At 44.5% G+C, this 71,862-nt stretch overlaps 1 protein-coding gene across 2 annotated transcripts; it reads left to right on the top strand.

The window, feature by feature from the left end:
• The first annotated feature begins 18,881 nt into the window (after positions 1-18,881).
• RANBP9 (RAN binding protein 9) lies at positions 18,882-71,420 on the top strand. 2 transcript variants are annotated; one of them, XM_038768114.1, is made up of 14 exons: positions 18,882-18,974; positions 39,426-39,537; positions 50,493-50,545; positions 51,568-51,735; positions 54,849-54,871; positions 57,776-57,960; positions 59,590-59,702; positions 61,260-61,368; positions 62,785-62,975; positions 63,329-63,476; positions 67,171-67,289; positions 68,885-69,036; positions 69,684-69,795; positions 71,002-71,420. In XM_038768114.1, exons 1-14 carry the CDS (start codon positions 18,938-18,940, stop codon positions 71,130-71,132), a joined length of 1,653 nt encoding a protein of 550 aa, XP_038624042.1. In that variant the 5' UTR covers positions 18,882-18,937; the 3' UTR covers positions 71,133-71,420. The 2 variants fall into 2 exon arrangements, with proteins under 2 accessions (XP_038624042.1, XP_038624041.1); XM_038768113.1 differs by having other exon boundaries at positions 18,886-18,974; positions 67,168-67,289.
• Positions 71,421-71,862: the final 442 nt, after the last annotated feature.

The raw sequence follows: 71,862 nt of genomic DNA, 5'->3' as shown, positions 1-71,862 counted from the left end.
ATTATTCTCATTATTGTTATTATTTACTATTAATGTTATTATTATTGTTAAACACTAAGAGCATAACGTGTGCTTAACATAGACTGTAAGTGCCTGGAGGCCAGGGAATATACCTACCAGCTCTATTGTACTGTACTCTACCAAGTACTTAGTACAGTGTTCTGCCCACATAAGCACTCAATAAATACCACTGAATAATTGATTCATGGTCACTTTGGTTATCCCTCTAGACTGGAAGCTCTTTGAAGGTGGAGGCAGTGACTTTTACTATTATGCTTCTACTTTATGCTCCCAAGAGTTTAGTTTAGTTCTCTGAAAACAGAAGACTTGCATTAAATTGCTGATAATGAGAATGTTCCTGATGACCACGAAGTATAAATGGGGATGAGCTGGTACCTTTGAGATTCAGATAGGCCCAGAAAGGATAGGCATAAACCAAGGAATGTCTTGGGAATTTCCACAATAATTAGAGTTAGGATTAGGGTTAGGATTACCTCTAATCTTGGGGCTGGAGGAAATTGCTCTTCACCTCACCAGTAGAACTAGGCCAGACCAGATTTTACCTCGTTGATTTGCTACTATGACTCAGCTTGCTCACTTCACTCCCCCAACCCAACCTACTCACTGACCCTGCGTCTCCTCCATTTCGCTGCCAATCCCTCACCCACATCCTGCCTCGGGTCTGGAACTCCCTCCCCGCTCATATCTGAGAAGAGAATCGCTCTCCTCACCTTCAAAACGTTATTGAAAGAAAATCTCCTCCACGAGGAGAAAATCTCCTCCACTAAGCCCTCATTTCCCCTACTCCCTCTCCCTTCTGAGTCACCCTTACACTTGGATCTGAACTCTTAAAGCGCTTGATATTCACCCCATCCTCAGCCCCACAGCACTTACACACAGATCTACAATTTATTTTAAGGTTTATCACTGCCCCCGCCCCCCCCAAATTGTAAACTCCCTGAGGGCAGAGAACGCGTTTACTAACTCTGTTGTATTTTCCTAAGCAGTTACTACAGTGCTCAGTGCCCAGTCCGCATTCAGTAAATGCCACTGATTAATTAACTGATTGATTGAGACAAGTTTTAGGGCCTTTGTCTCCTCATAGTCGGAAAGGTCCCGGAGGTTGCTTTTGCCCTGCAGATGATGCACCTCCTTTCCAGGCGACACACAACCACATGACCGATGACATGGAGTTCTTCACTCTCAGACTTCCACAAGGGGGTTTAATTTGCAATGAAAGCCGGGATCGGAACTTGAATGATTAGGTCATTTTACACTTTAAATGTGTTCTCAATCAATACCATCCCACCTTACTGTGTGCTGAATCATGACTCTGAATGTGCCATGATACTGCCCCTGATACAGATTCAACAAGTGTGCTCAGGTCAGCTGGCAGTGTGGCCTAATGGAAGGAGCATGGGTCTGGGTGTCAGAGGACCGGGGTTCTAATCCCGGTTCTGCCAGTTGCCTGCTGTGTGATTGTGGGCAAGTCATTTAATGTCTCTGAGCCTCAGTTATCTCATCTGGAAAATGGGGATTAAGACTGTGAACCCTATATGGATGTCTGCCCGCCACCTAGAGCTCAACATGCCGAAGACTGAACTCCTTGCCTTCCCTCCCAAACCTTGTCCTCTCCCTGACTTTCCCATCTCTGTTGACGGCACTGCCATCCTTCCCGTCTCACAAGCCCGCAACCTTGGTGTCATCCTCGACTCCGCTCTCTCATTCACCCCTCACATCCAAGCCGTCACCAAAACCTGCCGGTCTCAGCTCCGCAACATTGCCAAGATCCACCCTTTACTCCCCATCTACTCCCCGCTACCCTGCTCATTCAAGCTCTCATCCTATCCCGTCTGGACTACTGCATCAGCCTTCTCTCTGATCTCCCATCGTCGTGTCTCTCTCCACTTCAATCCATACTTGGTGCTGCTGCCCGGATTATCTTTGTACAGAAACGCTCTGGGCATATTACTCCCCTCCTCAAAAATCTCCAATGGCTACCAATCAATCTGCGCATCAGGCAGAAACTCTTCACCCTGGGCTTCAAGGCTCTCCATCACCTCGCCCCCTCCTACCTCACCTCCCTTCTCTCCTTCTACAGCCCAGCCTGCACCCTCCACTCTGCCGCTAATCTCCTCACTGTACCTCATTCTCGCCTGTCCCGCCATCGACCCCCGGCCCACGTCATCCCCCGGGCCTGGAATGCCCTCCCTCTGCCCATCTGCCAAGCTAGCTCTCTTCCTCCCTTCAAGGCCTTGCTGAGAGCTCACCTCCTCCAGGAGGCCTTCCCAGACTGAGCCCCTTCCTTCCTCTCCCCCTCGCCCCCCTCTCCATCCCCCACATCTTACCTCCTTCCCTTCCCCACAGCACCTGTATATATCTATATATGTTTGTACTTATTTATTACTCGAGTTATTTATTTATTTATTTATTTTGCTTGTACATATCTATTCTATTAATTTTATTTTGTTAGTATGTTTGGTTTTGTTCTCTGTCTCCCCCTTTTAGACTGTGAGCCCAATGTTGGGTAGGGACTGTCTCTATATGTTGCCAATTTGTACTTCCCAAGTGCTTAGTACAGTGCTCTGCACATAGTAAACACTCAATAAATTCGATTGATGATGATACACAGGTGCTGTGGGGAAGGGAAGGAGGTAAGATGGGAGTGCTGGATAGGGGAAGGAGGGGGAGAGGAAGGAGGGGGCTTAGTCTGGGAAGGCCTCCTGGAGGAGGTGAGCTCTCAGTAGGGCCTTGAACGGAGGAAGAGAGCTGGCTTGGCGGATGGGCAGGGGGAGGGCATTCCAGGCCCGGGGGATGACGTGGGCCAGGGGTCAATGGCAGGACAGGCGAGAACGAGGCACGGTGAGGAGATTAGTGGCAGAGGAGCGGAGGGTGCGGGGTGGGCTGTAGGAGGAGAGAAGGGAGGTGAGGTAGGAGGGGGCGAAGTGATGGAGAGCCTTGAAGCCCAGGGTGAGGAGTTTCTGCCTGATGCGCAGATTGATTGGTAGCCACTGGAGATTTCTGAGAAGAGGAGTAACATGCCCAGAGTGTTTCTGGACAAAGACAATCCGGGCAGCAACATGAAGTATGGACTGAAGTGGGGAGAGACACGAGGATGGGAGATCAGAGAGAAGGCTGATGCAGTAGTCCAGACGGGATAGGATGAGAGCTTGAATGAGCAGGATCTTGGCAATGTTGCGGAGCTGAGACCGGCAGGTTTTGGTGACGGCTTGGATGTGATGGGTGAATGAAAGAGCGTAGTCGAGGATGACACCAAGGTTGCGGGCTTGTGAGACGGGAAGGATGGTAGTGCCATCAACAGAGATAGAAAAGTCAGGGAGAGGGCAAGGTTTGGGAGGGAAGACAAGGAGTTCAGTCTTGGACATGCTGAGTTTTAGGTGGAGGGCAGACATCCAGATGGAGATGTCCTGAAGGCAGGAGGATGCCTTAGTACAGTGCTCTGCGCACAGTAAGTGCTCAATAAATACGATTGATTGATTGATTGGTTGAGGAGATGCGAGCCTGGAGGGAGGGAGAAAGAGCAGGGGCAGAGATGTAGATCTGGGTGTCATCAGCGTAGAGATGATAGTTGAAGCCATGGGAGCAAATGAGGTCACCAAGGGAGTGCGTGTAGATCAAGAACAGAAGGGGACCAAGCACTGAACCATGGGCAACCCCCACAGTAAGGGGATGGGAGGGGGAGGAGGAGCCTGCAAAAGAGACTGAGAATGAACGACTGGAGAGATAAGAGGAGAACCAGGAGAGGACGGAGTCTGTGAAGCCAAGGTCAGATAGCATGTTGAGGAGAAGGGGGTGGTCCACAGTGTCGAAGGCAGCTGAGAGGTCGAGGAGGATTAGGACAGAGTATAAACCATTGGATTTGGCAAGCAGGAGGTCATTGGTGACCTTTGAGAGGGCAGTTTCCGTGGAATGTAGGGGACGGAAGCCAGTCTGGAGGGGGTCGAGGAGAGAGTTGGTGCTGAGGAATTCTAGGCAGCATGTGTAGACAACTCGTTCAAGGAGTTTGGAAAGGAATGGTAGGAGGGAGATGGGGCGATAACTAGAAGGTGAGGTGGCGTCAAGGGAGGGTTTTTTTAGGATGGGAGAGACATGGGCATGTTTGAAGACAGAGGGGAAGGAACCAGTGGAGAGTGAGCGGTTGAAGATGGAAGTTAAGAAGGGGAGAAAGGATGGAGTGAGAGATTTCATGAGATGAGAGGGAATGGGGTCAGAAGCACAGGTGGCCGGAGTAGCACTTGAGAGGAGGGAGGAGAGCTGCTCTGAGGATACTGCTGGGAAGGATGGGAGAGTATCAGAGAGTGTTGAGAGCCAGGGGGTTGGAGAAGTGGGGGGAGTGACTTTGGGGAGGTCAGACCTGATGGATTTAATTTTGTTAATGAAGTAGGAGGCCAGATCGTTGGGGGTGAGGGAAGGAGGAGGAGGAGGAACCGGGGGCCTGAGAAGGGAGTTGAATGTACGGAAGAGCTGGCTGGGGTGATGGGCATGGGTGTCAATAAGGGAGGAGAAATAGTTTTGTCTGGCAGAGAAGAGGGCTGAGTTAAGGCAGGAAAGGATAAACTTGAAGTGAACGAGGTTAGCATGGTGTTTCGACTTTCGCCAGCAGCATTCGGCAACGCTCAATATATACGATTGCATGAATGAATGAATGAAAGTCTGTTAACTCCTCTCTGCCTCAATTTCCTCAACCCTAAAATGGGGATTTAAAACCTGTTTTCCCTCCTACGTAGACTGGGTCTCCCATGTATGCCAGGGAGTGTTTCTAGCCTGATAATCTTGTATCTACCCGGTGCTTAGTACATTGCCTGGCACAGAGTAAGCGCTTAATAAATGATATAATCATTATAATTACTAGTATATTCCCAAACTAACTAACCAATGAAATAAGGGGAATGCTCATATATCCTGGGCTCTCAGCCCAAACATGAGAAGTTATTCATGGCCTACATTATTCGGAGGCAAAAGCTGCGGATCTTCTGATCAACAATAACATTGTAGAAGAAAAGGCAAATTGCAGAATGACAAGGCATGGAAGATTTCAAGTGTGCTCGTCAGATAAGTGACTTAGGCAGTTTAGATACATACATGGCTCCGTTGATGGAAAAGGATCTGGGAAAGTTCAAAGTACAGTTTCAGAGTCTGCTTTGTTTTGGCAGTGAGCCTGCCATTGTGCAACACTGTAAATCCCAGAATGTCTTCAATACCCTGAGTCTCCTTTGCAGTTTGAAGCCAAATAAGCTCTTCAGATTCAGTGGAGAATGAAGGGAAGAGAAGCAAAGTGAAGCTAATTGTTTTCTGCTTTAATTCAGAGGTCAGTGATAAGCTGCCTTCTCTGGAGAGAAGGAATTGTGTGTGTGTGTGTGTGTGTGTGTGTGTGCGTGAGAGAGATAAACTCTCTCCATGGAATTCTGTTACCTAAGCAGCATAGCCTAGTGGCAAGAGCCTGGGCTTGGGAGTCAGAGGACGTGGGTTCTAATCCCACCTCCGGCACCTACCTGCTGTTTTGCCTTGGACAAGTCACTCAACTTCTCTGTGCCTCAGTTACCTCATCAGTAAAATGGGGATTAAGACTGTGAGCCCCACGTGGGACAACCTGTTTACCTTGTATCTACTCCAGTGCTTAGAACAGTGCTTGGCACATAGTAAGTACTTAACAGTTAATACCATTATTATTATTATTGTTATTATTAAGCAGCCCACTTTCCAGTGAAACAACAATAGACAAAGATGTATCAATCCATTGTATTTATCGAGCACTTCCTGTGTGCTGAGTACTGTACTAAGCGCTTGGGAGAGTACAATGTAACAATATAATAGAATTGTTAGACATGCTCCCTACCCACAAGGAGCTTACAGCCTAGAGGGAAAAGTGAATCAAGAAGGCCAGAACATCTTCAGGAGGCTGTCAATCGGAATGAGGTAGCATTGTGACGTCAGGCCCAAGGTCAAACTGAAGGTCAACAGAGCCATTTGTGGCCTAAACTCACCTTCGAATGACAGCAAGTTGGGCTACACTCACCTTCGAATGACAGCAAGTTCAGGAACAATCTGATTCCTAGCATTAAAGCTATTCCCCCCTCACTTGTCTGCACCGCACTATTGGGCAAGTCACCTCACTTCTCCATGCCTCAGTCTGTAAAATGGGGTTTGAGACTGAGGGGCCCACATGGGACAAGGATTGTGTCCAACTCAATTTATTTGTGTCCACCCCAGCGCTTAGTACAGTGCCTGACGCAAAGTAAGCAGCTTAATAAATACCATCATCATTATTATCATTATTATAATTACATTGAGTGGGGCACAATAGGAGTCAGCAACAGGACACCCAAATAACTGACATGTGGGGAGCTGCAAATGGAAAAGTGAGAGCAAGGAGGGCAGAGGAAACACTTAAAGTAAAACAAAGTCTCAGACACTGCTGCATTCAGTTTGAAAATGGGAAGACGGTTGCAATGGTCAAGAAAGGAGTGTGTCTGTCTCTGAGCAGAAGCTTAGTAAGAGCTAGGAGGCAAAAGCAGAAACAGCTTCTGTCACTGCAGACATAAAACATGACAACATAGACCACCTTTTTGTGGGAACAATGTCACTGGGAATGTAGGTTCTACATTGCCTTTTTAATAAAAATAATAATGGTATTTGTTAAGCGCTTACTATATCCCAAGCACTGTTCAAAGCATTGGGTTAGATATAAGGTAATCAGGTTGTCCCACGTGGGGCTCACAATCTTAATCCCTATTTTACAGATGAGGTGACTGAGGCACAGAGAAGTTAAGTGACTTCCCCAAGAGCACACAGCAGACAAGTGGCAGAGCCGGGATTAGAACCCACGTCCTCTGACTCCCAAGCCTGGGCTCTTGTCACTAGGCACAGGCAACTCTGGGCCTACTGGAAAAAGCAGAGGCCTGGGAAGCAGAGCACCTCAGTTCTAATCCCAGCTGTGATGATTGCTTGCTGTGTGACCTTGGGCAGACCACTTGACTTCTCTGTGTGTCAGTTTCCTCAACTCTAAAATGGGTATTCAATACGTGTTTTCCCTCCTTATTTAGATTGCAAGCCCAATGCAGGACAGGAATTGTGTCCAACCTAATTAACTTGTATCTACCACAGCACTTAGAATAGGGTTTGACACCTAGTAAGCACTTCTCGATTACCATTTAAAAATATATATTTATATATATAGCCACTGTGTTGTCTTCTTTGAGTAGGAAGAGCAATTACATATGTGTGTGTATGTGTGTGTGTGTGTGTGTAGTATTAATAGTAGCAGAAGAGTAGAAGAAGAGTGAAGATGACACTGCCGACTACATTCATGAGTTAATGACTAGCCCAATTTAGGGAAATTGTGTTCCAATTCCATAAAAGGATATGACCAGAGACTTTTTTTTCAGCTGGCATCGAAAATATGTGATCTAGTGGAAAGCACATCTAGCTCCCCACTCTGCAATCCATTTCACCTTCCTGCTTCAGCTTCTTCATCTGAAAAGTAGGGATAATAATACCTGCCTCTTCCTAATGCACAGGTATGTTGCAAGAAGAAAATGAGATAAGGAATGCAATGCTTTGGAAAATTGGGTATCTGTGATGGGAACAAAGTGACCAGGTGTGCCATGTTAAGAAAAGCAATCATAGTATTTGGGGTGCTGAGGGGGCTGCCTACCCTTCAGGAAATGCTTGGGAATTAATCTCCAAGTTCTTCTTTTTAAAGAGGAGAAAATAAGATTGGGTCATTCGAGAGAAATGTGCTAGGACATTTATTTGGCAAATTTGAACTTTGAGAAAAGTAATTTTGCCGGGTAATGGCATTTCTGGCTTGGGTAAAATCTCATTCGTCATCCGTTCTTACCTCCATCCTCCCAGAGAAAATCACCTCTGGGTGGCCATTATTTATCAAAAATTTTAGATCAAAGAATTTAACAATGTGTTCAGTTTTGACTCTTCCAGAGTCAATCAACAGCTATATCTTTTTCTAAAGAGACCTAAAGCTATTTTTTCACATTACCTCAAGTTCAAAGCAGTTTGTCTTTTCAACTGTCCAGCTGAGATTTACTTGCCTGTATGACAGAAGTTAATCATGATTCTGAGAACAAAAGCCAGCAGGCGTCGTTCACACCTCAACTAAAGTGCCGACAGGGAGGACAGGGAGGTAGGGCATGTCAAAGTGGCCAGGAATTTGCTGTCCTGGAGGAGGCAGGGAAGAGGACCACGTCCACCCTGAAGACCTTCAGGACGTTCTTCCTTCCCACCATCTTTCTCCTTCCAGGCTTCAGAGTCCTGGCAGTCTAAGGCAAATGAACGGGAATACTGTTTTGGCCAAAAAAAAAAGAGGATGCCGAGATGCCTGACACATCACACAAACAGTCGGCATCAAGTGTTCCTGTGACGATGTCATGTAGATGCTGTTTTACAGAAGTCCATCTAAGTTAGCCCACAACCACCCAAACCTAGGATTTTCCTCTGGGGATACCTACAACCGTTGTGCAGGGTTTTTTTTAATGGTATTTGTTAAATGCTCACTATGTGCCAGGCACTGTACGAAGTCCTGGGGTAGCTATGAGATAATCAGGTTGAACACAGTCCATGTCCCACATGGGGCTCACAGTCTAAATCCCCATTTTACAGGTGATATAGCTGGGTACAGAGAAGAGAGGTGACTTGCCCTTCAAGGCCCTGCTGAGAGCTCACCTCCTCCAGTAGGCCTTCCCAGACTGAGCCCCTTCCTTCCTCTCCCCCTCGTCCCCCTCTCCTCTCCATCCCCCCATCTTCCTTCCTTTCCTTCCCTTCCCCACAGTACCTGTATATATGTATATATGTTTGTACATATTTATTACTCTATTTATTTGTTTATTTATTTTACTTGTACATATCTGTTCTATTTATTTTATTTTGTTAGTATGTTTGGTTTTGTTCTCTGTCTCCCCCTTTTAGACTGTAAGCCCAATGTTGAGTAGGGACTGTCTCTATATGTTTCCAATTTGTACTTCCCAAGCGCTTAGTACAGTGCTCTGCACATAGTAAGTGCTCAATAAATATGATTGATTGATTGATTGATTGCTCAAGGTCACACAGCAGACAAGTCATCAATCATTGGTATTTACTGAGCTCCTGTTGGATGCAGAGCACTGTACTATGTGCTCTGGAGAGTTCAACACAACAGAGTTGGTAGACATGTTCCCTGCCCAAAAGGAGTTTACTCACCTAGATGGGGATATAGCTATAATATTATTTATTCTGGTGGTATTGACGCCTATCTACTTGTTTTGTTCTGTTGTCTGTTTCCCCCTTCTAGACTGTGAGCCCATTGTTGGGTAGGGACCATCTCTATATGTTGCCAACTTGTACTTCCCAAGTGCTTAGTACAGTGCTCTGCATACAGTAAGCGCTCAATAAATACGATTGAATGAATGAACCCTATTGTATTGCACTTTCCCAAGAGTTTAGAGCAGTGCTCAAGTTTATCCTTTCCTGCCTTAACTCAGCCCTCTCCTCTGCCAGACAAAACTATTTCTCCTCCCTTATTGACACCCATGCCCATCACCCCCGCCAGCTCTTCTGTACATTCAACTACCTTCTTAGGCCCCCGGTTCCTCCTCCTCCTCCTTCCCTCACCCGCAACGATCTGGCCTCCTACTTCATTAACAAAATTAAATCCATCAGGTCTGACCTCCCCAAAGTCACTCCCCCCACTTCTCCAACCCCCCGGCTCTCAACACTCTCTGATACTCTCCCATCCTTCCCAGCAGTATCTTCAGAGGAGCTCTCCTCCCTCCTCTCAAGTGCTACTCCGGCCACCTGTGCTTCTGACCCCATTCCCTCTCATCTCATGAAATCTCTCACTCCTTCCCTTCTCCCCTCCTAAACTTCCATCTTCAACCGCTCACTCTCTACTGGTTCCTTCCCCTCTGCCTTCAAACATGCCCATGCCTCTCCCATCCTAAAAAAACCCTCCCTTGATGCCACCTCACCTTCTAGTTATCTCCCCATCTCCCTCCTACCATTCCTTTCCAAACTCCTTGAACGAGTTGTCTACACGTGCTGCCTCGAATTCCTCAACACCAACTCTGTCCTCGACCCTCTCCAGTCTGGCTTCCGTCCCCTACATTCCACGGAAACTGCACTCTCAAAGGTCACCAATGATCTCCTGCTTGCCAAATCCAACGGCTCCTACTCTATCCTAATCCTCCTCGACCTCTCAGCTTCCCTCGACACTGTGGACCACCCCCTTCTCCTCAACATGCTATCTGACCTTGGCTTCACAGACTCCGTCCTCTCCTGGTTCTCCTCTTATCTCTCTGGTCGTTCATTCTCAGTCTCTTTTGCAGGCTCCTCCTCCCCCTCTCATCCCCTTACTGTGGGGGTTCCCCAAGGTTCAGTGCTTGGTCCCCTTCTGTTCTCGATCTACACTCAGTCCCTTGGTGACCTCATTCGCTCCCATGGCTTCAACTATCATCTCTACGCTGATGACACCCAGATCTACATCTCTGCCCCTGCTCTCTCCCCATCTCTTCAGGCTCGCATTTCCTCCTGCCTTCAGGACATCTCCATGTGGATGTCTGCCCGCCACCTAAAACTCAACATGTCCAAGACTGAACGCCTTGTCTTCCCTACCAAACCCTGCCCTCTCCCTGACTTTCCCATCTCTGTTGACGGCACTACCATCCTTCCTGTCTCACAAGCCGGCAACCTTGGTGTCATCCTCAACTCTGCTCTCTCGTTCACCCCTCACATCCAAGCCATCACTAAAACCTGCCGGTCTCAGCTCCACAACATTGCCAAGACCCACCCTTTCCTCTCCATCCAAACCGCTACCCTGCTTGTTCAAGCTCTCATTCTATCCTGTCTGGACTACTGCATCAGCCTTCCCTCTGATCTCCCATCCTCGTGTCTCTCCCCACTTCAATCCATACTTCATGCTGCTGCCCGGATTGTCTTTGTCCAGAAAACTCTGGGCATGTTACTCCTCTCCTCAGAAATCTCCAGTGGCTACCAATCAATCTGCGCATCAGGCAGAAACTCCTCACCCTCGGCTTGAAGGCTGTCCATCACCTCTCCCCCTCCTACCTCACCTCCCTTCTCTCCTTCTACAGCCCAGCCCACACCCTCCGCTCCTCTGCTGCTAATCTCCTCACCGTGCCTCATTCTTGCCTGTCCCACCATCGACCCCCGGCCCACGTCATCTCCCAGGCCCGGAATGCCCTCCCTCTGCCCATCCGCCAAGCTAGCTCTCTTCCTCCCTTCAAGGCCCTCCTGAGAGCTCACCTCCTCCAGGAGGCCTTCCCAGACTGAGCCCCTTCCTTCCTCTTCCCCTCGTCCCCCGCTCCATCCCCCCATCTTATCTCCTCCCCTTCCCCACAGCACCTGTATATATGTATATATGTTTGTACATATTTATTACTCTATTTATTTATTTATTTATTTATTTATTTATTTATTTATTTATCTTACTTGTACATATCTATTCTATTTATTTTATTTTGTTAGTATGTTTGGTTTTGTTCTCTGTCTCCCCCTTCTAGACTGTGAGCCCGCTGTTGGGTAGGGACTGTCTCTATATGTTGCCGACTTGTACTTCCCAAGCTCTTAATACAATTCTCTGCACACAGTAAGCGCTCAATAAATACAATTGATTGATTGATTGATTGATTGCTCTGCACAGAGTAAGCTCTCTATAAATATCATTGATTGAGTGATTAATTGATGAGAAGAGGATTGGGCAGCCACTGGAGGTTTTTGAGGCAAGGGGAGATTTGCGAAAAACAGAAGTTTAGAAAAATGATCCAAGGAGCAGGGGCAAGTATGGGGAGAGGTGTGTGATGAAGCATTCATACTGGAATGAGGCAACTGCAGGGACCAATGGAGTGGCTATTTGGGTGGAGAGGAAAGGGTGGATTCTGGAGATATCATGGAGACAGGTACTGGAACAGTTGACTCAGAGTTTTGTCCTGCTGACCCCTAAAGCGGGCAGACCACCACCGCCAAAGTTGGGGAGGTGGGGGGAGGAGTGTAGATAAAGGCAAGAGGCTAACAGCCATTTTTGGTTCTCATTTCCCTCCTTTTTTAAAAAATGGTATTTATTGAGCACCAGGCACTGTACTAAACATTGGTGTAGATACAAGCTACTCAGGTTGGACACAGTGCAGATTCCACATAGGACTCACAGTCTTAACCTGCATTTTATAGATGAAGTGAAGTGAGGTGACTTGTCCAAGTTCACACAAGCAGACAAGTGGCCGAGTCAGCATTAGAACTCAGGACCTTCTAACTTCCAGGCCGGTGTTCTGTTCACTAGGCATGTTCCTTAAGAATGCTTCTGCAACCTCCTTATTCGGTTACATTCATTCATTCAATCATATTTATTGAGCGCTTACTGTGTGCAGAGCACTGTACTAAGCGCTTGGGAAGTACAAGTTGGCAACATATAGAGATGATCCCTACCCAACAACGGGGTCACAGTCTAGAGACATGCTCATGCTAATTCTGAGTTTTTTCAAGCTATCATGTGAACTTTACCCTCCTTTTAAAGACCATTCCAATAACAGTTCTTAAGGCAGAAATAATAGGTGAATAGACTTAACAAAAAAAAATCTTATCTTTCTTTGGGGACTGCAGTATAATCTTTTTTATCCTGAAAAGGAAAGTAATGAGTGAGCTATAAATAATCAGGAAGAGAATTACAATGATATTGGCTCTTTTTGAATAATGTTGATGATAACTGTGTGAGAAAGTATGGGGGGCATTCATGGTTTAGGTTTCTTGGGCTATCAGTTGAAAATGGTGACACTATCTCTTAGCCAAGAAAAATAATTACATTTCTAAACATGAACAATTGCATGGATTGGAATCTAGGTGATTTTGGTGGGAAGCCACTCTCCTTGAAAATTTCACAATAGCTCATTATGGAAGTATCTGTGCAATATCCCCCATATAGAAAGAACCCACAGGATATTTCCCCAGAAATCAGTACTCAGGTATCTGATTTATTTTAACATCTGTCTCCCCCTCTGGACCGGAAGCTCCTTGTGGGCAGGAACCGTGTCAACCAGCTCTATTAAGATTGCACTTTTTCAAGCACTTAGTACAGTTCTCTGCCCACAGGAAGAGCTCAATAAATACCACTGATTGATGTTGATTGATAAATTGCAAATACTTGCGGAACAAGAGTCATAAACCAATGTAGGCAAAGATGGCCCACTGGTAATGCAAGGGTGGGTGAAAAGGCCACTGCCTGAACAATGTAGATAAAATCAACTACAGCAATTAGGTGACCTTAGTAGAACTGTTCCAGAAACCAAATGAATGTTTGAGACCCAATCCCTGTAAGGTTGTGTCCTCTAAACCATAAGCTCCTTGTGAGTTAGGAACATGTCTTCTAACTCTGCAAGAACGCTGAAGGATCGAAGACTGTAAACTCCTTGAGAGCAGGAATCATGTCTACCAACTCTATTCCCTGGCTAGTTGATTGAACATTTAGAAGCAGCGGGGCTTAGTGGATAGGGCACGGGCCTGGAAGTTAGAAGGATCTGGGTTCTAATCCCGGCTCTGCCACGTATCTGCTGTGTGACCTTGGGCAAGTCACTTCACTTCTCCGGGACTCAGTTACCTCATCTCTAAAGTGGGGATTGAGGGTGAGCCTCACATGGGTCAGGGACTGTGTCCAACCTGATTAACTTCTACCTACCCCAGTGCTTAGAACAGTGTTCGGCACTTAGTAAGCGCTTAACAAGTACCACAGTAATAATAATTAATCTTTAACAAAACACATGCAGATGTTGGCAAGCAAAAGAGTACTGTACTCTCCCAAGTGCTTAGTACAGTGTTCTGCACATACTAACCACTCAATCAATACTACTGATTGATAGCAGGGTGGTTCAGCAGAAAGAACACAGGCTTTGGAGTCAGAGGTCATGGGTTCAAATCCCGGCCCCGCCAATTGTCAGCTGTGTGACTTTGGGCAAGTCACTTCACTTCTCTGGGCCTCAGTTCCCTCATTTGTAAAATGGGGATTAAGACTGTGCGCCCCACATGGGACAACCTGATCACCTTGTATCCCTTCAGGGCTTAGAACAGTGCTTTGCACATAGTAAGTTATTATTATTATTATTATTATTGATAATACCATTAGTTGGTAGTTTAGTCTGACCTGTGCTCTCCACAGAGTAAGTGCTCAATAAATACCATTGATTAATTGATTGATTGATTGATTGATGCTCTTGCATGGGGACAACAACCCCCACATCAAAGATGGTGGACCTTAGGATATACCTCTTTGTTTACGGCACCCTCCTCCTGGCCCTGGTGTCCACTAATTTCCCATGATGATTTCCGTTTGGCCTCTTCTCATCATTAATAATGGTATTTATTAAGCGCTTATTGTGTGCAGACCACTGTATGAAGTGCCCAGGAGAGTGCCATACTCTCCCACTTGCAAACACTTTTATGTGTTTTGTTAAGTGCTCAACTAGCTAGGGAAGGCCTGAGTTTGTGGACTATCATTGATTTTGGTCCAGTGGGCACGTCTGTGGGCTTGCATCTATTTGCAGTTTAAACGTGGTTGACCTTGCGTCTTATCCTCGACTCATCTGTCTTGTTCAACCCACATGTCTAATCTGTCGCCCAATCCTCTTGAGTCTACCTTTGCAATATCTCCAGAGAAGCAGCATGGCTCAGTGGAAAAGAGCACGGGCTTTGGAGTCAAAGGTCATGAGTTCAAATTCAGCTCCTCCAATTATCAGCTGTGTGACTTTGGGCAAGTCACTTCACTTCTCTGTGCCTCAGTTACCTCATCTGTAAAATGGAGATTAAGACTGTAAGCCCCCTGTGGGATGACCTGATCACCTTGTAATCTCCCCAGGGCTTAGAACAGTGCTTTGCACATAGTAAGTGCTTAATAAATGCCATGATCATTTTTATTATTATCTCGAAAATCTGCCCTTTCCTCACCATCCACACTGCTACCACACTGATCCAAGCACATCACATCCTTGCTTGATGACTGCATCTGCCTCCTGTCTCTCCCCACTCCAATCCCTACTTCACTCTGCCGCCCAGATCATTTCTGTATATATGGTTGTACATATTTATTACTCTATTTATTTATTTATTTATTTATTTATTTATTTATCTTACTTGTAAATTTCTATCCGATTTATTTTATTTTGTTGGTATGTTTGGTTCTGTTCTCTGTCTCCCCCTTTTAGACTGTGAGCCCACTGTTGGGTAGGGACTGTCTCTATGTGTTGCCAATTTGTACTTCCCAAGCGCTTAGTACAGTGCTCTGCACATAGTAAGCGCTAAATAAATATGATTGATTATTGATTGATTGATTGATTGATTGATTGATTGATTGATTTTCTAAAGCAGGCTTTGGTCCCTATCTCCCCACTTCCCAAACATCTCCAGTGGTTGCCCATTCACCTCCTCATCGAGCAAAAACTCCTCAAAATTGGCTTTAGGACACTCAATCCCCTTGCCCCCTCCTACCTTTCCTCATTGATCTCCTACTACAACCCAGCCCGCACACTTCACTCCTCTAATTCCAACGTACTCACTTTATCTCACAGGGAAAGCGCCTGTAGTATTCTCTCCCAAGCGCTTAGTACAGTATTCTGCACATAGTAAGTGCTCAATAAATACCATTGATGATGGATAGAGAAGCAGGGTGGCTCAATGGAAAGAGCACGAGCTTGGAAGTCAGAAGTTTTGGGTTCAAATCCTGGCTCCACCAATTATCAGCTGTGTGGCTTTGGCGAGTCACTTCACTTCTCTGTGCCTCATTTACCTCGTCTGTAAAATGGGGTTGAAGACTGTGAACCCCACTTGGGACAATCTGATCACCTTGTATCCTCCCCAGCGCTTAGAACAGTGCTTTGCACAAAGCACTTAACAAATGCCATTATTATTATTATTATTATTATTATTATTATTATTTTATGATGATGGTAATGACCTCATGTCTACCTCACCCTCAACCCCTTGCCCACATCCTCCCTCTGCCCTGGAACTCCCTCCCCATTCATTCATTCAATCGTATTTACTGAGCGCTTACTGTGTGCAGAGCACTGTACTAAGCGCTTGGGAAGTACAAGCTGGCAACATGTAGAGACAGTCCCTACCCAGCAGCAGGCTCATAGTCCATTCATACGTGACAGTCGACCACTCTCCAGAGACTTGCTAAAATCACGTATCCTTCAAAGGCCTGCCCCAACTAATCCCCTGGTTCCTCTACTCCCCTTTCTGCAGTCCTTGCACTTGGATATTTAAGCACTTGATATTCACCCTCCCCTCAGCCACACAGCATTTATGTACTTCCGTTCCCTTCACTCCACAGAAACCACGCTCTTGGAGGTCACGAAATGATTTTCTTGCCAAATCCAATGGCCTCTTCTCCATCCTAATCCTCCTCGACCACTCAGCTGCCTCTGGCACCGTCAACCACTCCCTTCTCCTGGAAACATCATCATAATAATAATGGCATTTATTAAGCACTTACTATGTGTAAAGCACTGTTCTAAGCACTGGGGAGGTTATAAGGTGATCAGGTTGTCCCACGGCACCGACGCTGTCCTCTCCCAGTTCTCCAAACTCTCTGTCTGCTCGTTCTCAGTCTCTTTCACGGGCTCCTCCTTTGCCGCCTATCTTTTAATTGTGGGTGTCTCTTAAGCTTCACTACTGGGTCCCCTTCTAGTCTGTAGGAGAACTCCTTGGCTCACATGGCTTCAATTACCACCTCTATGCAGATACCCAAATCTCCTCCAGCCCTGATCTCTCTCCCCCGCTGCAATCTTGTATTTCCTCCTGCCTTCAAGACATCTCTACTTAGATGTTCTCCCATCACCTCAAACTTAACAAGTTTAAAGGAAACTCCTTATCTTCCCACCCAAACCTTGTCCTCTTCCTGACCGTCCCATAGCCTTAGAAGGCCCCACCATCCTTCTTGTCTCTCAAACCCGTAACTTTGACATTATCCTTGACCCCTCTCTCTCATTCAACCCACATATTCAATCCATCACTAAATCCAGTCAGTTTGACCTTCACAACAAGGCTAAAATCCACCCTTTCCTCTCCATCCAAACTGCTAAAATGTTAATCCAAGCATTTTATCCTATCCTACCTTCATTACTGTATTGGCCTCCTTACCAACCTTCCAGCCTCCTGCTTCTCCCACTCAAGTCCATATGTCACTCTGCTGCTGAGAACATTTTTCTACAGAAACATCCGGGCCTTATTCCTCATGCCTCAGGAACCTCCAGTGGTTGCCCAGCCTCCCCTACATCCAACAGAAACTCCTCCCCATTGGCTTTAAAGCAGTCAATCACCTTGCCCCCTCCTACCTGCCCTAACTACCCTCCTACTACAACTCAGCCTGAACACATTGCTTCTGTAATGCTAACCTTCTCACTCTACCTCAATCTTGTTTATCTTGCCGCGGAACACCCTCCCTCCTCATATCTGCCAGACAATGACTCGTTCCCACTAAAAAGCCTTATTGAAGGCACCTCTCCTCCAAGAGGCCATCCCCAACTAAGCCCTCTTTTTCTTCTCTTCAGCTCCCTTCTTTGTCACCCAGACTTGCTCCCTTTATTCATCCTCCACCTCCCAGTCCCACAGCATTTATGAACACATCTGTAATTTATTTATTTCTAATGCTATACGTCTCCTCCTCTAGACAGTAAGCTCATTGTGGGCGTGGAATCTGTCTGTTAAATAGCTATACTGTACCCTGCCAAGAGCTTAGTACAGTGCTCTGCACAAAGTAAGCACTCAATAAATATGACCAACTGACTGACCTACCAATAATTTATTGTAATGCCTGTCTCCCCCTCTAGACTGTAAGCTCCTTGTGGGCAGGGACCATGTCTATCAACATTACAATATACTCTCTCAAGTGCATTACGATATACTCTCTCAAGCGCATTATGATATACTCTCTCAAGCACATAGTACAGTGCTCTCCGCACAGTAAGTGTTCAATAAATACCGGTTGACTGATTGCTGCTTGGTGTCTGTGTCCCGCATTAGACTGTAAACTCCTTAAAGGCAGGGATTATGTCTACTTTATCATACTTTCCCAAGCACTTAATACAGTGCTCTGTACAGAGTAGGCATGCAATAGATACTGTTGATTGATTGACCGAGTTGACATGCAACCAGCTAAGGGGCTTCGTTATTGTATTGGGAAAGGATCCAAGTCACGGGGCCCTTTAAAACTCCCAATGACAATTATTATTTTGCCAAATTTATGGAAATTTATACAGGTAGGTGCCCAAATACAAACTACAGTCTTCAGCAACATTCATGAAATCTTTTAATGCATTTTGCAATTTTTCAGCATGCAAGACAATTTAAAAGAGTACGAGGAATATGAAAACAAAGTGGCAGAAACATGAATGACTATATGTACTGATTCTCAGATCTATTAATACATGGTGACCGGACTCTCATATTCAAAAGAGTTGAATTTAAAAGGATCAGGATTGCATCACCTGCTCTTTGGACAAGGGAAAAGACTTCATCCTTTAATGTTGTTAAACTAGCAATTTCAATTTTCTATATGTCTATCATTGTCCTTTGTGGCTGAAGATGTCACTGATGGTGACGCCCACCCACTGGACGGAGGGGATGGTGGCGGGGAAGGGGTATGTGTTTGTGTGCGTGTGTGGGTGTGTTTATGTTGGAAAGGTCAGTATAGGGCCCTAAGGCCCAATCGCACTACGCACACAGAAAGACTGGCCCTCATTGTGCTGTCATATTTATTGTTTGCAGCACTTGGCCCTATTGACACTTTTGTCTTCTTGTCTCAGGTTCCTCTGAAAGCTTCTGTTGGAAAAAAACCACTCCTCTTTCTTGACTGCCGTACCCCTTGTTAATTTATCCACCACCACTGACTTGGCATTTTTAGCTGCCTGGCTGAGGCTTTGTTTCCATGCTCTGGACGTACTCAGTTCAAGATATGTTTCAAGGTAAGATGCATTAACATTTACGAATGCTCTAAATATACTGCTGCAGCTTTGCAACACACCAGTTTTGATTTTACAACCCCAGCTTCCTTTATGGCACTAGTTCCGGGAGTAGGGTGTGCGGTAGTAGGGGGAAGGAGCATATGGAGGCCACGAGGAGACGGGGAAAAAGTTTTAAAAGCTGCGGTGGGGACAGGGAGAGCAGAAGGGAGAATTTTTCAAGGAGGTGGTGGGACAAAGAGGGAGAGGTCAGGAGCCCTCTATTTATTATATTTATATTATATACATATGTATATCTAATATATATTATATTTATAACTGTAATTCTGTTTATTCTGACGTTTTGTTTTGTTGTCTGCCTCCCCCTTCTAGACTGTGAGCCCGTTGTTGGGTAGGGACCGTCTCTATATGTTACTGTTTGGTACTTCCCAAGCACTTAGTACAGTGCTGTGCACACAGTAAGCGCTCAATAAATACTGATTGAATGAACAAATAAAATATGGGGAATGGAAAGAATGCCTGGTTGCCAGGAAGGGTCAAGATCAATCAACCGTATTTACTGAGTACTTAATGGGTATGGAACACTGTACTAAGCTCTGGGGAGACAGCATTATAACAGAGTTGGTAGACATGTTCCCTGTCCACAAGAAGCTTACAGTCTAGAATCAAAACATTCATTTTACTTCCGCTGCAGTGAAAGTTGGCTCCCCTGTGGTAGAATCTTTCTGACTCAATACAGGTATAGGTATGTAGCTAGATTACTCATCCTTAATTGATGGAATATGCAATTTAGGATAATTTTGCTAAAACTAAGGCCCATGCCCTATTCAGAAACAAATCCTCATGTCTAGCACTGATCCTATGGGCCAGTGAATTCTGACTTACATTTCAATTTTTTGGAAACAAGTTTTCAATAAGAAACCAATAGGATTAGAAGGTCGTGGAATTCAGTGATCACGTCTACTAATTCTAGGGTTCTCTGCAAGCACTCAATACAGTATTCTGCACACAGCAGATGCTCAGTGATTGATGTGCATTCATTCAGTTGCATTTATTGAGCGTTTACTGTGTGCAGAGTGCTGTACTCAGTGCTTGGAAAGTACAATTTGGCAACAAACAGGCAAGCCCTACCCAACGACAGGCTCACAGTCTAGAAGCGGGGAGACAGTCAACAGAACAAAACAAATATGAAAACTACACAGAGATCTTGGTGCTACTCTCTGGACTTTTCCTGTAATGATGGGCTGTGTAGATCATATTCTCTCCAGCTGATTGGACATAGTTGGTCTCCACTTGACCTGAAGTAATTTGATTGAACAAAAACGATCTACACCCTTCTGAAGACTGTTCCCGGTTTAGATTAAAAAAAAACCCTTTCCAATTGACCCGTACGATTCCACGCCATCTCTGTTTAGATGGAGAACTTTGGACTCCAGCTGGATTCTCACTTAGTCTGACCCAGTCTCGTGAGAGACCGTCTCCTATTGGACCGAGAGGATCTATCTGATGGAGAATACCTCCACGGTGACGATCATGGTTTGTCTTCACCAGGATATAGGATTTCGATGGAGTCCTCTCCATTCACGTAGAAGTGTTGGTCCAGAAATAATCCTCACGGGAAGTGGCTGATTCCATGATTTGTCAAACTTGAATTGGCCAGGATTAGTTGACCCCTGACTTGGCTAGCGTTTAATTCAGTGGGTGGGAAGCATATTGAATGTGTTACCACAAACAGTCCTACAGAATGAAACTGTCAGTAGGTTTGAGAGGAGTATGGAAAAAAAAATGAATGGATAAGAGAGCCATAATGGGTTGAGAGAAAGTTAAGAATGTAGAGGGGGAAAATTAGGGATTTTAGATGGTAGCGCACTAAACCACGAGGATGAGTGCCAAGGAGGGCAAAAAACCATTCTTTTCTCTGAAGAATCCCGTTGACCCTGTCAGACCAAATACTCGGGGTGGATGGACCATTGGACAGGCTCAGAAATGACATTACTTATGTTCTCAAGGACATTTTTAGTGACAGAATTTTGTTGATGCTCAACTTTTTTTCCTCCAACCATCTGCTGCTCCATAGCATCGGGAATGAGTGGGAGGGAAGGAAGAGAAGGATCTGGAAATTTCAAGGTGGCTGAGAAAAAAAAAAGTTCTGAAAGCACTGGCAGCTAATATACCAATTTCTTGATTTTTTAAATGCAGTTTTATGTTTTATCATAACAATTGTGGTATTTCAGACTGTGAGCCCACTGTTGGGTAGGGACTTGTACTTGTACTTGCCAACTTGTACTTCCCAAGCACTTAGTACAGTGCTCTGCACACAGTAAGCACTCAATAAATATGATTGATTGATTGATTGATTGATTGATTGATTGATTGATTGAGCACTTCACTGGGCTAGACGCCCTGGGAGAGGTGTAAGATAATCAGATTGGACAAAACCTCTATCTCGCACAGGGCTTGCAGCCTAAGAGGAAAGGAGAACAGGTACTTTATCCTCATGATACAGATGGGAAAAGCGAGGCAGAGTCTTGCCCAAGGTCACACAGCAGACAAATGATGAAGGCAGGATTAGAACCCAGATCCTCCGACTCTCAGGCCTGCGCTTTTTCCACTAGGCCTGATTTCTCTGTACCTCCCTTCTCTGTACCTCAGTTACTTCATCTGTAAAATGGGGATTAGGACTGAGAGCCCCATGTGGGCAGGGATTGTCACTCTTGGCTGCTGTATTCTACTTTCCCAAGTGCTTAGTACAGTGCTCTGCACACAGGAAGTGTTCAACAAATACGACTGAATGAATGAGGGACAGGGACTGTGTCCAACCTGTTTATCCTGGCTCTACCCCAGCACTCAGAAAAGTGCTCAACAACTACCACTTCAAAAAAAGGAGAGGAGGTAGGCAAGAAAATTCTCTTTATTTATATTGATGCTATTGTTGCCTGTCTACTTGTTTTGTTGTCTGTCTCCCCCCTTGTCTCTATCTGTGGCCAAATTGGAATTTCCAAGCGCTTAGTCCAGTGCTCTGCACCCAGCAAGCACTCAATAATAATGGTATTTGTTAGGCACTTACTATGTGCCAAGCACTGTTCTAAGCACTGGGGGAGATGCAAGTTTATCAGGCTGTCCCAAGTGGGGCTCACAGTCTTAACCCCCATTTTACAGATGAGGTAACTGAGGCAGCACAGAGTAGTGAAGTGACTTGCCCAGAGTCACCCAGCTAACAAGTGGCAGAGGCTCCGTAAACCCCACTGAACGAACTAAACCCGACTGAACGAATGAAACCCGAGGTGGAAGACGTCCAGCACGGCGTGGCTCAGTGGAAAGAGCCCGGGCTTGGGAGCCAGAGGTCATGGGTTCTAATCCCAGCTCCTCCACTTGTCAGCTGTGTGACTTTGGGCAAGTCACTTAACTTCTCTGGGCCTCAGTTCCCTCATCTGTAAAATGGGTGTTAAGACTGTGAGCCCCCCGTGGGACAACCTGATCACCTTGTAACCTCTCCAGCGCTTAGAACAGTGCTTTGCACATAGTAAGCGCTTAACAAATGCCATCATTATTACTATTATTATTATTCTCTGGACCTCAGTTACCTCATCTGCCAAATGGCGATTAAGACTGTGAGCCCCACGTGGGACAACCTGATCACCTTGTAATAATAATGATAATAATAATGGCATTTGTTAAGCGCTTACTATGTGCAAAGCAGTGTTCTAAGCGCTGGGGAGGCTACAAGGTGATCAGGTTGTCCCCCGTGGGGCTCACAGTCTTAAAGCAGTGCTTCGCACATAGTAAGCGCTTAACAAAAACGAGAAGCAGCGTGGCTCAGTGGAAAGAGCACGGACTTTGGAGTCAGAGGTCGTGGGTTCAAATCCCGGGCGCTCAACAAAAATGAGAAGCAGTGTGGCTCAGTGGAAAGAGCAGACTTTGGAGTCAGAGGTCGTGGGTTCAAATCCCGGCTCCACCACTTGTCGGCTGGGTGATTTGGGGCAGGTCACTTCACTTCTCTGGGCCTCAGTTCCCTCGTCTGCAAAATGGGGATGAAGACTGGGAGCCCCCCGTGGGACCACCTGATCACCTTGTAACCTCCCCAGCGCTTAGAACAGCGCTCTGCACATAGTAAGTGCTTAACAAATACCATTATTATTATTATTATTAAATGTCATTATTATTCTTATTATTATCATTAGAGTTGTTGGGGCGTGGAGGCTTCTGGGGGACCACTTGACACCTGTCCACATGTTTGGTTTTGTTGTCCGTCTCCCCCTTCTAGACCGTGAGCCCGTTGTTGGGGAGGGACCGTCTCTATATATGTTGCCGATTTGTACTTCCCAGACGCTTAGTACAGTGCTCTGCACACAGTAAGCGCTCAATAAATACAATTGAATGAATGAATGACCGGCCGTGGTGGGGGTGGGGGGGGGGGGGCGGCTTCGGGGCGCAGGGACCGTCTCTCGATACATGTCGCCGATCCGTGCTGCCGAAGCGCTCAGTCCAGTGCTGCGCGCACAGTAGGCGCCCAATAAATACGATGAATGAATGAAGGAATGACGGGCCGCGGTGGGGCGGGTTCGGGGCGCAGTTCCGGCAGGAGCCGCCAGGGGCGCGGCGGGCTGGGGGCCGCGCATGCGCCCTTCGCGCCTCCCCCGGGCCGCGTCTCCGTCGGGCCTCTGAGTGCCGCGCCCGCGCCCGCGCTCTCGTTCTCTCTCGCGCGCGCGCCGCGTCTCGCGCCCGGGCTCTCGTCGTCTCGCGCCCGCGCGCGGCCTCCAGCCTCGTGCCTCCCCCCCCGCCGCGAGCGCCTAACCGCCGCCCGCGCCTTTCTGCGCCCGCCCGCCCGCCCGCTTTTCCGGGGTGTCCGCGGGCGCCTACGCGGCGCCGCCCCGGTCCCCGTGCACGCGCGCCGCCCGGTGGCTTCCGGCGGGGGCGGCCGGCGGCGGGGGCGGGCGGCGGCGGCGGCGGCCATCGGGGATGTCGTCGGGACAGCAGCAGCAGCAGCAGCAGCAGCAGCAGCCGGCGGCGGCCCCGGCCCCGGCGGCCCCGGTCCCCGCGGGGGCGGCGGGAGCGGGCGGAGCGGGGCCGGGGCCCGCCGCCCTGCTCCTTCACCCGCCTCCTCCTCCTCCTCCGCCTCCACCGCCTCCCCCTCCCCCTCCGCCTCCTCCTCCTCCGCCGCCCCCTCCTCCTCCTCCTCCTCCTCCTCCGGCCCCGGCCTCCGTCCCGTGCCCGGTGCACGGCGACCCGGCCCTCAACGAGCAGGAGAAGGAGCTGCAGCGGCGGCTGCGGCGGCTGTACCCGGCCGTGGACGAGCGGGACACGCCGCTGCCGCGCTCCTGGAGCCCCAAGGACAAGTTCAGCTACATCGGCCTCTCCCAGAACAACCTCCGCGTCCACTACAAAGGTACCCAAAGGCCGTTAGGCCGGGCCGGCCCGCCTACAGGTCGCCAGCTTGCGCGTAGTACACTGCTGTGCACACAGGAAGCGCTCAGTAAATACGATTGATGGAATGAGTGAATGAATTAGTAGTAGTAGTGCAGTGGTCTGCACACAGTAAGCGCTCAGTAAGTATGAATGAATGATTATTAGTAGTGCAGTGCTTTGCACACAGTGAGCATGATTGAATTTATTGAATTAGTACTAGTAGTAGTGGTGCAGTAAGCGCTCGGTAAATACGACTGGGTGAATGAATCGTGAGTAGTAGTACAGTGCTCTGCACACTGTAAGCGCTCAGTAAATATGAATGAATGAGTGATTATTAGTAGTACAGTGCTCTGCACACAGGAAGCGCTCAGTAAATACGGTTGAATGAATGAATGATTGTAGTAGTAGTCCAGTGTTCTGTACACTAAGCACGATTGAATGAATGAATTACTATTAGTAGTACAGTGCTCTGCACACAGTAAGCGCTCGGTAAATACGATGGAATGAATGAAGTATTAGTACTAGTAGTACAATACTCTGCACACCGTAAGCGCTGAGTAAATCGATTGAATGAATGAATTAGTAGTAGTAGTAGTATAGTGCTCTGCACACAGTAAGCGCTCAGTAAATACGATTGAACGAATGAATGAATTAGTAGTGGTAGTGGTACAGTGCTCTGCACACAGTAAGCGCTCAGTAAGTACGATTGAATGAATGAATTATTATCATTATTGGTGATAATACACGGCAGCCCGCGCCACCCCCAACACACACCCGGCCTCGCTGCTTTGCTCCCTACACATCGGGTGTGTGTATTTGCCAATTTGTACTTCCCAAGCGCTTAGTACAGTGCTCTGCACATAGTAAGCGCTCAGTAAATACGATTGATGATGATGATGATGTATTTGCGTGTACCCTTGTGGGTGCACTGGGGTGTCCAGACGGGCAGTGTGTCCCTGTCTGTACAGAGAATGTGCGTGTGAATTCATTCATTCAGTCGTATTTATTGAACACCTACTGTGTGTAGAGCACTGTACTACTAATAATAATCATTTATTCATCCCCTCGTATTTATTGAGCACCTACTGTGTGCAGAGCACTGTACTACTACTAATAATCATCCATTCATTCGATCGTATTTATTGAGCGCCTGCTGTGTGCAGAGCACTGTACTATTACTACTAATTCATCCATTCATTCATTCAATCGTACTTATTGAGCACCTACTGTGTGCAGAGCACTGCACTACTACTACTAATCATTCATTCATTCAGTCGTATTTGTTGAGCACCTACTGTGCAGAGCACTGTAGTACTAATAATAATTCACTCGTTCAATTGTATTTATTGAGCGCCTACTGTGTGCAGAGCGCTGTACTGCATCCCCGCTGTACTACTACAAATATTCATTCCGTCGTATTTATTGAGCGCCTATTGTGTGCATTTATTTTACTTGTACGTATTTATTCTATTTATTTTATTTTGTTAATATGTTTGGTTTTGTTCTCTGTCTTCCCCTTCCAGACTGTGAGCCCACTGTTGGGTAGGGACCGTCTCTATATGTTGCCAACTTGTACTTCCCAAGCGCTTAGTACAGAGTAAGAGCTCAATAAATACGATTGATTGATTTCTTTGAGCGCTGTACTACTACTACTACTACTAATAATTCATTCATTCATTCCAATCGTATTGAGCGCTTACTGTGTACAGAGCACTGTACTAAGCGCTTGGGAAGTACAAGTTGGCAACATATAGAGTCGGTCCCTACCCAACAGCAGGCTCACAGTCTAGAAGGGGGAGACAGAACAAAACGTATTAACAAAATAGAATAAATATGTACAAATAATTACAGTGATAAATACGTACAAACATATATAAAAATATATATATATACAGGTGCTGTGGGGAGGGGAAGGAGGTAATAATAATTATTATTATAATAATGGCATTTATTAAGCGCTTACTATGTGCAGAGCACTGTTGTAAGCGCTGGGGAGGTTACAAGGTGATCAGGTTGTCCCAAGGGGGCTCACAGTCTTAATCCTCATTTTACAGATGAGGTAACTAGGCACAGAGAAGTGAAGTGACTTGCCCAGAGTCACACAGCAGACAAGTGGCGGAGCCGGGATTTGAACCCATGACCTCTGACTCCAAAGTCCGTGCTCTTTCCACTGAATCACACTTCTTCCCTACAAGTGCTTCGGAGGTCCAAGTTGGCAATGTCTAGAGACGTTCCGTACCCAACAGCGGGCTCACAGTCTAGAAGGGGGAGACAGACGACTATGCATATTAACATAATAAAATAAATAGAATAGTAAATATGTACAAGTAAAATAAATAGAGTAATAAATATTTATAAACATATATGCATATATACAGGTACTGTGGGGAGGGGGAGGAGGGGGCTCAGTCTGGGAAGGCCTCCTGGAGGAGGTGAGCTCCCAATAGGTATTTGGGTGTGTGTGTTCCGGTCGATGTATGTGTGTGGTTTGGGCTCATTTGGGTGTTCTCTTTCTCTCTCTCTCTCTCTCTCTCTCTCTCTCTCTCTCTCTCTCTCTCTCTCTCTCTCTCTCTCTCTCTCTCTCTCTCTCTCTCTCTCTCTCTCTCTCTGTGTGTGTTTGGGGGCGCCATTGTGGGGGGTGCACGTGTGTGTGTGGCCGTACATGCGCGTTTGGGTAAAAATGTGTATGTTTGGGTGTACATGTGGGTGGGTTTGGGTGCACATGCGAGTGGGTTTGGGGCACGTGTGTGTGGCTGCGAGTGTGGGTGTACATTCATTCAGTCGGATTTATTGAGCACTTACTGTGTGCAGAGCACTGTACCGGGGGGGGGGGTGTGTGCATGTGTGTTTGGGGGCACACGAGGGGGGCTGTACATGCGAGTGTGGGTATACATGTGTATGTTGGGGTCTGCATATGTGTGCGCTTGGGTCTACATGGGTGTGTGGATGGGTGCTTACGTGTGTGTAATTGGGTGTACATTGTGTGTTTGGGTGTACTGTGTGTGTATGGGTGTGTTTGGGTGTACATTGTGTGTGGGAGTGGCTACATATGTGTGGGTGTGCATGGGTGTGTGTGTGTGTGTGTTTGGGTGTCTACATGTGTGTGTGTTTGTGGGAATGGGGGTTTGGGCCTCCACCCCTCCCTCCCCAGCTTTGTCTCCCCTCTCCGCGAGGGGCGGCTTGCTCGTGTGGGGAAAACGGGAGAGCATCAGCCCCCGCCCCATTGCGTTGTCATTCTCCGGGAGGCCCGACCTCCGGACCGTCGAAGGAAAGGAGGGCAGGCAGGATTTGCTTCGTGCCTGCGTAGGCCCGAGCCCGCCTGGGAAGGACCGCACGGGACGGGACGGGACTGAACGAGGGCTCAAGTTGGAAATCAGCAATTGTCACCCAACCCAACACGGAAGTGGCGGAGCTATAACAACACATCTCGGCCCCCGGCGGGGAGGGAAAGAGCGTGGCCTCGACTTGTATTCCCGGCTCGTTTGTCTTTGGTTTGGAAGCCCGACAGGGGAGCCCTCCGACGTCGGAAAGAAAATTCCCGTTTTAAGTTTAGCCCTTTCCCGGACCTTCCGGCTTTCGGTGCTCAGAAGATGGACACTGAAACACACGGGACACCTTAAGGCAAAAGCGGCGGTGTGGGGCATCGGGAGCAGCTTGGGGTGACCTGGGAGATATCCCTTGAAAATTTAAAAGCAAACGTGAGATTCACCCTGACCTAAAAATCCGACCGGCCACATTAGTCACCGTGAATAAATCCGGGGCTCTAGGCCCGAGTCCTGAAATAAGGGGTTTCATAGCCAAAACAGCCTCCTTTTGGGATGGCTACAAAAGGGCAGGGTCTAAAGACCCCATTAAAACGAATGTAGGGGGGTAATTTAAAAAAAAACAACCTCCCTGGGGTTAAATTGTTCCTGAAGTATCGCAGGGGTGAAGTTTGAGAGGAAACTGGATAAATGAGTTACTGTTTAATTGGAAGAAGAGAATGGCCACGGAACTATAGATGGCATGATTTCACTGCACCGAAAGGACTGTGCTCATTGCAATTTTGTTGACTATCAAACTCCTTTCTCTGTGTTCCACCTCTAAATTATGCTGTCGTTTAGAATTCAAAGTGCTGGCTTGGGGTGGAAAAGGCAGCACCTTGAATTTTTAAATAACCGTCTAATTGTTACCCTAATGATGGATTTCAAAATGATCTTATCCTTGGTTGACTTCCTTAATCCTGGTGAAAAGGATGGGAATTATTAGCAGATTTAGGTTTCTCTAGCTTTGGTGCAGTTTGCAGTAGTGTGCCGTAACATTTCCCCCACAGCGAAGAGCTAGCTGGGCCCGCCGGCCCCTTCCATTTCTACTTGAAGTTTTTCTCTAATTTCGTGTTCCTGCTACCTAAAATTGTGTATTTGCATGTAAGCTGTACTTGGGGGAAAAAATGTACTTGGTTTCTTTTCACACTGTTTATTAGAAAACAAATACTCTTAAAAATACATTGAAATAAAGGTCAGGCTAGAGGTTATAGGATGTGCACTGCCATTTGAGGGGAATTTTTTTAGTGCTTGCTTACAGAAAACATACCGAGTACGGGCAGAGGAAAGTATCTAAATTTGAAATTGGCTGTTAAAGTACAACTCGAAGAAGTGCTGCCTCAAGTTTGGGGTGGGGTGGTGGGGTCCTTGGCCCAACCTCCTCCTCTCCTCCCCCCACTGCCATCTTCCCAAACACTTATGTGTGATCCGTGCCTGCTTTTTTTTCCTTATTCTTTTGGTTCTTCCTTGTTCCCACCCTATATTGTATGTGTGTGTGTGTCCCTCTTGTGTGTGTGTCTGTGTGTGTGTGCGTGCCTGCCTGCCTGCCTTCCTCTTCTGGCATTCTGACCAATTGTGTGAGGGAGCCTTCTTCCTGGGTGGGAGGTGCTGAATTTAGCTGAGTAATTTCAGTAAGATGGCCTTTGAGAAAAAGATCAGAGCAAACAAGGCTACAGGTAAAAAAACAACCACCCAAACAACAACAAACAGAAAAAAAACCCCAACAAAAATCCTAAGGCTAAGGGGTAAGGAAAATGACAAAGGGAATTGAAATTACTCTACAGCGTAATTTGGAATTGAACCTAGTGTTTCATTTAGGCATGTGAAGACATTTGTTAATTCAAGACCTTTTTTGTGTGTTTCAGAATGCCAGTATGTGGGAGGGATTTTCAGGATTTTTGTGTTTTAAGGCTCCCTCTTAGATTCTCTTTCACCCTTGTTCCATCTTCAAAGCCCCATCCTTTCAGGCAACAATTGGGTGCACTGTCTGTGGGGAAAGTATTGCTTCTCAAGTGATTGGAGGGATGATTGTTGAGCAGTGCTAGACACATTTTTCCCCTACAGAGTTGATTGTGCTACAGGGGGAAAAAAATCCTTTGAACTGTATTGGCTTATATTCCAATAACTGCTGTTAGCTTACCAGGCTTAATTACGTTTTATATAACTCATCTTTAAAGTAGCCATCTGCTGGCAGCACTGCCAAGTCACCTTTATAGAATTACAAAGGGGGCAGAAGGCATGTTAAATCAGTCCCGGGGAGAAGATAAAGAAAATGGATTGGCCATCAAGAAGTTCCACTGACCCCCATTTTGCACAACTTTTTCCATACTGTTTGCTAGGGCCCCGTTCTGATGGCAGTGACGGTAGCGGGGCCGGGCCCTGCCGTCTCATTCCTTCTAGTGCTTGGATCCCGTTCGTTTACATGGGCTCTTATAGCTTCAATCAATCAGTAGTATTTATTGAGTGCTTCCTTGGGGCAGAGCACTGTACTAAGTGCTTGGGAGTGTACAATACACTAGAGCTGGTAGACAAGATCCCTGCCCACTAGGAGTTTACTAATCTTTGGTCCCTCACCCTTCAAACAAACAAAATCCAATAATCATTGTTGGGTGGTGGTATTGATACACATTCAGATAAACTGCAAACTAGCACTTTTCAGGTGCGGTAGTAAAGCACCTCAGAGGCTTTGGCATTCAGGAGCCTGTCAGTGGGCTAGTTAGTTGGCTTTAGTCAGGTCACTTTAAGCAGGTTTAATGCCCTGTTACTAGGAACATGAACAGGATAAGATGAGTTGAGATCTGAATCAGAAGTGGCTTTTAATTTTACAACTAAATCCGGGACCGGGATCAGAATGTCCGTCATCCAGAGGTGGTTAATGCTACAGAAAAGTCGCAAAGCAGAATCCTGTGTTTGCTTTGGTTTTTTGTTAAATGCTGCTGGTAGTGTAACAGCTCTTTCCAGGCCTAATTCATTCTACTCAGTAAACCGTATCTCGGTTTCCCTTAGAATGGTAAATGCGAATGGCTGCAGAAGCGGCATAAAAAGGGCATTTTTTTTTTATGGTCTTTGTTCAGCACTTTACTGTGTGCCGAGCACTGTACTAAACTCGAGTAGACGTAAGCCAAATCCCTGTCCCTCATGGGACTCAAAGTGTTCATCACCATTTTACAGATGAGGTAGCTGAGGCACAGAGAAGTTAACTTGTCCACAGTCACACAGCGGACAAGTGGCAGAGCTCAAATTAGTGTAGGTCCTTCTCACTCCCAGGCCCGTGTTCAATCCACTAGGCAAAGGGGCTTCTCTTTTGGTATTATCATCATCAGTGGTATTTATTGAATGCTTACTATGTGCATAGCGCTGTACTAAGCAGTTGGGAGAGTACAGTTCAACAGAGTTGGCGTACAAGTTCCCTGTCCACAATAAGCTTAGTAGTAGTTGATTGCCAGCGATAAACAAGCCAATAGGCACGCAAACCTAGACTGTGACGGGGACTGTATTTGACCAGAAGATCTTGAAGCTTCCCCAGTATTTAAGGCAGTACAATGTAGTACATGCTTCTCAAATACTATATTTTTCATTATTCTAACTACTGTAGTTCCTGTCAAAGAAGTTTACTCTCCAGGTTTAAAAAAGAGTGGTTCCTGTCAAAGAAGTTTGCCCTCTAGGTATAAAAAATCGTGACTTATAAAGTTTCTAAACCAAGGATCCCCAAGTACATCTGGCCACTTTGATTTTCTCTCTCGTGAATATGGTTTTGTCCCTCCCACTTGTATCCTTACCTCTTCAGACAGCCCAGATCTAGCCTTTGATCTTCTCTGATGGCACCTTCTGGCTTTGAGTAAAATTGTAAAAACAAACAAACAAAATATATATATATAGCATTCACCGGGAGTCACCAGGTTCCCGTTTGGGATATACAGTCAGGGGACTGGTGGACGTAGAACTTTTCTTCAGTAATAACCTTGATGGTAAAAATGGCTGGCATTAGAGCTAGGGGATGTGATACTGCTATGGACTGTAAACGAAGGGTATTTACCTCACATGCAGTTTTGCCAGGATGCGAGTTTCCAGCACACATTTTGGCTAGAACTCTGCTAATGGATCAGGCAATCAGTGGTATTTATTAGAGTGCTCACTGTGTGCTGAGCACTGTACGTTTTGGGGAGAGAGGACTAAAGTAGAGTTGAGAGATACAGTCTTTGCCCACTAGAAGCATCCAGTCTAGAGGGAATTTAGGCCAGTTCTCCTGGCAACACAAGCCGTTTTTGTTACAGTGCAACATGGGATCAGAAGAAACGGCCGTATTTTTATACCTGACCGTGAGTTTTCTTTTATGCAAGCTTTTTCAGGAATGCAAGCCTCGTGTTTCAGACTTGGCTGTTAATATAGATATAAAACATGTATCTACAGATTTGTACTTGTACACTAATACACATTTGCTGAAACATCTCTTCACATATCAAAGGAGAGTTCCCTTCTTCATAATTGCCCAATGCAAACGGAATACCTGTAATATAAAACTAAAAAAATACTGGGAACGCATGACCTAAGGTCTGCTTAGGTAGGTAGATAATCTGGGTAGTTGAGTTCATTATTGAAAAAGCAGTTTGGGGTGCTGCAGACTCTTGGGGATACTTGGGGTCACCCTCTGATACCCCCTTCCTCAGGGCAGTGTTCCAAGCTGGCCTCCACCGGGTTCAGTTGCTCCCCACAGAGGTAACCCAAAGTCTCGGAAATGTTGACTTGAAGTACCAAGCCTGCTAGCAGGCTAAATTAAGAGCACGTACACTGGAGTTCAGATCATTGGAGTTTTAGGAATTTCACCTGAATATGTCTCTGGCTATTTAGTGACAAGATTTATTTGCCCTTTTTATTTTATTTTATTGGACATTGTAGTTTCTGGGTAGTCTGGAGGGCTGAAAGAAAATATATAGCAAATATTATTAGATACCATAGTTTGGAAAAATCCACTTTCCCGGGGTCCACTGTTGAGTAGAGATTTAAAAAGGACTAACCCCATCCCCTTCTCCCTCTCCTGCCCCGCCCCCCAAGCCCCTCAATATGTGAGCAGAATCCAAGGAAGGGAGACTGTTTTGGTTGTCTGCCAGTTTCTTCCCCTGTCACTGGCTACTAGGCTACCCTCAGGGTTTTCTTGAGACTCTTCTCCCACTTTGTGGTTTGTCTAGGAGCAATTTTAGAGGAGGGTTTCCTCCTCACTCTTTCATATGGACTGCAGCTCTCTCAATTTTGTAGTGATATGTTGCCAACTTGTACTTCCCAAGCACTTAGTACAGTGCTGTGCACACAGTAAGCGCTCAATAAATACGATTGAATGAATGATGGCCATGGATTTCAGATTATTTCAAAATCCATAGTCGCCACTAGTTGTTGCAGGTCACGCAACTGATTTAAAGGTACCTAGGACTCTGGCTGTCAATTGACAATTTGAGGCCTTCGTGATCTAGCATCAGAAGCAAAGGACTAACTAACCCAGGCTTGAGTCCAGGAGGGATGTAAACTCCTCGAGGGCAGGGATGGACGGCTTTTATTTTTCCTACATTTTCCAATTGTCTTGTTCGGTGAATACTGTGGCTATAAACCCTTCTTTTTGGTGGGGTTGTTTCTTCGTATTTCCCACTCAGGTTCAGTGGAGGTGAGGATCCTGATGAATGAATGAAATCCTGTACATGTGGGAAATCCTTGAGTGCCTGCAAATTATAGCAGTTCACCTATATTATAGCAGTATATATTATACCACAAAATTATAGCAGATCTGAGTACTTAACGACATAGCATGGAAGTGCTCAGGCAGTAGTTGGGAGTATAAGGCGAGTGGTGACATTAGAAGGCCTCTGGGAGGAACTGTGATTTCAGAAGAGCTTTGAAGATTGGGAGAAGCAGTGGTTTGTTGGATGGGAAGTGGCAGAGAGTTCAGGGAGGACAAGAACAAGAGTTCGGTAGCAGGAGAGACCAGAGCAAGGCACGGTGAGAAGTTTACCTTGAGCAGGACAAAGAGTATGAGCTGAGGAGTAATGGGAGAAGAGTGGGTAAATAGGATGGAGGAGGCCAATTGCTTTGCAATCAATGATCAGGAGTTTCTACTTGATGTGGAAAGGAATGGGTGCTGTTGGAGGTTTTTGAGGATTGCGGGGTTGGGGGGGAACGACACCTGCAGAACATTGTTTTAGAAAAACGTGCAGGACCTGTTTTCCCCACTCCTCAAAATAATCCAGTGGTTGCCCGTCTACCTCCGCATCAAACAAAATCTCCTCTCTGTGGTCTTGAGCACACTCAATCACCTTACTTCCTCCTACCTCACCTCACTACTCTCCTGCTACAACCCAGCCCACCCACTTCACTCCTTTAATGCTAATCTTCTCATTGTGCCTCCATCTTGTCTATCCCGCCACCCACCCCTGGCCCGCATCCTGCCTCTGGCCTAGAACCCCCTCCCTCCTCAAATCCGACGGTCGCTCTCCCCACCTTCAAAGCCTTATTGAGGGTACATCTTCCAGGAGGCCTTCCCTGATTAAGTCCCCCTTTCCCTCTTCTCCCACCCCCTTCCGTGTCTCCCTCACTTGCTCCCTTTGTTCATTCCCCCGAGCCCCACATCACTTATATACCTACCTGTAATTTATTTATTTATATTATTTATATTGATGCCTGTTTTCCTCCCTTCTAGAGTGTAAGCTCGCTGTGGGCAGGGAATGTCGTTATTGTTGTTGTATTGCACTCTCCCAAGCACCTAGTGTGGGGCTCTGCACACGGTAGACACTCAATAAATGCAACTGAATGAATGAATATGATAAAGCAGAGTGCAGTGTGGACTGGAGAGGGGAGAGACTGGAGGCAGGGAGGTCAGTGAGGAGGCCAATGCAGTAGTCCTGCTGGGGTCCAGCAAGCATCTGGAATAGTATGGTGGCTGTTTTGGTCCCTCTGTGACTCTGACGCGGGGAATGAAATAGAGTGGGAAAGAAAGCACAGTTGCATAATTCCTCTTTCCTTATCTGTGGGAATCCTCGTAGCTAAGTTGCATGTATTATCAGAAGTTATTGTAGGACCAAATGTGAAAGTGCCAAACAGATATTGAGCTAACGTATTAACAGTTTGTTGTCAGGGGTTTAGAATTGAACATGAACAGCTGGAAATTATTATGTAACTTGATGAAACACAGTAATCTAACTTCTTCCAGACAGTGCCGATCTGGAGTGGAACCTCTGAGAAATTATGAAATGAGCATTATTATTGGAACTTTTGCAGAATTCTCTTAAGGATTATCCTTTTTTAAAAAAATCTAAATGAATTATGTTTTAAAATCACCACCTTCCAAATTGGATCCTCGAAAGAGACAAGACTTTATCTTACTGAGAAAGCAGGTTCTGGGCATTTAATCTGATGCCTGCTATGTTTAGCTCTTCTGTAAGTGAATATTCTTTAACCTTGAAAATTGCACGCAGCAAAATATCTACATCACTTAACAGGCATCAGACTTTGTCCAGGAATGTTCTACGCATGTGTGGGCAAACACTGAAAAGAGCATGAGCGAGAGAGAGGGAAGCAGGTGTGCAGCATGGGAGCAGGAAAAAGCTGAGAGGTGATGGAGGGAGTCATGACAATGGGTATTGCCACTGCGGGAGAGGAAGGACAAAGGAAGACTGAAAAAGAAACAAAAGGTGGGGTGGGCCCTGAAGTGGGAGAGAGAAGAGAGAGAAAACAGACAAGAACGCTGGGAATGGGGCCAGAGAGGGAGAGGGCCAAGAACCTTAAGGAAGAGGAGAGGATCAGCTGTCCAGGCTAACTGGGATGAGGCCAGGGTGGCTTGGAGAGACGGGGCAGTAGCTGCCAGTGGCTTCAGGTGGGGGCAGAGGCCAAAGCCACAAGAGGGAAAGAGCTGGGAAGGCACCCGAGCCGGGAAAGAGAGGCCAGGGCCCCGCAGGAAGCGAGCGGGACACAGAGGTGGCCAAGGCTCTGCAGAGGGGTTCACGTGGAGCAGTCCTCAATTGGCAGCAGTTTGAAGAGTCAGGCAGGAGGTAGAGGATCCTTGGGCCAGGTGGGTGGTCGTGGGGAAGGGACGGGGGATGATGCAGGTTTGTGTGCCAGCCAGTGACGGGCACTGGGCAGACGGTGGGTTTGGGGGAAGGGAGGGGGAGAGACAGAAAGGGAGAGAGAAAATTCAGGAAGGGGAAGAGACAGAGATTGGACAGGAAGAGGGAAGCGAGATCTGAGGAGTAGCCGGAGAGGACAGAAGAGAGCAGGAAGAGGCTTGAAGAAGTTACCTAAGCCCCTTCCTGTTTCACGTCCTAAAACCACCCCAAAACTCTGCTGGATTTTGGTGCTGAGGTGAGAATTTTGTTTGCCTTCATGATGTTTACCTCTAGACTGCGTGCTTGTTGTGGGCAGGGAATGTGTCTGTTTATTGTTATAATGTACTCCCCCAAGTGCTTATTAAAGTGCTTTTCACACAGTAAGGGTTCAATAAATATGACTGGCTGAATGAAGAGGCATGTGTTCGGCTGCAGTTCTTCTCTCATGAAGTGAAAGATAGTTTTCGCGGTGTAGTAACCGTTCAAGGATTTTGTCAGTGCAGAATTCTTTGATGGAAAACGTAATCGTAGCTTCCACTCCAGTCTCAGTGGTGGTGGTGGTGTTTTTCCTGATTCCGGTCTGGATATCGAGTTTTTCCTTTTAATCCTCATGCAGGGAGAAGTTTGGTCAAGGTGCTTAATAGAGCTCTGCAGTGGGCACTGGTCTCATTCGCTGTGTGTCCTGGGCTGTGGATCCGCAACTCAGCTCAGCGTTTAGACGCCACTGGTGCTTTCCATTCTGGGCCAGTGTGTTCCACAGCCTCTGAAACGGTCACGCGGCTCAGTGGAAGGAGCCCGGGCTTGGGAGCCAGAGGTGGTCATGGGTTCTAATCCTGGCTCCAGCACTTGTCAGCTGTGTGATTTGGGGCAAGTAACTTAACTTCTCTGTGACTCAGTTACCTCATCTGTAAAATGGGGATTAAAACTGTGAGCCCCACGTGGGACAACCTCATCACCTTGTATCCCCCCAGCGCTTAGAACAGTGCTTCGCACATATAGTAAGTGCTTAACAAATGCCATTATTATTATTATTATTATTATTATTATTATTATTATTATTGTTATTATCTACTGGGCCTTAGGGTCAGACTGTTTGGCTCCAGGCCCTGCCTGTCTTGGCTGCCAAGCTCTTGGGACTAAAATAGGTGAGGATGAGAAAGGGGTGGTGTGGGAAGAGGTTGAAGACTAGGCCTGCATCCCACAGAACCCAGCCACTCAGTCCTGCTGCTCAGCCCTGCCTAGGCCACTTCCAGGCCCCGTCTGACCAGCTCCAGAGCTCCCTGACCTATTTTTAACCTGGATTTTGGAAGTAGGTCCAAGCCATGCCCGGAGGCAGCTCTTGGGGTAACACAGCTTGAAGAGCACTGGGTTCTTTGTACATTTCCCAGGGATAGAATCTGGGGGGGACTTTCTTCTGCAGTGAATCAGTTTGTTTTCAAATTTCAGTCTGTGGCTGGATATTTTTCAAGTCTAGAATAATACCGAGTTCACGTATTTAGCCTCTGTTATGCCAGAAAGCGTGTTTTCACTCTGGATTTTGGGTCAAATGGGACCGTAGAATTAGGGAAGGATCTTCCGACAGTGCACTTCCTGCACTTCCGTCTGGATTCAGCACGATGCCGTGTGGAAGGAAGTGTAGTCCGTCCACTGCTGGCAGGTATTGGGTGCGGCAACAGTAGTGCAGTGTGAATATTTCCTTAACGTGGGGTTCTTCAAGTACACAGGCCCCGTGTAACAGGAAAGCTGGGTTTACGTGATAAATGACTTCCCATAATCCTCGACTTGAACGTCGGAGTGTGGAAAAAACTAGAGGGTCTTATGAGTGAATTTGGCCCTTTTTAAGCCAATCCTAATAGAGGCCAGTTCAGACAGTTGTGGAAGGTTTGCTATTGAGACGACCTGTAGAACTTTGAGGTAATGATGTATGCTGGAAGGCAAGCATGAGTTAGAAATATTTTGCCTCGCTTGCATCTTCAAGCTTTTGCTGCCCACTAGATACTTCCACTCTTCCATTAGCATGTTCAAATCAGTCCCATACTAAGAAAAAATAACCCAAACACTCTGGATCCCCTTGCACGTTTGTTGCCTCATTTCTCTGCTCTAATTTCCTGTATAGACTCCTTGAATGCTTACTATACACTCTGGTGCCCTCACTTTCTCTCCTCCAACTCTGTTCTTGACCCTCTGAAATTTGGGTTCTATTCTCTTCACTTCACCAACCCTGCTCTCCTCAAGTTCGGACAACCTTCTAGCCAAACCTAACAGCCTCTACTGTATCTATTCTTTTCTCAGGGAAGTTATATGACGTGCCCAAGGTCACACAGCAGCAAGTGGGAAAGTGACTGGGAAACTAATAATACTCACAATAAACCTATAGAACATAGGGACAGTGGTCAGAGCCTTGAGGTTGTTACGTAGAAAGAGATTTCCTGAAAATGGCAGCAACAGTGACGGTTTGCGATTTGTTTGTTGTAACAATGACTAGGGCTTGTATGCACTTGCTAGTTTGATTTGTTTAGTTACTAGACTGTTGAAATGAAATGTTTTTGAACATGGAAGTGTTACCTACAGGGTAGTAGTATAAAGTGGTATTGGTTAGTGTAATCTCCATGAGCATAGGGATTGTGCCTACCAGTATACTGTACTCTCCCAAGCACTTAGTACAGTGCTTTCCACACAGTAAGTGCCCACTAAATAGCATTGATCGATTGATAGCCTTTTTTAGGCAAACTAAATAATTGCTGATGGTCTTCAGACTGTTGGGTAGGGACTGCCTCTATATGTTGCCAACTTGTGCTTCCCAAGTGCTTAGTACAGTGCTCTGCACACAGTAAGCACTCAATAAATATGATTGATTGATTAAAAAGAAATCCTGATTATGCCATCTGTAAACTGTACCAATTGCTGCTAGGACAGGTGTCAGTGGACAATTGTTCCTCTGCTCCTCCGAAAATCCTTTGCTCAGTGTTGGAGACAGAACACTGGGCTCTAGATTTGACTTGATTTATTGTGGCATTTCTCATGTTCTTTTCTCAAATGCCGCATTTATCATCCTCCTCCATCCTCCTCAACAACAACGATATTTCTTGAATGCAGAGGATTGTACTAAGCATTTAAGAGAGTACAATACCACAGAGTTGTCAGGCATATTTCCTGACCACAAGGAGCTTGCAGTTATATAGAAGGTAATTTTGTGACGATAAGAATAACGGAAGTGGTGGTATCTGTCAAGTGCTTATTATGTGCCAAGTAGTATACTGAGTGCTGAGATAGAGATTCTTGAAGTTTGGCAAAGGGACTGATTTCACTGACATTTTACACCTTGTATGAGAGTTTTGTTTAAAAATAGTTTGAAGTTAACATCCATACATTTGTCTGTGTAGAATGGCAAACTACTCTTTTTTGGTCAGTACTATTAACTGAGCGTGCACTATATGCGGAGCATTGTACTTCTTGCTTTGGGAGAGGACAACGGAGGTAAAAAAGAATATTCAGTTCCTACCTCCAAGGAGTTTATAAGCTAAAGGTGGAGGTACTTTGCCTACTATGTCTTTTATTCACTTGAAATAAATGGGAATGAATTATAGTTACCCATCTAACAAGTGTAGATATACACTCTGATAAACATTGTTCATTAGATTCTTTTTTTTCCTTCTTTACAGGTCATGGCAAAACCCCAAAAGATGCAGCCTCAGTTCGGGCCACCCATCCCATACCAGCCGCCTGTGGGATTTATTACTTTGAAGTAAAAATTGTTAGTAAAGGAAGAGATGGGTGAGTACTAGTAGCAACGGGCAGTATTTCTCTGAGGGAGGAATTCATTGTAGTCAATATGTCCTTTCTGTGGTCGAATCTGATCTTTTAAAATTCAAGGCCAAAAGACTTTACTTGCTTGGGAAATTGATGACTTTGGAGGTTAGTAATAGGAGTGCTAAACCCCTGGGATAACAAAATATACCTGTCTCACTTGGGACACCAGCTGAAGCAAATGCTTTCACCTGACACGTGAGCTGGTGTTTTTTGCTAAATCCCGTGCTTAAGAATGGATAAAGCTCCACATAGCAAAGCAGGCCTTAAATTTTAGGATTATTTAATTCCATGCAAAATATTAGTGGTATTTCAGGAACATTTTCATTAGTAAGACGAGTGGTAAAATTTGACTGTCTGAGTTTCATTTTAGGTCATCTCATTCACAGACATTTTCATCTTTTCATTTGAAGCCTAACTACTCTTCCTGGCATTCACTATCTCCTCTATTGTCCTTTTTTCCCCTCTGCTGCCTCCAAATCCAGAGCCCTTTGTGGGTTGTGTTCCTAGTCTGACTTGTGCATCCCCATTTCGGTTCCTATAGGCTTGGTGGGCAGCGATTCCTATTAAGTAAGTGTCCTGATTCCAGTGCTTAACAAATAGCATTTTAATAAGTGCAGCCACCATTAACATCTCACACTGGCAGTTCTTGTAAGAACCTGAGGGTATCAGTCAACTAGGGAAAAAAACGAACATCATACCTTATTTATAGTTGTTGGCCTGAGGGCCATTTAAGATGCTGTGGCACGTAATTACTAGCCGTAGGACTTGAATCGATATCCGGGTGGCTTGTAGGGAAGGCTGATCTGCCAGGACCATTGGGAGAGAGCCTGAGAAAAATTTGTGATCCCACTCTACCCTCCTAGATATTCAGAGGCCCAGAGACAAAGTAATTTCAGGGAGAAAAAAGGGAAAGTCAAATTACTACTCGTTTCTGTAAGCACACGAGCGGTCTGACTTTACAGTTTCTCCAAGTAGGAAAACAGGTTTTGAAAGGACATACTGATAAATGGCACCTAACGGAACCTTCCCCAACATTTACAGTTCTACGGCAAGGCAGGAAAAGGATGATTCCAGAGAGAGAGAGTGTCAGAGTGAGAAGTTCTCCTGAATTTAAAAGACCCATGCCCAGATGGCTTCTGGGAAATTTGGGCATTTTACCTACAAGTCCCTAGGTGAGGTTTTCCTACGTCCTTTTCATGTTTCCCTTCGGTCCCTTAAGTCCATCACCAAAGGACGTCTGAGCCAGGCTCTGCTGACAGTAGTAGTGATAGTAAATACAGGTGTTAAGCGCTTCTGGGGCCAACAGGGAATGTATTTCATACTGAACATGTGACTCTGCCCCAGTCTTGAATCAGTCAGTCAGTCATACTTGTTTGAGCACTTACTGTGTGCAGAACACTGTACTAAGTGCTTGGGAGGGTACAGTAAAGGAGAGCTGGTAGACATGTTCCCTGCTCACAACAAGCTTACAGCCTAGAGATGTGAATTTGGACCCAGTGGGGCATCAGAATGATTCGGAGTCTCCACTTTTCTGGTGTTTGGGTCAGGCTGGGCCGAACCTCAGGATTTTGGCTTATAAAGGACTCTTTCGTAGAGACACACCCCAAGTCCTCAGACATACATATCCACGGGCTCAGAGACACTCACAGCACACCCATGTTTCAAATTATCTGAGTCAAAAGGCAAGTAAGCATTCTATGGATAAAACGGTAGGCAAATTCTCCTCAGAGTAAAACTATTCCGGCGCTTGTCCTGAGATGAATCTGAAAGGACCCAGGTTGACTGCTGGGGAAATCAGTAATCACTTTCTCTGGCTACCCAAGTGATTATAAAATTGAGAGTGGAGCCCAGACTTTAAGATTAGATTGGAAGTCCTTTGAGAGCAGGGGCAGTCTTTTCTTTCTGTATTTTCCCCTCAAGTACTAAATATGGTGTTCTGCACATAGCCTGTTTTTAAGATATAACATCAGTTGAAGAGCAGCTTTTTTTTTTTTTCCGGACGAGCAACTCTTTGGCTTTTTTTGTTTATACACAATCATACCCCACTTGTTAGTCCAGAAATTAGAAAGTACTTAATTTCCTGGATCATAATTCTAAGACCACACTTTTGTTTTCAAAAGCTTAAAGTGCAGGGAGGCCTGTTGGTAGCCCCTTAATTGCGTTTATTAATGATATTCCTTGGAAAAGGTAGGGAGACTGGTTTGTCTGGATCTTGGGGTCCAAAGTGCTTGAATGTTTGCTTCTACTTTAGAGTGAGATCTTGTTAATCTTGTAACAGATGTGCCCACTGTCCTGGCCTACCTTGACAAACAGTAGTAAACAACAGGAGGTAACCGGGCATCACATCATATTTGCCCCCTATTGTGTTGGTAGGATGGCTTGGGCTCAAGTAGATATTTTAAAATTCAGCCAAAACCTTCTGTTTCAAAATTAGAGGTTTAGGGTAGCATTGGGAAAAGCAACATGCTAAGATCAGAGCATTTTTAAAAAATTCTTATGAATTCACCTGAATGTAAATCTTAAAATAACCTTCCTGTGCATGCAACAGATATTTTTATGGACTTGTCAAAGCATATGCCATGTGCACGGTTGTTTAGTTTTTGGGGAGTAATCTTTTTATTTTAAATTACCTTTTAAAATTAATATCTGGCTTGCATTGAGTTTTCAGAGAGAATGCAGTCATCAGAATGTCCTTTCATTTCAGGAACCTTGTACTGTGCATTATTTTAGTTCATAAAGCTTGAATGTATATGAATGCTTAAGAACATTCATTATAGTCAAGGAAAATAATTAGCAAAACCAATTTTTGTACATGTTTAATATTGTCTGTAAAAGATTTTGCGTTTGACAAGGATTAATCTGGAGGAATTTTCCAGGTTTCTGAAACATTGCTATACAACATAAGTGGCAAAGTCCCTTCTGGTAGGTCTACAAAAGCCAGGTGCCTCCTTGGGTAAGACACTGTGAGATGGAAGGTTAGTGGAAATCATCTACCCTCTGCATATGTGTCCCTTTCCTCAGATCTCTTCCCCAAGTTGACCTTATATAAGGTAAATAAGCTATAAAATTGGGGAATTTTTTTTCAGAGGTTCTGATATCAGTCATATTTATTGAGTGCTTACTGTGTGCAGAGCAGTGAATTTAGTGCTTAGGGAAGTACCAGATAGCAGAGGTTAGGAGATACACTCCCTGCCCACAGTGAGTTTATAGTCTAGATATAGCCATGGTATTTCATGACTACGGATGGGAAAATTCTACTTGTTTTTTTGTGTTCTCCATTTCAAAATGAGCAGTTCCGACCCCATACAAACCCAGCTGAAAAAGGGCATCATGAATGCCATGCCGAATTGGCTTTTTGTCACGCCTTTTGCACCAGCCTTGTGGGTTCCTGGAAAGCTGGACTTATCCAGCTGCCGGCTGGCCATCTTGGGGTGCTTTCAGAGCCTGTGCAGTATAAGGGACCGGACAGGTTTCTGGAACCTTTCCCCACTTCCCACTGCTTTTAGGCCACTAGAGGAGACAGAGTTTAGCAACTTTCCAGCGCTAGCAAATCAGCCTATGGGGGTTCAGTCGCTTCCAAAGACCAGTAGAATCCAGAGTTTAGGTAATTAATTTACTAGTGGAGGGGGTATTCGGTAGCAGCCCAGTTTGGCACCAAAATTTATTTTTGAAACTTAGGTGGAGATAGGCCCAAGCACTACTCTAAATGAGTAAAATTAAACTCAAATAGAAAACTTACCAAATAGCATCTTTTGTCATGTGGAATACAGTCCAACGTGTTGGCTCAGAGCAATGGGTTTTACCCAGTTGACTCTTGCCTCATTTATGACCATCAGATTGTATTGTGGTTATTTTCTGTGGATACTGTGAAAAAACCTCCTCTTGCTTACATCCTAAACTCAGGGGCTTTTAAGGATGAAGGTTGTAATTTTATTTATTCAGACAATTTCGTCTGTTTCATCGGTTTCATTTGCCTCCTTCATAGACTCCCTTTAAGGTTCATATGTTGTTGCTTGGACTGAACATTACTGGGAAAACATTAAACTATCCTGGTAGTGTGTTTACACCTTTTCTTAGCTTTGGATGTGTTTGCGCTCAGTTTTTTTCTTTGTCTTCATTAGACACTGTGGAATCCGAAGTTCCATAAATTCTGTATATGCCCCTATGTACCCCTGTTGTATGGAGTCTTGTTCCAGTGCCACATCTTCTGGCATGTGCATAAATCTTTGGATTTTTAGTGACTAGTTCAATGCTGTTGCTCCTTTTAAACAAACTTTGAAGCAGTGTTTTAGCAGAAAAGATCTAGTCAGGTGAGGAGAGGCATAAACAGTTTCTTAGAAAGACTGGATTCTCCTTTGGGGGAAAAACTGGAGGACGTTTTAAATAAGACTGTACTGAATGATGACTTATTCTGTTCAACTCACACCTGAATAAAAATTCCAGGCAGGAAAATTATGGGTAAATTTAGAAAGTTAGGATGTTTACTTTAATCCCAGATTAATTTTACAGAACACAGATGCTCAGATTTCAGGTACCTAGGATTTAATCTTGCCAACTGATTCCTAGCATTTTTGGCTAATTAGTTATGGTATTTATTGAACACTTTCAATATGCAAGGCACTGTGCTAAGGGCTGGAGTGAACCCAAAATAAATAATTTATTTTTGGGCCAGTAAAGAGAAATCTTGGGCAACAATTTGTAGATAAGGGAAGCTTTTAAAAAAAAAAAAAGGAATCAAAAATGAAGGCCCCAGATCAGTAAACCATCATCATCATCATCATCAATCGTATTTATTGAGTGCTTACTATGTGCAGAGCACTGTACTAAGCGCTTGGGAAGTACAAATTGGCAACATATAGAGACAGTCCCTACCCAACAGTGGGCTCACAGTCTAAAAGGGGGAGACAGAGAACAAAACCAAACATACTAACAAAATAAAATAAATAGAATAGATGTGTACGGATAAATAAATAAATAGAGTAAAAAACAGTAAAAACCAACAGGACAGAGAAGCAGTGTGGCCTAGTGGTTAGAACACGGGCCTGGGAGTCTGAAGGACCTGGGTTCTAATCCTGGCACCACCATTTTTCTGCTGTGTAACCTTGAGCAAATCACTTAATTTCTCTGTGCCTCGGTTCCCTCATTTGAACTGGGCATTAAGACTGAACCCCATATGGAACGTGGACTCTGTCCAACCTGATTACCTGTATGTACCCCAGTGCTTAGAACAGTGCCTGGCACAAAGTAGATGTTAACAAATACCATAAAAAGGAAAAAAAAAAAATCCCTCCCAGCTGTAAAACTGATAGCCAGAGGTGGACTGCCAAAGTCCGAGCTTCCCTGCTGAGACACAAATCCCAGCTCCAGCCCTGATGTCATAAGCCAAAGGGAGGGGCGTGGAAATCAGTCAGGCCATGAGGCGGGAAGCAGAAGTTGGAAAATGAGGTACCCCGAGTCAAATAGTGCCCAGAGCACTTAACTTCAGCCTGGCAATTGGTCAGGATAATTCCATATATCATGCTGGCTTGAAACTGTGGTCAGAGGAAGGATGCCGGCGTTATAAATTCATCTCTTACAAAGCTGCCAAATGCAATACATTATACTATTCATGGATTTTCACCCCAGGTTTTGTTTCTTAAGCTCAGTTGTAGTGCATCTACACAATCACAGTTCTGCCTTCTTTCATAAATAATTTTGCAGTATAAAAGTAGCAGATAGAGGCATACCTCAAGCCTCAATTTCTCTAACTAGTTGGTATCGTTTGGTGCCTCACCCCACACCAAAGTCTCTCTGCCCCCCGAGTTCCAGGGAGGTAAATCCGTCCCCGCCTTCTCCCTTCCGGGGCTCAGGTTAAGCCACCTCAGGGAACGAAATGTTTTGGAGGAAGCTCTACTCAGCTCTGAAATTTTCAAGAAGCCCCACCCCCAAGCACATAGCCAAAGAAGTTGTTGGACTGGGGAGGCAGCTTAATTTAGAAATAGCATTGAAGTCAACTTGTAACTGCATCTGATTCAGAGAAATCATTGTCATTGTCCGATGAGGACCTCATGGGACCTTTACAGGTGCCAAAGCAGATGAAGAAATTATGTCCCGACCACACCAACTACAATTTGGGGATTAAGAAATTTGACAGCAGATTTCAACAAAGCAGATCTGGTTACCAAGACGATTGAAGCATAGTCCCCAATGGAGAGAGAAGTTCAAAGGTGCACAGAGATGGTCGGAAGGAATTAGCCAATCATAGAGTACTTTAAGCACTGGAGTGTGTATCTGGTTATCTGGTTGGACACAGCCCCTGTCCTGCAGGGAACTCACAGCCTAGCCACACCCATAGTCACCAGATTGAGTTTTTGAGTCTACGGTCTCCCGCACTCTGATGATCGTATTGCAGCTCCTCAGTTAATTTGTGGTGATATAGTTTGAATTACTTGTAACAAAGATTGTATAGTAGACTTGGTGACGTTTCACGTGCAGTATAGAGCACATGAAGGAATTTCATGTTGTTTTTCCAGACCATTACTATTACTAAGTTCTGGAATAGATTCTAATCTCCAAATGTAAGATTATAGGAAAACACGTCCACAATATATCCAGTTTTTTGAGGAATGTAACCCTGCCGTATCGTGGGGTTTGCCTGGGTGATTTCTAATAAATGGGGTCATAGGCTTACACGGCACACTTCAGTTTGCAAGGTTCAGTAGAAAACTTCAGAAAAATGAAGCAGGAAGGAGAAAAGTATGTACATCATCTAACAAATGAGTTGAACTGCTCAAGATCGATAGGCAGTTTCAAAAATGGAATGTCAAATAACTCAGGAAATCTTGGAGATGACCCTTTGGACTTCAGTTTCCATTTTTCTGGGTGACTTTTAGGGGAAACATTTTCCATCTGACTTGTATGTATTTTTTTTCAGCAGCATTAAGCCTTTGATTTCAAATATATCTGAAATTTGTGTTCCTTAGTATCTTTTGAACTTTACATTAAGCACTTGGGCAAGTACAACAAATGGCGATGACTCACTCAGATGGGGGAGATGGGCAGGCACACATTGCATAGCCTTAGTGCGAGCAGTAATAGCCAAAGTGTGGCGGAAAAGAATACAGAAACGATAAAAAAAAAATAGAATAAGTAGCTACATGGGCAAATGGTGGGATAGTTGTTTAGGTGGCATGACCTGGGGACTGCTGGAGAAGCAGAGTGGCCTAGCAGATTGAGCATGGGCCTGGGAGTCAGAAGGATCCGGGTTCTAATCCAGACTCTGCTGGGTGACCTTGAGCAAGTCACTTAACCTCTATTCCCATTACCACATCTCTAAAATAGGGGTGAAGACTGTGAGCCCAGTCTATGACTGTGACATAGACTATATCCAGCCTGATTAACTTTTATTTTTCCTAGTGCTTAGTATAGTACCTGTGAGTGCTTAAATACCATTAAAAGAAAGCTTATGGGAGATGAGTTTTCAGGAAGTTGTGAAGGTGAAGTCTTAGTTGCCAGTATTGGATTTCAAAAGTTGGGACCTGATATGCTCCAACGTGCCGATGTTCCATTAGAGCATTTTTATGTCATTTGGGAAGACTTGGTTAAGGAGTCAGCAAATTGAATGTGACCCAGTACCCGGGAAATGTGAATAAGCATCAAAGTGATCATTGTCCAGTTTCGGAGAAGGCAGTTCCCACCGAAGAATGCCTCATGAATCTGAACTAAAGGCCCTACCAATTTAGTTTGGCCATTCAGTGCTTTGCACACAGTAAACCCTGAATAAATACTATTGAATGAATGAATAATCTGCTCCAAGCCTCACCTGCAGCTGTTGCCTGCCACTGCATCCTCCCTTCCAGAGTAGTGGGGAGTGATGAAAACAGAACCGTTGTGGAAAAGTATCTTTCCACCACGGGAGACTAGAAAGCTGGAGTCACCTGTTGAAGGCAAAGGCCAAGCTTCAGCTCGGCCACTGTAGAGCAACAACCTGGCCTTAGTGGAAAGAGCACGGAACTGGGAGTCAAAGGACCTAATCCCGGCCACTTGCTGGCTGGCTGTCCTTGGGTGAGTCATTTCATTTTGCTGTGCCTCAGTTCTGCATCCGTACAACAGAGATTACCTGTTCTACCTCCCGCTTTGACTGTGAGCCCTGTTGTGGGACAGGGGTTGCGTCCGATCTGATTAGCATGGATCTGTCCCAGCGCTTGATGTGGGAAGTGGCCCAGGGTCAGTGCTTAACAAAAACCACCGTAATTATTGTCATTATTCTGAGGTGCCTGTGGAGGTGGGAGGTAGCCCATTGCAGCTGAACTCTTATCACCATTGCCTCAGGGCATGTGATCCTACAGTGTTGCAGGACTTCAGTGGTCCGGTCTTACAGTTCTAGCCATTTTATGCCCTTGTCGACTGTGCAGATAGAACTACCAGTCCCCCATAATGGGTAGTGAAGTAGTGAAAAACCACATTGCCGTGGCTTGCTCCTTTGCTTCCTTTTGCTACAGAGGAGGCAGAGGGGACAAGGAGAGCCTGAAGCAATGGCAAAGACACCCAGTCACCCTTGCCTGAGATTTAGAAGTAATTGTGATTTTTTTTCTTTTTCTTCCCACACTGATTTATTGTCCCTTTGAAAGACCTGATAAAGTCAAATCTGTTTTTCCCCGGCTGTCTGGTTTGAAATTATTGACAATTTGTTAGATTTTATTTCATAAGCCTGTTTATGCATGCAAAGGTAGGGGTGTGTGTATAAATATACATGTAAATAAAATCAAGAACACAAAAAGTCACAATTTTGGTAACCTGATTTAGTCTTAAAAATAAGACATATTCCCAGTTGAATGTGTTGGAAAACTTAAAGCTTTCCTAGTTTTTGGGTGGTTCTGCTTCTGTAGATAGAACATAGGGTAGACATAATGAAACTTCCTTTTCAATCTAAAGCAATGTATATTGTTTCCTATTTTCAGGTAAAAACCTATTCTTTATCTCTTAATCTGCATCAGTATCCTGATACAGTGGGTTTACCCAAAGAAAGCTCCTATTTGAGAATCCAATTACAGTAATGGGAAGGAAATGAATGATGGGCATTTCTGAAAATGGATCAGGGTGCTCACATAGTAAATGCACTATAACCATTTGCATTTTTTTCTAAAAGGGTGTCTAGATTTAACATTCCCCTACAGATTTAAGATATATGATATGCTGTGATGTAAGAATCAACTGGCTAAACTGACCAACAGACTTTAAAATGTTCTTTTAATGACCAACAGTCTTTTAAATGAGGTGAAAGGAAAGTGAGGAAAAAAAAATCAGTGCTATTAGAGCAGGGTGGTCCGATCTCTCAAACCAGGTAGGCCTTTTAAGTTGGGGCAGGGAAAGCCTACCCCTTTTGGCCTTGAAATTTGCTTCCTCCACTGACTGATATATGGAATCTTTGAACCTAGTGTGTGGTTCCATCAAATGTTGGTGGGTAGTAGCAGGGGAATCTTGGGAGAGGAGCAAGGAGGGGTTTTTTTTAAATCGTATTTATTAAGCACTTACTATGTGCAAAGCACTGTTCTAAGCACTGGGGAGGTTACAAGGTGATCAGGTTGTCCCACGGGGGCCTCACAGTCTTAATCCCCATTTTACAGATGAGGTGACTGAGGCACAGAGAAGTTAAGTAACTTGCCCAAAGTCACACAACTTGGCAAGTGGCAGAGCTGGGATTTGAATCCATGACCTGACTCCAAAGCCCCGGCTCATTCCATTGAGCCACGCTGTCCTGGGGATTCCAGCTCTCTGGTCTCTTCTTGGCCCCTTTGCTGCCATGAGAAAGAAACCCGGTCACGTCTTCCACTCTCTTCCCTAAATTCTCTTGACCAATTCTCGCTGTGGCCCTTGAACTGGCTCACAGTTGGTTGGTTAGTGACTGGTTTGCAAGCTTCTGATTTATGTGGAGGATTTTTTGATCGCAAAACACCCCCCCATACAGTGTTAACAAAATAAGCGGGTAACTAGTTAGTGTGAATTTTCTATTATCATACATAAGAACACTTGGTTCCCAAAAGCTGTCATAAGAAGAAGCATTGTGAAGCAGCTTTTCAGGTAGTTACCCCATAGCTCCTGGGCGCCCCTCCTTCCCTGCACCCCCAGAGGGTTAGTGCTCTAAAGCTGAAAGGGTGTAAATTTAGAAATGGGTGTCTTTATTGTAATTCGAAATCAATTTCAAGGAATTCTCATCTCCATTTATCCAGTAATATCCAGGTGAGATCCTATGTCTTTCTTGATATGAGTAGGTATTTTTTTCAAGTAACCTTACAATTGTATCTAGTTTCTCCGTGACTGGATCTCTGGTTCATAAGTCTGTTTTTTAGTTCAGCATACAGTCATGTGTGCTGGGCAGTAGCATTAGTAGGAGGAGGGAAAGTCTAAGCAAACAAAGTTGGGTCTGAGGAGACCAGTGGAGGAAGTGGGAAGACAGAGAGCTTTACGTGGGGTGATGAAGGGGGAGAGAATGAGGTAAAATATTTGTCTGGACTCACTAGGTTTTCCCTAGCTGCATCATGCCTCGTCTGCTCACAGTTCAATGATTCTATTCCAAGTGTGGTCTTTGCAAGAAATCAAATGGGAGTTACTGCTCTTTACTTTAGATTCTACTACAACTTGAACCTATAATATCTCCCTTCCCAAACAAACAAACAAAAAAAACCCCTCTGTGTTTGTTAAAGCAAAGTACGGTTTTGTTTAAAGTTCCGGAGGTAAAGCCTCTTGGAAGGGATTTATAATGTTTTGAAGCAGTCTGTTAATGTTGATCTTTAGTGATCTGTTCCATCTCAGATTTCTGACTGTCCAGCCGTAGTGTCAAGATTATCAGTTTCAGGAGTCTCAAGCGGGTGCCTGTTCATGTCATGAATCATGTTCATAATGTAATGAAAAATCAAATAACATGCTTTTCTTTTTTACAGTTACATGGGAATTGGTCTTTCTGCTCAAGGTGTGAACATGAATAGACTACCAGGTATATTTGTATTTGAAGTTTAGAGTAGCCTTGCAGGAAGCTATTTGCATTGAAGGTTCATTCTAGTGCCAATTTTGAAATAGGTCAGGAGTAGAGTGCTAACTGTTAATGTGATGTTTAGCTGCTTTTAAAAAAGGAAAAGGGTCAAAGTGTCCCTAAGTCTGGTGGAGGAGACCATGGAGCTTCATTAACTTTCAGAGTAAATATAATTCCATTTGAGATCACATGCACTTGGTGTGTAAAGTTGAGTTAAGTGTGACCTCCAGCACAAGTTGGTGTTCTTGGGCTTCAAATTTTATTTCACTGTGAGGTGAAAATTGCCAGAATGGCGCCACGATGGTGGGCGTACCTTGCAAATAGCATTTGTGCCATTTCAGTTATATTTCAAAGTCACGGAAAATAAGGCAGACACTAGCCAATTGGAAAACTTGAGCATTAAGTTTATAATGTTGATAATCTGTTGTAAGATAAAACCGTATTCTGTAATAAAGCTGTTGGACAGTTCTGTGAGTTGCTGAATCTTTAATACTGACCAATAAGGTGACCTGCTGGAATTTAAGCCTTAATTTATAGTAAGAATCATACAGGGCTTTGCATTATAATGGGTTATTTTTTTTAAAAAAAGTTTCCTTTTGCATGAAAGTTGACCGGCAAGTATTGCTTTTACAGTTATTTATTTTTAGAATTCACCCTATATTGCATTCTTGGCTCAGCATTTTTCATTTGGTCATCGTTTGTTGGGCTTAGTGTTTTAATAGCTTCTTGATTTTTAAAATATACATCAGTGCAACATGATTGTTATGAATTAAATATGTGAAAGGGAATTTTCTTTCTGTAGCACTTCTACACTGTTTGCTCTAGAGGGTTCTTTAAGTGAAGCCTTTGTCATTGAATATTGGGAATAAATCCACTATGAAGAAAGTATATATATATATATATATATGTATATGTATATGTACTTATATATATATCTTTTTAATACAAGTTAAAAGACAATATATCAATTGCTGCTTTGTGTTTAGGTTGGGATAAGCATTCATATGGTTACCATGGAGACGATGGGCATTCATTTTGTTCTTCTGGAACGGGGCAACCCTATGGACCAACATTTACAACCGGTGATGTCATTGGCTGCTGCGTAAACCTCATCATCAATACCTGCTTCTACACAAAGAATGGACATAGTTTAGGTACTGAGAATATTTTTTGCTTGCCAGATAGCTAAATGCTGTTACCGTAACCTTGCTTTTCGCATTTGAAACTGAAAACATTGCATGTGTTTGTGTGTGTGCGTGCATGCGTGCGTGTTGTAGAGTGCTCCATCGCAGATTTCCTTTGCAACAGGCTTGATGTTTCTCCGCCACAAGGTGGCAAATTCATAAAAGTCTTGGGAGTGTGCCCGCTGCAGATTTTTCGGGTTCACCCTGAAAGTTCTCCTCTCCTCTCCAGCCAGTCTCAGGACAAGACCTACTGTGGCGAGCGTTTCTTCAGTATGGGCAGGAAAGCTAGGTTTCCGCTGTGGCTCACGGCTCAGGTTGGCAGGTGCTAGGAGAGTGACGAGGGCGGCATCTTGAACCCCTGGGGCAGGATGGGCAAAAAAAAAAGGCTTACGATGGCTTCTCACAAAGGATGTGATCTGACCTGCTGTTGAAAAGACCTGTCAAAGTAGACGAGTTGAAGGGATGTGGCAGCAGCAATACAGAGCCACAACAATAAAGATTTTCTTAAAAAGGAAAGGAATTGGGTGGATGGTGGGAGGAGAATGGGGACTGGTGAGGTAAGTATCCTCAGGGCTTTGCCGGGATACATAAGGCGGGTATTCATAAGTTGCTGAACTGCTGGGAAGGGCCCCAGTTTTTGTGGCTGCGGCGGACCGTGTTTAAAATTGAGGTCAAGGTGCAGTGCAGTGCTTTATCTCGAAAGCAGAATTTTATTTCCCAGATCTTTAATGCAGCATCACATGATCTTGCCAATAACATTGAATTCTTTAAAGGAAGAGGAGCCGCTTCTAACAAAACACTTTGGCTTTGCCCTGCAGTCCCTGAATAATATCTCAAAGGCGAACAGTCGGTGTTCCGGTTTAAGGCTTCAAATGATGTGTGCCGAATGTGGGTTTTTCAGCCCTTCCCCTACTGGTCTCTGCCCTTGCTCCACTGCTTTTATTTCACTTTGACCGGGCTGCGTGGCAGAGGTTCACATAGCACCACTTATCTCTTACTTGGGCCAGCAACCTACATTTAATTCCACATTTAATATATCTTCCCGAATGAAGACTGATGGTAGTAACCCCCTTCTTTGGGGCAGCCTTAGTGTACACTGCAAGGAATAGTCCCCAGATAACAGCCAAAACTCAATAGGTTATTAAAAACAGGTACTTTATTGGCAAAATTCTGTTAGAGGAATTTATTTTTTAACGGTATTTGTTAAGGTTTTACTACGTGCCAGGCGTTGTACTAAGTGCTGAGCTAGATATAAGCTAAACAGGTCAGGCACAGTCCGGGTCCCACATAGGATTCTCAGAATTCATCCCCATTTTACAGATGAGGTAACTGAGGCACACAGAAGTTCAGTGACTTGCCCGAAGTCACGTAGCAGACAAATGGTGGAGCCGGAATTAGAACCCAGGTCTTTCAATCAATAATCATTATTGATTCCTTTTCTCTCAGTCTGTAGTCAAGATGAGAGATTCTTTTCCATATTTCATTTTGTCACCAAAAAATGTATTCCTTAATTGTAAATTTCTGTTCATTAATGCTTGGGTTTAATCCAACTTTGGCACCGGATGCCAGGGCTCTCCAAGTAGAGCAGCAAATAGCTGCTTTTCATTTTCTGCCAGGCCACCGAGAGGTTTTGGTCATCACAGGCCCTAATGGAAATTGTGTTTGTTTTTTCCAGTCTACTTCTCACGGAGGTGGTTGTAATGGCTGAGATTGCTTCCCAGAAGACCAGCCCCTTTTAATTTGTTTGTTGATGTTGATTTACATTTGACTTGTCAAAGGGAGTTAGCCCTGTGTTTTCCTGGTTAGCTTGGTTTCCCCAGATGCCTTAATGAAAGTATTCGTCATATCGATCTTCTGTTGAGCTAGGTGGGAGATGTCAGGCACGATCTCCCAAATAAAGACTTCTTCTAATTTTAAAAGATATTTCTAAAATAAAAGGGTGTATCTTGGTGATGATTGGTGGCAAATTTGGAAACAAACTCTCTTGGATGTTGGCTTTCCTTCACATTAGGGTTTCTAAGGGACTCCTACAGATTTTCGCTTGCTGGGTGGGAATTAGACATTTGGGTTCATTATGATGCCATAAAGCATTGCTTTTATTAAATGATGTCATGAAATTCACCTCCCCTGCCCCCATCAGCACTCGTAGGAGTAGTTTACTCACATTTAGGATCTGACCTATCCAGAGTTTTCAGAACCTTATGGGGTGCAAGGTATATAAAATGTGCTTTTAGAAAGTTTTCATTTCTGACTTGGGAGATTGTGACTTTCCCCCTGCCCTTTAAGTATGGAGTGTAAAATAACTCTTCTAAATGCTTCTTAACCCCCCAAAAGTTCCTGTGCCAGTTCCTGAAAAGAAAATTCAACTACTGACACAGTTATTTAGCTGGTTTAAAATTTTCCTTCCAAAAAGTTAGTTTGGGATGGATTGTAACTAAAAGTCTTTGAGAAATGGGTAAAGTATTTTTAAGGAGAATCATAAGGTAAATAAAACAATCTAACACAATTATGTAGCAGTATTAGTGAAGGAGGCAAGTTAAGACCAATAAAATTAGCCATGCATTTCTCTTAGAATGTTAAATAGTAAGACAGCATAAACTGGATAGTTATAAAGTAGTTACTGCGTTGTTTTCCATACTCTTTAGATTTAGAAAATTGAATGATTTTTCTTTTTCTGTGTGGCACAGCCATTTTGGTCACTGTTACTAATGGAGCCGGAAATTAACTCTGTTTCTTGTCATTGTTGTGGTTCATGGTAATTTATGTAAGAACATCTGTGGCTTCTCTTGCCGAGCCAACTCGGGAGCTCTCATTTTGGGGCTTGTTTTTTTAAGGTCCTGCAAAAATAATCCTTTGGGTTTTGTTCCTCAAGGAAGTTACACTTTAAAAAAGGAAATTATCTAAGACAGCTCCCGGTTTTGGTCTCAGGCCCCAGGTGTCTTTTTGTTTTTGTTTTGTTTTGTTGTTGCTGTTCCTGTTTAGTTTTGTTTTCAGACAACTTTGAACATTACTCTTCTCTCAATTATATACAGCATTCTCTTTGCAGAGTGTTTTAATCTCATATATCTCTTTGTCTCTTGCAGGTATTGCTTTTACAGATCTACCGGTAAGACACAGCCATCTTTTCTAAAGCAGAATGTAGATTTCCTGAATTTCATAGAAATAATTGTTTACCATCGTTAGACAGTGACTTGCTCTTCTGTACTTGGGAGTGTGGTTTAATGTATGCCATTTAGCCCAGCCCTGCAGTGGGCCTACTGGATCGCCCTGTTCCAAAACGACAAGGGCACATTGTGGCGAAGGAGAAACACTTCAGGGTGGACCATTTGAAACAGACTTCTTTAACTTTAGTGAAGCTTCACATATTTAAAATGGCCTGTCGAGTAGTCACACCAACAATGGTTTCAGAATAAGTGCTGCTCTCATTCCTCAATGAGTTAATTTGAAAAAATCTTGTGAGTTTTATCTGGAGGAAGCTAAAAACCTTAGAATGTCTACCCAGCTTCTTGTTTCCCTTGGCAGCAAATATATAGAGCAAACATAAATGTTGGAGAGCCAAGTCTTGGTGAGTGACTGAACCCCCAGTTGCTGTGGCTCACAAGGCATATTTTGTCCTAGCTAATTTTTTGGGTGAACTTCTAATTAGTTCTCTCCCAATTATGGATGGCCAAAGTGATTTTGGTCTCCAGCTTCTGTCTTCTGTCACCTTTTCCAGTGATTTTATGTTCAGTTACTCTGTGGAGATCAGAGGTTCTTTGTTCTTGGTGTTCCATTAGCCCAGTGGTGAGCTGATTATCTTAATTGTCTCTGATCATCTTTGCCCCTCCCTTACAAGCTTCAGAAATATTTTTTTTACTCCCTGCCCCCTCCTTTGTAATATTGAAATTCATTTTTTAATTGTAGTGTCCTCCTTTCCTTTTTTATTACTTAGTATATTTGATGGCCCATATCAACCAGTACACTCAAAAATTTTAATCTTCCCTCATGGAAGTCTGTCACATCTACTGCTTTGGAGAAGAAAGACTACTAGAAGAAGTAATATTAAATGAGATACATTAGACTTGAATTGACACATCAATCTTATCATTCTTTCCAATCTTAGTTGAAAATAATTATCAGGGCATATAGTAACCCTGCTCATAAAAATACCTTCATGTTTTCATTTTTGTCAAGTTCTGTGCAAGTTTGGGTATGCCAGTGGGTTCAGTGTGAGAGTCCTAGCAGGGTCACTCCAGGCCAAAAAAGAGAGAGTGAGAGCTAAACCCCTGACATAGAACCAAATTGGAATCATGACAGGAGAGGACAGGGGCCCATCTGGTTTCTCTAACGCCCTTCTTGACTAGTCAATTTTAGCCTGTCCCAGATTTGTCCAAATCCAAGTTGCCAAAGGCCAACAGGAACCAAACCGGTCTAGGATGAAGGGCAACTCATATTCCTGTATCTCTGTATCATTAATTGGCTCTTGGGTTTTCTCCCCAGCAAGTCACATTTTGATCAAGGTCGTTTTAACTGTAAATTTAGAGATGTGACATTCCACTTTTTGGAGATGATTTCATGCCTCATGTTTCTGTTTTTTAACTAGTATTTTCTACTAGTGGATGGGGAAAATTGGACCTACATTGAGGGCAAGGAATTTAGCTGGTAATGATGACATATTAAGTTGTGTAGAACCAGTTCTCATTTCTGCATCACTCCCTATGATGGAGAGTGCTCTTTTTAGGTACTGGATTTTGCTCAACAAAGAGAGATGAGTAGGCCACAGGCTCCACCCCAAATGTTCGGTCAGTTGGTTTAAAGAAGCCAATTTAGAATGATTCAAAGTGAAATCCAATAGGAAAACCAAACTTTGGCATGCACTTTGGTGCTTCTCAGAATTGATCGCTAGTGAGTACATTCTCCGAGCAAGGCAGAGGAGGGGCCAGATATGCAAATGGATAAAGTAAGGGACCGATTGGGTTTAGTGAATCACTGGAACTGAACCTATGTCCCCGAACTTTAAAGGTAGTGTGTTTCGTGTTTTGGGTGGAGTCCTACAGAATTAGTCTCATACTAGTTTTCCACAGGCCATAGTTCTTGTAGACATTGAGAAGCTATTTAGTGCACCCCTCTGACTCCCATGTTGGGGTGTTTATATGTTTCAAGTGAATCTGGGTTTATCTGTTTAAACTTGTATCTTTTATGTCCTTCAGTGAGCATAATATGTTGTCTCAGTCCTATCCCCAATACTTGTGGTATTTAAGTGCATACTGTGTTGTCAAGTGTTTACTGTGTAGATACGACACAATCAGATCTGACACAGTCCCTGTCCCACATGGGGCTCACAGTATAATGGGCATAGAGAGCAGTTATTGAATCCTCATTTTCCAGATGAGGAGACTGAGATACAGGCAAGTTAAGTGACTTGAGCAAGGTCACTCGGCAGACAGATGATGGAGCTGGGATTAGAAACCAGCTCTCCTGACTTTGGGTCCTGTAGGTCATGCTTCTCTCCTTTGTATGATAGAGGTTTTGATGGCACAGAGGCAGTCTCTTCTCACTTTCTAGAAGGCGTGCATCTTCAGCTCATATCCCTGTAGTTATTGATAATGTTATATAAGTTGTGTGAAATGGAAACTCAGTAAATAGCTGTAGGATGATAGTTTTGAACTCATGTGTGTAACTGGTACTCTGAGAAAGAAGGTTCTGCTGCATTTTAAGTGGCGTCATTGAATATTTTGTTGTGTTTGTATACCGAAGTAATCTAATACCCAACATATAATTTTATTTAAAAAAACACAGTGATCTCTAAAAAACCAGCTCATTTCATCTCTGCTCCCTTTATAAGTATTTTTGTCAGGGAGTTTTAAGTAGTCTTTGTGTGTTAACCTTCTAGAACATGTTTCGATCCCTGTAGATTAGTCAAGCGTTTTCTGTTGCAGTGGGGAATTCTTTAAGCATATGCTGCCAGAGACTGAGAGGGTTTGCTGAGGGGAAATTAAGGGGGGGAAAAATGAAATGTATTGTCTTGCAGCCAAATTTGTATCCTACCGTGGGACTTCAGACACCGGGAGAAGTGGTGGATGCCAATTTTGGGCAGCATCCATTTGTGTTTGACATAGAAGACTACATGCGAGAATGGAGAACCAAAATCCAGGCCCAGATAGATCAGTTTCCAACAGGAGATCGAGAAGGAGAATGGCAGACCATGATACAAAAGTAAGGATGGAAAAGTTTGAATTGACACACATTTCCAGAGTTGCATAGGGTAAAATGAAATCTCTGTGGAGTCATAAGGCCCAGTGGGCAATTTGGGGACATAGGAATGCTTGGTGCTAATCAGCAACGGGTCTGTTGACAGGTGTAGGGAAGTGGTCACAGCGGCATGTTCCCGGAGCAACTAACTACAGGCCTCACAGGAATCCTCTGAGCATCTGGGGAAATTGGGCATAGCATCAAGCCCAGGCCTCCACGTTCCCAACAAACAGGAGAAATGTAGATATTTGCTTTTCCTGCAGGGCCTTGCTTTAAGTCTAAAGCAGAGGAGTTCTTGCCTCAGTTATGAAAACAGCTAAATCTCCCAAGTCAAGAGTCTGGGCTTCCCTGCAGTCCAACTGCACTATAGAAAAGTGGGGATTCCCACAGTGCCACCCTGGCCTATATTGGCCTTAAAATGTCATTTCTTACCTGTAATTGAAATGGACAGGGTGATGTCATTCAGCATTGCCATTAATAATGTGCAGAAAAGCCCACAGAGAATAATAATAATAATGATTATAGTATTTTTTAAGCACTTACTACAGCCACTTGAGTCTCTGGATGATTTTGGAGAACCAGTTTACGTCACTGGTGTATTGTAAAAGTGAATTGTTAAATTTGCCCACACTCTCAAATTCCCAGTCCACTTCAGGTGTCTGACTGCAGAATGTGTTCTTGTCCCCCAAAAAAGTGTACCAAATTGGACCCAGAGCAAGTGGCTTTTTTTGTACAAAATTGAGAAACTGTTATTTAGTTATACTCCAATCTGTTATCCATGTGACCTAGAACCTGTTAAAAAAAATCCACAAGGCAAAAATTTAAAAAGCCACACATTGCTAATAGAATGAATTCTAGAAGCAAAGCACCTGAAAAATTAACACTCCAATAATTAGGTTTCATTATTCCTCCCAGAAGCCATTTAGCACCCCAAGTCACAGAATTTAATCATTCCCATTTTTTGCGTCAACTCAATGTTCACAATTTAGGTAGTTATAACTTAGGTGAACAACTTGAGAGTGAAATACAATACCTTAACTTTTTTTAATAAAGGACATTTTTAATATTGCAATTTCTTTTCTTAAAGGAAGCCATGGAGGTCCAAGTTTTTTGGTTTCCATTTTAAGTAACTTAGTCATTGTTACTCTGACCAGGGTTCTGAATCTGTTGGGAAATGGCCCCCCAAAGGGAGAGAGAATACATGGAATTTTGTGCACTGTAGACATTGCCTCCACCCTCAGTCGTTGCTTGGTGATAGCCACCAGATTGAGTTTGCAGCCAGCTCACCGAGTCCCCACGTGCCCGAGGGGAACCTGAGAAGCCCAATCTGGAGTTGGGCTTTGGGGAGATTCAACTGCCCTGGAGCTTCTGGCTGCCAGCAGAGTCCTCCCTGATGGCACTGAAAGATCTGCATCCCTGAGACTGTTCACTCCCTCCCCCAAATTCCCCACAGGCCAGAAGGGTTTACCTCAACACCCGCCCCCCCCCCCCCCCCACACACACACACACATTAGTTTTCCTAATTGTACTATAAATGTTGATTGGTGAAAGGATACGTTTTCTACAATTTGATTGTTTCTGTTTGCTTTTAAGAATGGTTTCATCTTACTTAGTCCATCATGGGTACAGTGCCACAGCGGAAGCCTTTGCCAGATCCACAGACCAGGCCGTATTAGAAGAATTAGCTTCCATTAAGAATAGACAAAGTAAGGATGCAGTGGTTCACTGGATTTCCAGGGTGAAAACTGGGACCCTTTCTTTGGTGTTTGTGCAGTTTCTTGGAAAAATCCACGAGTATGCCTGTTAAGGCCTGGGATATTTTGAAAACGGTGCTTTAAAGAGAATGGATGTAGCAAACGGTCTTGGAGTTTTACTGACAAGGGAAACTCAACACTGTTAAGAAATGGCTTGCCAAGGGGATAAAATCTATCCCGATTTAAGAAAAAAAGAGTACATTTTTGGAAGAGGAAAATGCATATTTCATCATTTGTTTGGGTTTTTTAAAGCAGAATGGTGCCCAAATTAGGATTTAAGTGATAGGACTTATTTATTTTCCTGTCCACTGATGGGCTGGGAAATTAGCCTTCATTTTACAGTTGTTGATTTATTTTACGTACTAGCAATACCTTGACAATTAAAGACTAGAAGGAACCGTAGAATCACATGCAGCAAGGGATTGAACTGACAAAAGAGCTCTTGTTCTTGCTTCCATGGGGTCTGTCTCTTCACTCCTGGCCCGGCTCTGTGCTTCCCGCTGCGTCTCGGTTCCAGGCACCCTCTCTCCCCCATCCCCTGCCCCGCTGCCACCAGTTCAGTCAATCAATGGCATTTGTTGAGCACCTGTAATGTACCTGAACCCTGCCCTCGAAGACTTCAGTCTCGCAGGTATGCCCGTCGCTTCAATAAATTGCATGTAAGAGGAAGAAAGAGTTCATAAAATGCATTCCCAGCCCTGTCTCCCGCATCCTTTTCTTCCCACTAGCAGTTTCAGAGCTAGCGCCGGTCGCAGAGGGCCGTAAAATCACTGCGAAGTAGCACATCGAACTGCTGCAATTTGTGCCTGGCTTGTCGATTTTTCCTTTGAAATGTGGTGGCTGTGGAATATTTTTCATTGTGGACGAGGGAAATATAGAAAAGTGGGAAAAAAACAACAACCCACATTTGTCACTGCTTTTTGGGGAGCGTTTTTGTATGTGAAATCTTGCAGATTTTAAGGAAAAACAGATATTTCCTGCAAATGAAAATCAATTTGAAATTCAGTTTAGTACAATCAAACCTTGATCTAAAACAGCGTCCAGTCGAGAACTGTTTTCTTGGAAGGCTATGGAGAATGGGGGATGTGTTCCCCTGGTGCATGGGAGTTTCTGTCCAACAGTGTTCTCCGAACCATGGCCATTGTGATCTCCCCCATGTGCTTTCCCGCCCTGCTCTGCCTCGGCAACATGGCTCTGTTTTAAAGCAGATGGAGAAAGCAATCCAGAAATGGAAAAGGAAGCACAACTAAAACATTAATTTGAAAACTGCCCGGGCATAAATTCAGTGGCGTATAGGGAATGTACGGTCTATGCAGATCCCTCCACCCTGTTGTTTCGTGCACCAGGCAGTCACCATCTAAAAAATCCTAGAGGAATCCATTATTCTGAGAGAAGGAAATTAAGGCCTTCTTTTGGGATCAAACGTGCAGTGATTGCTGCTTATGTTTCATGATTTTTGTTTCCTCCATTTTTTAAGTGAGCTAACTTTTGATTTGTTTTGATCAACAGGAATTCAGAAATTGGTGTTAGCAGGTAGAATGGGAGAAGCCATTGAAACAACGCAACAGTTATATCCAAGTTTACTTGAAAGAAATCCTAATCTCTTATTTACGTTAAAGTGAGTCTTCAATTGTAGAGCTGTAGCATATGTTGATATGAAGCTGCGTGGCCTAGTGGATAGAGCATAGGCTTTGGGAATCAGAAGGACCTGGGTTCTAATTGCAGCTCCGCCACTTGTCTGCTATGTGACCCTGGCCAAGTCTCTTCACTTCTCTAGGCCTCTGTTACCTCATCTGTAAAATGGGGGTGAATGCTATGAGCCCCATTTGCTTATATCCACCCCTAGCACGTAGTACAGTGCCTGGCACATACTAAGCGCTTAACAGATACTATTATTGTAATTAGAAAGTTTAATTTTGTTCCGGACTTGATATATTTTATGAAAGTAATATAAGCATTTTCCTGGTAGATATTTTGCTGTTTACCCTTCCAAATATTTGCTCACATTCAGAATTGTAGTAATAGTATCATTTGTGGCATTTGTTAAACACTCACAGTGTGCAGTCGACACTGTCGATACAAAATAATAATTTGGGCATGTGGGACATAGACCCCATCCTACACAGGTCGAAGGGGGAGGGAGAACAGGAATTGATTCGTATTTAAAGATGAGGACACTGAGACTCAGAGAAGTGACTTGTGTGACAGAAGTCACACAACAGGCAAGTGGCAGACATGATTAGAACCCAGATCTCCAGACTCCCAGTCCCGTCCTTAGTCAGTCACATTTATTGAACACTTAGTGGGTGCAGAGCCCTGTACTAAGCACTTGGGAGAGTACGATATAGCAATATTGTGCTCTACCCATTAGGTCAAGCTGCCTGAATGTAATAATCTCTTTCAGAAAATATTAATGTCTTGTAGTTGAAAAAATTTTCAAATGCATGTGTGCAGTAACATTGCCGAAGCGTTTTCCCCTATCCCCTGAAAGTGTGCTTCTAAAATTAAGTTTAAATCTTCTTCTGTTAATGCCGTTAAATTGAGGGCTTCAGATCTGTGAAAGTTGCCCCTTAAGGGATTCTACTGTATACCAGATTTTTTTTTGTATTTATACGATTGCTTTTGCACTTTCTTTTAATGCTTCAAACATCTGGATCTAAAGGCATAGATTAGGTACTTTGAGCTCAAGAGACTGAGTTCTGAGAAATTTTTTCCATTTTAGGAATATTGTCGGGAGATCAGAAGAGAATTTTTAAAATAGTTGATTTAAGTCAGCAATTCAGAGGTTCTTTAAATTGAAATCATTTTTGTAGTCTGTTTTTACTGAAAATTTTCTCAAGTCTGACCGTTAATCCATTCACCTGCTAATGTTCTTTTACGAGTTGGCGCACACTCTCCCCCCCGCCCCCCACCCACCGTTCCACAATCCAAGTTTGAACTGCTGTCCCCAGAGGAACTCGAGGAGAAATGGGGTGAGTTGGAAGGACCATGCTGGTTCACTGGGGTAATGATTTCTGCCTCTATCCTTTGTCAGGGTGCGCCAATTCATAGAAATGGTGAACGGTACCGACAGCGAAGTCCGGTGTTTGGGGGTCCGCAGCCCCAAATCGCAAGACAGTTACCCTGTGAGCCCTCGATCCTTTAGTAGCCCCAGCATGAGCCCCAGCCATGGCATGAATATCCATTGTCTAGCATCAAGCAAAGGAAACACTGCGCATTTCTCCGGTAAGACTTGGGGGTCAGAGGGGAAAACACAAATTGTTTCTCAGGCTTACGTTTTTATCTAGGCTTGGAATTGAGCAACAGCTAGAAGCTTGAGCTGATGACCTTGTGTTGCTGGGCATCCTGGGAAAGTGCTACCTTCTGTTTGACATCTGTTCTCAGTTTTGAAGGCCTTCGGTCAATTTTAAGGGGCAAAACCTAAAGTTGGGAGTGTGGTGATTTGGTCATAATAAGGATTATGGTATTTAAACACTTACTGTGTGCCAGGCACTATATGAAGCTGAGCGTTGGTGTTTAGTTGTGCGAAGTTTGTGTAGCACCGTTAGTAAAGCTAACTTTTCATTTTGGTCTTTTAGGTTTCGAAAGTTGTTGTAGTAATGGAGTAATATCAAATAAAGCACATCAAACTTATTGTCATAGTAAACACCAATCAACCAGTTTAAATGTACCAGAACTAAATAGTATAAATGTGTCAAGGTCACAGCAAGTTAATAGCTTCACCAGGTGAGTGGCCCTCCCAAATCTTAAAAAAAAAGTATAAACAATGGTTTAGGTGAGATCGGGATAACGATAATGTGACTCGATCGAAACAAATATCTATACAAGTGGTATTGTTCTTCAGGCTGCTGATAATTGCTGTGGCATTAGAAAGTGGAAAGAGCAGAGGGTTATTTTGCAAACTGGAAGAAATGCGTGTAGACTTTGTAAGCTCTTTGTGGATAGGAAAACTGTCCTTCGACTCTGTTACATGGTACGCTGCACAGTTAAAAAAAAAATAAAAGCAAGTTTCCTGTGGTGCTCAGCACCGTGTAATGTTCTGAAAGATTTGCAGTTGTTTATTCAGGTTGTCGCCTTTTCAAATCTCAGTTTCAGGGGTCTTGGGAAGGTAGCTCCCTGGAATTGAGTTTTCTGATGATTTCCGGTTCTGCAGTGCTGGAGCCAAAGGACCTCACTTGGTGCTGGACCTCCAGGTCCTGACTCAGCTAGCAAGAAAATCTTAAAAATAATAATCATAACGATGATGATGGCATTTGTTAAGTGCTTACTATGTGCCAAGCACTGTTCTAAGCACTGGGGTAGATAGATACAGGGTAATCAGGTTGTCCCACATGGTGCTCACAGTTTTAATCCCCATTTTCCAGATGAGGTAACTGAGGCCCAGAGAAGTGAAGTGACTTGCCCAAACGTACACAGCTGACAAGTGACGGAGCCGGGATTTGAACCTAGGACCTGACTCCCAAGCCCGGGCTCATTCCATTGAGCCAGGCTGCTTCTCTACAAGTGCACGCATGCACAAATACACGCACGTGTACACACTCATTCTCTTCCCAGGGATGATCTTTCTGGCAAGATACTCTGCTTGGGCAGACTTACTCTCAGTCATCAATTGTATTTATTGAGCACTTACTGTGTGTAGAGCACTGTACTAAGTACTTGGGAGAGTACAACATAACATTGTAACATTTGCTGCCCACAGTGAACATGCAGTCTAGATGGGGAGACAGATGTTAATATAAATAAGTTAAGGGTATGTACGTAAGTGTCATGGGGCTGGGTGGGGGTGGTGAGTAAAGGGAGCAATTCAGGGCAATGCAGAAGGGAGTGTGGGAAAGAGGAAATGGCTTAGGAAGAGCTCCTGGAGAACATGCACCTTCAGTAAGGGCTTGAAGGTGGTAAGAGTAATTTTCTGTTGGATATGAAAAGGGAGGGCATTCCACACCAGAGGCAGGATGTGGGCGAGAGGTTGACGACGAGATAGGTGGTATCAGAGGGGTGAAGTGTGCGGACTAGGTTGTAGTGGGACTAGCAAGGGGGGGTAGGGGAAAAGCGATTTGACTGCTTTAAAGCCGATGGTGAGGAGTTTCTGTTTGATGTGGAGAAGGGTGGGCAAAGTGGAGTTTCTTGAGGGGTAAGGAAACGTGGACTGAACGTCTCTGTAAGAAAATGATCGGGGCAGCAAAGTGAAATGGGGAGGACTGGAGTGGGGAGAAACAGGAGGCAGGGAGGTCAGTAAGGAGGCTGATACAGTAATCAAGATGGGATAGAATAATATAATGATGGTATTTGTTAAGCGCTTACTATGTGCAAAGCACTGTTCTAAGCGCTGGAGAGGTTACAAGGTAATCAGGTTGTACCACTGGGGGACTTGCAATTTTAATCCCCATTTTACAGATGAGTTAGCAGGCACAGAGAAGTTAAGTGACTTGCCTAAAGTCACAGAGCTGACAGTTGGCAGAGCCAGGATTTGAACCCATGACCTCTGACTCCAAAGCCTGTTCTCCTACCACCGAGCCACATTGCAAGTGTTCGGATTAACATGGTAGCAGTTTGGTTGGAAAGGAAAGGGCCAGTTTTAGTTACTTTGGGAAGATTGAACTGACAGGATTTAGTGGGTTGCATGAGTGAGAGGAGTCAAGGATAGTGCCACGGTTACAGGCTTGTGAGACAGGAAGGATGGTGGTTCTGTCTACAGTGATGGGAAAGTCGGGAAAGACAGGTTTTGGGTGGAAAGATAAGGATTAGTCCTCCTAACTATCCTTGAATTCTCTAGCCTAAAGAAAAAGCATCATCTAAGTTTTCTTAATTGGTGATTTCAGTAGACCATTATTATTTGAAAGGAGCAGTTGGGGAGTGGGAGGGGTTGGGGACCGAGGGATGCTAAGCTGGGTAGTCTGTCTAGGAGAAGAGGCCTATGGCGGGGGGAAAACAGTCAAGGCTCTGAGATTTGTCCCAAGGGGAGGTCGTTGGCTCTTTGCTCTGAGCCATTTTGAAAGCCTGGGGGGACTGAAGCCATCTTGGATACCCATTAGGAGAAAACTTGGGTAGTAGACATGAGGGCAGCGAGAATAGACAGCACATCGGAGTTTGATAGAGGAAGAGAGGTGGAAGGGTAACTGATCCACATTTGAATACCAGAGAGGAAGATGAATGAAAAGATGGAGGGCAGTGGTGAGTGAAAGAGCTGGTGTTTGAGAAGGTCACCAGGAGTATAATGCAGATTTTTAATGGGGGAGGAAGAAGCAGTGTGGGTAGCACTTCTCTTTGGAAGGGTTCTGCCTTCCCTATAGTTAGGTTCACATTAGTACATTGAAATTGCTGCAAAATACTTTTTTATTGAGTTGGGATCTTTCATTGTGTTGCTTTGAAATCTAGATGCCAGGGTTTGGAGGGTTTTTTTTTTTTTCGCTAAGTCTCACCATCAAAACGCCATATAAGCAATTCACATAATTATTCTCTGGAAACTTTGTGTGCTGGGCACTGAGGCGTTTCACTCTTTCCCAGATTCCTTCTTGGCCTCGTGCCAGATGAGAAAACATTGCCCAGCACCAGGCAAGCTTTACTGTGGGAGGGAAAAACAAGTATGGGTGAGAAAAAGGGAGAGAGAGAGTATGTGTGTGTGTCTGTGTGTCTGTACTTGAGACCTCCCCCTCTACAAGTGTGTGTCACCCCTTGTTTCCTCTCTTTCTCCTTCCCGTGCATGTGGTAGTGTGTGAGTCTACGCATATATTGCCTTCTCTGTCTTGCCCCCAGCTCCTTTGTGTTCCGGGGCTGCCTTTCTGCCAGCAGCCTGTACAGGCTAGAAGTTCATGGTGAAGCCTGGCCCAGTTTGCCTCGGGTCCCTCTCCATGCCCAGTACTAGCCCAGCACTGTAGAACTGCAGGTGTCCATCCGTCCCCATTGTCTGGTAGCAAACCCTTCGTTCCTGGAGGATGCCTTCCCCAGCCCTTGTCTGAAACTGCCATGGGCTGGCTGGGGGACCAAGTTCCACTTGGCTTCAGCAGGCTTTCCCGAGACGGACCTGGGGGCTCCTCTGTCTCTGTCTCGTGCAGCCTGGCACCCTGTTAGTATAGTCTGCCTCTTCCCCTGCAGCCCTCAAGCTGCAAGCAAGGGTAGCAAAAGAGGACGCATAGATGATGTCTGTTGAAGAGGAAAAGCCTTCTCCTCCTTCCTCCGATGTATAATTTATTTTAGCATCTGTCTCCCCTACTAGATCGTAAGACTGTAAGAGGGCAGGGGTCACGTCTGTCGACTCTATTGCACTCTCCCGAGCGTTTAACCAGTGCTGGATTATTTTCCTGTCTACTCTGTCGATTGGCTTTTGGGTTGATTCCTTGTGTTTCTGAAGCTACGATTTTAAACGTTCTGGGTTGGTCCTCTAGGACCAACCACTAAAATTCTGTGCCTTTCTTTTCAGCAGTGATGTGGACATGGAAACAGATCATTATGCTAATGGGGTTGGAGAGTCTTCATCCAATGGCTTCGTGAATGGCAGTTCTAAACATGACCATGAAATGGAAGAATGTGACACAGAAATGGGTGTGCAGTGATATTTCTTACCTTTTCAGGTTTTTAAGTGATTGTTTTTAATACAGTTAACAGTTAAGCATTGAATTAAGAGCATATTGTCAAGTGGCCAAGCATTACAATTTACTTAGTTTGGTTGAGAATGCAGGAAAGAAGCGATGAAATCTGTGGCTTGGAGAAGTTGATTTTCTGCAGATTCTGAACATTTTTTTCCCCCTTCCACAGTCTATTTGAGGATGCACTCTCGTGACTGGTATAATGTAGTAAGATATTTCTGGAAATTCAGTATCATTACAGTTAAGCACATATCACAATAGGAAGTGTGTAGGCGTTTCTTTTTGTTGAATAAGGCCCTTAGGAAAAAGGAGTGGGGAATGGAGTTGATTTTCTCCCTTTCCCACTAAACTGAATTTAAAATGCTTTTTTACAATCCCAGTGCATATTGTCTGCTCCCAGTAGAGCTCTACAAATAATTTATGGGGACATATCTTCTATCTCTTGCCCCTTCTCCCTCACCACATCAATAGTGTTTGAGCATCTTTTGCGTGCCAAGCACCATAATAGGTGCTGGAGTCTGCGCAGGAGTGATACAAGGCCTGATTCCTGTCTCTGCGGGACTTCTAATCTAGTACGGCAGACCTACAAAGTAATTTACTGAGGAGTAAAAAGAATGGAAGAAGGGACAAGGGAATGAGTATTAAGTGCTGAAAAAGCAGATTCAGTTGAAATGTTCAGAAGAGCTAGGGTGATTGGGGGAATGATGATGATGGTATTTGTTAAGCACTTACTATGTGCGAAGCACTGTTCTAAGTGCTGGCACTGTTCTAAGCGCTGAATGTGACCCCAGGGAAAAGACAAATGAATCGAGGAAAGCGCTCTCAGAGGAGGCAGGGTTTCAGAAGAATTTGGATGAAGAGAGCCCTCTCTGGCAGATTTGAAGCAGGGAGGGAGTGTGAGGCTAGAAGAAGGACTTGAACAATGATTTGTAGGTGGGAGAGGTGAGGGTGACAAACGGACTAGGTTAGTCTGACATGAACAAAGAGGACAAGTTTGGATGAGGGAGGCGGAGTCGATGGATGAGGGGAAGACCACTGAGAGTTTCTTAAGGCCAGTTGTGGTCGGCAGTTAATGCTCAACAGGCATAGAGAGACATAATTTAGAAAAACGCTCTGGGCAGCAGAGTGAAGTACGGGCTGGAGTGGGGAGAGATTGGAGGCTGGGAAACCAGTGAGGAGTTTCTGTCACTTTGTGCCTTTCAGTCTGACACCTCCTTTCCCCCCATCCTGTTGATGCTTAGATTTCTGTTCAGGTCTTTTAATGCCCTCTTCTGTTCTTCTGCTTTCCATTCTCTCCGTCTTGGGCTCTGCTTCTGCCCACTGTATCTGCGAGACCTGTTTCCTTGGCTTTTTCTACCGATCTCTCCACCTGATTTCATCTCCTCTTTTCCTAAGAAATGCCACTGTTCAGTCCGTATTCTTTCTCCAAAGTTGGCACCAAACTCGCTTTGTCCCCGTTCTCACCTACCGGTTATATCGAATACCACTTTTAAAAAGGTAGCAGTTGCTAGCCAGGTTTCTTGTGGTTGACATGGCTCGTTGCTCTTGCAGAAGTTGATTCGAGTCAGTTGAGGCGTCAGCTGTGTGGAGGAAGTCAAGCGGCCATCGAAAGAATGATCCACTTTGGAAGAGAACTACAAGCTATGAGTGAACAACTGAGGCGAGAATGTGGCAAAAACACAGCAAATAAAAAAATGCTGAAGGTAACCTTACTTTCCCTTGGTGGCTTTTGGGGCAGTGCATGTATGAAGTGTGGCCAGAGCTTCATTAGAGCCAGGGTCCTTGTTGGAACAATTCACCGGGGCTCAGTGTCTGAATGACTTCTAGACTGTGAGCCCGCTGTTGGGTAGGGACCGTCTCTATATGTTGCAAAGTAAGCACAGTAAGCGCTCAATAGATACGATTGAATGAATGGATACGATTGAATGAATGAATGAATGAATGAATGAATGAATGAATGAATGAGCGAGCGAGCGAGCGAGCGAGCCTTGGTTCGTCTGCTGGCCCCTTCTCCTTTTCGAGGGATCAGCGAGGTTGGTGAAACAGGATTTGAGTGGCAAATGGCTCTTCCTCCAATCGTTTTTACAAGCGTAAAATCCAGGTTACGTCCCTGGGGTGACTTCCCCGGGAGCCTGTCTATAAACGGGTTGTTGAAGGTCTTGGACCTTAAAACAGCTGGCAAGCGTATCGACGAAAATCCGTTTGGCAAATGAACTAGGAGCGAACATCACACAGACGTTGACAGGCTACATACTCATTAGATAAATGCCCGAGTTTATCTGGTGCCGTTTCTCTGCTGCCAGGATAGAGCAGTTGGATGGAAATGAAAATGCATTACTTCTTTCAACAGGATGCGTTCAGTTTACTTGCTTATTCCGATCCTTGGAGCAGTCCAGTTGGAAACCAGCTTGATCCAATTCAGAGAGAACCTGTGTGCTCAGCGCTAAACAGTGCAATACTAGGTAAGGAGAATAAAAGCCCTCCACATTCAAAAGGTGGTAGTTATCGAGCCCGTTCTGTGTGCAGAGCACGGTCCTGAGCGGTTGAGAAAATACAACAGTTAGTATTTAAGAGGCCTAACCTCAAGGAGCTTACCGTCTAGCTATTCAGTCTAGATCTCAGAGTAGATCTTGAGTTAGTGTAGAAATTAAATCCCTTGGACTTGTGTTTGCTTCCCTTTTACCCTTCAGAATAGAAACTCTTTAGTGTGTGCTTAAAACATGGCACCCTGTCCCAGTTTTTATTGAAACTGCCTTTCCTTTTAGAGGGCTTGAGGCTTAATTTTGCATTAAAATTCTCAGTTTTCAAACTGCTTAGGTTCAGAGTAGGGTATTCACCTAAAGGTCTCCTTGAAGATTTAAGGCTTCAATAGTTAGAAGGCTTTTTAACAGCTCAATGTTGTCTACACCCTCGCTTTCACTGGGTTTAAAAAACAAAGCGTATTGGTAACGACACATTGCAGGAACAGTTAGTTGTGTGTGGTGGGTTTGTTGTTTTTTTAACTTCTAAGAGATTTACAAGTTAAACAGTTTAGCACTACTGGTTTTTGTTTGGTGGGGGAAAGTAATAGTCTACTGAATGAAACTCACCCAAAAGGCACTTCCTTGTCTGACTGGTAATTTCATGTTGAATAGACAGCAAGGCAGGCGACGAGCTAAATTCTAAAACCACAAGAGTTAAATTTAGCCTTTGCCTATTAATGATCTCAGCCCTGAATGTGTGTAGAGAGAGCACGGTATTGGAACAAGTCATCATTCTCCCGCACAGCGCACGCTAGACCGCAGGCTCATTGCAGGCTGGGAATGTGTCTGTTAAACGGTTGCATTGTATTCTCCCAAGCGCTTACTACAGTGCTGTGCACACAGTAAGGGGCTCCATAAATGCAACTGACTACAACCCCCATGTTATAGAAAAACTCAGGAGTGTCCCTCGCTCAGAAAAGCAGAGGTGAAAGTTTACCTAGAGAGTGTTATTGGCTTCTAGTTAAGGATGGGGTACCTGCTCTTCCGACATAGGAGAATGGCTACCTTAATTTCGCCACCGCACAAGGCTGCTGAGGATTTTAGTTCTAGTGAGCCTTAAAGAAAGACGTCAGGCCGCAACACGCTTTTATTTTTTTTTCCTGTACTGATGCCGCCTTCATTGTTCCATCTTCTCTCCCCCTCCAGAGACCCACAATCTGCCAAAGCAACCTCCACTGGCCTTAGCCATGGGGCAGGCCACACAATGTCTAGGCCTGATGGCTCGGTCAGGAATCGGCTCCTGTGCATTTGCCACAGTGGAAGACTATCTACACTAGCTATGCATTTAAAAGAGCGCAAACTTATATCGTGGCGTATAGACATGGAAGGAGACCAGCTCTGCTGACTTGGAAATTTAGATTTTTTTAAATTACGTACTGCGGACAGGTCTTTGTCGCTTTACATTGCTTCCTAGTTTACAGCATGATGCAAATGATTTTCTAACTTAGTTGTTAGGAGAAATTATTTTCCATCTTTAACCTCTTAGTTGTCTAAGAGTTAAAATACCACTACTGAATTTCAGACATTCAAACGGATCTTCACACACAAGCCCTCAAACAATTATTGAAATGAAACCAAAAAAAAAAAAAAAAGGAAGCCTACCTTGGTGGGAGGGGGGGAGGCAACTAGAACAAGTTGTGTTTGTGTTATTAGCATGTGGGTGATGTAAACTTCAAACTGGGAGACACCCCCGGCCCCTCCCCCACCCCCATTCTTACCGTTTAATCAGTGTAACTTGCAAAATGCAGAAACACCTGACAGTTTGGATTTATAGTGTTGATGGAAGAAATCATTTTTACTGTGTACTGTAAAACTTGAAATACTCAGGAGCTGAGTGAATATGTTTGTTGCTACTTACAATCCCAGTAGTTTTGTTTTAACATGGTCTTTTTCAACTTTTCTGTTTAACTGCAGATGACTTCTGTTGTAGACTCACAAGTTTAACTGTTGTATTATAACAGTATTATATGTCAACACAGTGTGGTTATGACCTTTATTTATATAAAA

The sequence above is a fragment of the Tachyglossus aculeatus genome, chromosome Y2, assembly GCF_015852505.1.
Source record: "Tachyglossus aculeatus isolate mTacAcu1 chromosome Y2, mTacAcu1.pri, whole genome shotgun sequence".
Taxonomy (NCBI): Eukaryota; Metazoa; Chordata; class Mammalia; order Monotremata; family Tachyglossidae; genus Tachyglossus; species Tachyglossus aculeatus.
This window is presented reverse-complemented; position numbering and strand designations above follow the sequence as displayed.

Coding starts and splice junctions, on each gene's coding strand:
- RANBP9 (XM_038768113.1), top strand. CDS start 18,938: ATGCTCTGGACGTACTCAGTTCAAGATATGTTTCAAG. Junction 61,369..62,784: donor AATCTCTTATTTACGTTAAA/GTGAGTCTTCAA, acceptor ATCCTTTGTCAG/GGTGCGCCAATTCATAGAAA. Junction 63,477..67,167: donor CAAGTTAATAGCTTCACCAG/GTGAGTGGCCCT, acceptor CTTTCTTTTCAG/CAGTGATGTGGACATGGAAA.